General features: G+C 42.2%; 2 protein-coding genes across 2 annotated transcripts; both read right to left on the reverse strand.

Annotated features, from left to right (window-relative positions):
* Positions 1-6,978: 6,978 nt before the first annotated feature.
* On the reverse strand, positions 6,979-39,079 carry macroh2a1 (macroH2A.1 histone). Its single transcript, XM_084386798.1, has 9 exons — positions 38,906-39,079; positions 37,000-37,175; positions 23,048-23,154; positions 22,626-22,817; positions 21,315-21,395; positions 16,136-16,226; positions 12,177-12,266; positions 11,632-11,806; positions 6,979-10,279 (listed from the first exon to the last, which is right to left on the reverse strand). The coding sequence occupies exons 2-9, from the start codon at positions 37,169-37,171 to the stop codon at positions 10,114-10,116; spliced, it is 1,074 nt and encodes a 357-aa protein (XP_084242924.1). The 5' UTR covers positions 37,172-37,175; positions 38,906-39,079; the 3' UTR covers positions 6,979-10,113.
* Positions 39,080-44,243: 5,164 nt separating this feature from the next.
* LOC311276855 (uncharacterized protein) lies at positions 44,244-51,407 on the reverse strand. Its single transcript, XM_084386813.1, has 3 exons — positions 50,168-51,407; positions 48,648-48,821; positions 44,244-47,117 (listed from the first exon to the last, which is right to left on the reverse strand). Exons 1-3 carry the CDS (start codon positions 50,491-50,493, stop codon positions 47,105-47,107), a joined length of 513 nt encoding a protein of 170 aa, XP_084242939.1. The 5' UTR covers positions 50,494-51,407; the 3' UTR covers positions 44,244-47,104.
* Between the last annotated feature and the right edge of the window lie 1,093 nt (positions 51,408-52,500).

The following is a 52,500-nucleotide window of genomic DNA, read 5'->3' on the forward strand; positions in this document are numbered from 1 at the left end:
AATCACAGCCAATCAGAAGAGCGTGTGGGCGGAGTCTCTCTGTAAGTTCACTGCACTCACAACAAAATCAATCAGAAATCACAGCCAATCAGAAGAGCGTGTGGGCGGAGTCTCTCTGTAAGTTCACTGCACTCGCAACAAAATCAATCAGAAATCACAGCCAATCAGAAGAGCGTGTGGGCGGAGTCTCTCTGTAAGTTCACTGCACTCGCAACTAAATCAATCAGAAATCACAGCCAATCAGAAGAGCGTGTGGGCGGAGTCTCTCTGTAAGTTCACTGCACTCGCAACTAAATCAATCAGAAATCACAGCCAATCAGAAGAGCGTGTGGGCGGAGTCTCTCTGTAAGTTCACTGCACACAACTAAATCAATCATAAATCTCAGCCAATCAGAAGAGCGTGTGGGCGGAGTCTCTCTGCAAGCGCACTGTCAAATGGATAAAAACATAATCAATGATGAAATTGTTTCATTTTTATAACTTAATGGAAACGTTAGCAAAATGTTTTGAGATCGTATTTTTGTTAGCTGGGTTTACACTGAACAAATGTGAACAAATACGTTTTGACATATTTTCTTTGTCTGTAACACTATATTGGATTCTGCTCATAATTCTAATAAACATTGCATTTATTTGTCTACTCAATACAGTTAGATGTGCAACAGTATTTAAACGGACAAACAACATTGCAAACAAATAGGATTTGACTTTAAATGAACAAATGTCCTTCTAAATCGGCCGAGATCAGCTTATCTGGTCACGTGTTTTAATTCAGCATATTTTCACAAGATCGGTTCGTGATTTCCAGAAAGAACATCCCACTCCAGACTATCAACTTTGACTGCAATCTTTAGTTGTGTTGATCTGAATCCTGTCTTTATCCTCTAGTCTCCGTACTGAAGCTCGCTGGAGATTTATGCTGAAGAGAAGGGAGGATACGCTGAACTCAAGTATATGTGTTTGACCCCGTTCCCTCCTCATCTGAGTGTTTCTCTCACACGCTGAACCTCCGTTTCAGTCAAATGCTGTTAGTGTGACTGTGGATTATTTACCTTGTGCATTGAGATGGACTGTATTGTAATTTAAATTCATCATTGACTGAAAAACAAATATTGCCAGCATTTCAGTAGTAGAGTCATAAAGCAGGACATGGGTCAATTACAGCAAACAGTCAAGGCCATGTCAGAAAGATATTTCATTAGAAAAGAAAGACTATTGCTGAGAGCTTAGGCCGAAAGAAGCCGAACTGCCTTTATTATGGAGTCCTAATGGCAGAGGGTGATCAATTCCATAATAATAAAATAATTAAATAAAGCACTACATGAATTCAACTCAACCAAGGTGCCTTTCATCCCACAATTCAGACTTTTTCTTCTCGCAACTGTGAGTTTACTTTACTTCTCAGAATTCTTATAGTCACTTCCAGAGCATATATGATGTTTTAATATGTTGTCATATAATAACTACATAACAATTTTCTTTTAAAAATGCATTGATTGCGAATGTTTTAGAGTCGAATGTTAATGTTAAGGTTGATGTTATACGTTTTATTCCCTTGATGCTACTACCTAAAACAGGACGTCAGAAACATCTAATGATTGTTAAAGGGGGAAATGACTGAACAGAACAGACTCATTCTGAAAGGCTCGGTTTGCTGGTAAGACAGAGAAGAACGCCTGTAACTGTGTAGCCCAAAACATTTCAATAGTCCAAATCATCATTTCTTTCATAAAACAGCTCCTGTCTAAAATCTGCTCTGAATTACCAAAAAACAAACAGACAAGCAAAAACAAAAGCCACACAAAACCAGAAGCCAGAGAGAAACACTGGCTCCTTCCACTGTACTGTAGACCATGTGGATTATTATATTAAACACAATGTAATCCCCCTCTGTCTCAAGCTTTGACATGGCATTAGCTAGATTAGCTTTGACTGATGAAATGCACAGGACACATCATTACAGACTCGCTCACTCAATAAGAGAAAACATCTTTTAATAGCCCGGAAAGAAAACATACATGCAAAACCATTATATAGAAGAATCAGACACTGATATGCAGCACTGACATGCACAGAAACACAATCATCTTAGATCAGATATCAAAAGCATGATACACACAAAAATTAAAATGTTGGCATTTGATTGAATGTAACATTACATTTCCATTTATGGATTGAATAGAAACTTGTCAACAAAGCAATTTGTCAATGAGCCAACGGAATCCATAACATATGCATATCCCTCTAAAAGATCAAATTATATGCTTTTTTAAGTTGCATTCTTCCTCCAACAAACCGACAGCTTTAGGAGATTCTCTAATCTGCAAAACCAATGGGACTTGAACTCCACCGCTCGGTCCTAATAATACAAACTTCATGACTAATCTCAGGAATGATCAGTGAAAATCAACTATCTATTCTTCTGTGTAGCAAGAACGACTCCTACATGAAAAAAACAACCCAGGCTCATTGGAAATACGTTACTCTGCCTACATTTTTGCAAAACCTGAAATACGTACCTCCAGGTACACTTCCCTGCACTTTTTGGGTGAAACGTCCACTAGAGGCGCTAAGTGGTATCAATTTTTCTCCGTTCCAGATGCGTGTTTATTAAAAGGTTATAAAAGTGAAAATATCAGTAAATTATGTTCAGACTTCTCAGTATACACTGATTTTAATATAAATTCGGAATTATTTCCACGCTAAGCGCCTCTAGTGGACGTTTCACCCAAAAAGTGCAGGGAAGCGTACCCGGAGGTACGTATTTCAGGTTTTGCAAAAATGTAGGCAGAGTAACGTATTTCCAATGAGCCTGGGTTGGGAAAAAAGCAAAACCATAAGCCAGGTATAGTTCAGGAGAAGAAGTGATCTGAAACATGTGATCTTAAACTGGACGGATCTCCACTAGACTCTGCTTGGACAAGATACTGTCAGAACATGGAAATGCCATCCATTGCTCTTTCTTCTACACAAGACGAATGACGTTTAAGTTGGTCACATCTGCATTACGCCATCGCAGTGTTTGGAGAAGCTGCATCAGGGATCAGACGCCATTGTGACAGTAATCCGTGGAAGCCGAAGACAACCTGAGAACTGCAGCGTGGTCTCGGGTTTCAGATTGATTCTGCTGGATATCGCTGGGATTATAGGCGGTAGCCGCTCAGTCTAGACAGCGTTTCAGTAGTGTTAGACACAGACAATGATTAGACAGGCTCACTGACTGTGAAAGAAGTTTGAAGGCTGGAAAAGTGTGCATTACTGTTGTTTCATTTCCCCTTATGTTCCTGTACAGTGAAAGCGAAGTACTTTTTTTAAGGAAGTTTAGTCCTTTAAACATCCTTTTAACATAGTTCATGTTTAGCAGTCAGAGTGTATATGAGCCATTATAAATAGGCATTCATCACCATAGACTTTCAGACTATATACATTGCTCGGTTGCTTTTGACTCCATCCCTCAGATGACGATCTACAAGCTCATATTCTCCTAAGCTTTTAATTTCCCTCCATTGTTCCTGTGCGCTCTGAACACCCATGGCTCTGTTTCTGCATACCTCGTTCAAGATGAAGGCAGATTCCCAGTGCTTTAGCAATAGCTGAAGATCAGATAAGATGAACCTGTAAATCTTACATTTTAACAACAGAAAAACCTATTCAGCAATAGCCTCAAAATACATGAAAGAGGACCTGTTATAATTTTCTCCATCTTCATCTGTGTTTAGTGTGTAATGTTGCTGTTTGATCATGAAGAAGCTCCAGTTCTTCTCTATATCAGAGTCAGTGTTTCTGAACTCCTGAAACGCCTCCAGTGTAGTCTTGAGTTTCTTCCGGGAACGAACACCTCACAATATTCCTCATTTAAATAATTCATATGCAGAATAAAGGGGCGGGGCCTGGTTGAGTTAGTTAGTAGTGTGTTGACCAATCGCTCGACCAATCACAACACACTGCTCCAGCCGACCAATCAGAGCACAGTGTGCTTTCAGAAGGAGGGGCTTCATAGAGACAGGAAGTAAACAGAGCGTTACTGACAGACTGGGAAGAGAGGAGCCGCAACAATGGAGAATATGGGGAAAATAATCAACATTCAAGCAGGAAAACCTGTTCTAGTAGAGTCTGAAAACAACATCAAGACTAGCAGAGCCAAAGGGCATAATATGGCTTCTTTCAGGCCTGGGTATACTTTGTTTTCCACTTTCTGCTCAAAGCCTTGTAAAGTAGACTCCATTGGATTAATGTGTTTAGTGGATGTAAACTAGCTAGTGGAATCTTTCTATTTATCTGATCGAGCACAAGTGTGCACCGGCTGCAGACTGAGCTGATGACGACAGGTACATCATGTGCACTATAGTTTGCACAGACAAAACCACAACTCTTTGGTCTTCTTCCACACTCGAAGTTGGGGGACACATTTGCTCATTTCCAACTCACTTTGGAAACACATCCTTTGAATATTATGCCATTACTGTTATTAATTTGGTTAAAATTCCCATGCTTTTGTCCTCCAGATCAGCTGGGCTGGACATGTTTTCCTTTTTCCCTGGAGGATGGCACTCCACTGGGAGTCCTTAGACTCGGGTAAACCCACTGTCCAAAAGACCAAGCCTCGATTCTAGAGCAGTTGATAAAACTACAGACTAAACTCTTCTTTCAGATGTACAGTAGTTCAGTGGCTCCAGTCTTTCCTCATAGGCAAGTTTCGGATAGATGAGGGCTCAGCTAAACACTGGGGTGCCTCAAGGTTCAGTGCTTGGTCCTCTTCTCTTCTCCATTTACACTATCATTAAGGCATCATAAGGCTTCTCATACTATACTGCTATGCAGATGACACACAGCTCTGCGGTTTCAACCTGATGGTCCCACTGTCTCAGCTCGTATCTCTGCCTTTCAGACATCTTGGCCATCTTTAGCTCAATCATTCGTAGACAGACTTTTTGTAAACCCAGCCAACTCATCAGTCGAACAGAACATGAGTTCAGAACAGAAACCAGGACAGCGTTGTGTTGGTGGGCAGTTGTTTTTCATCAACAGCCGGTTTTCAGGTTGAAAATAGCTCTGTTTTGTTCTTCTTTTGTCTTGCACACTAAATCAAATCATCAAATAATGTGACTAAATTAAGTGTTCTACTAATAATTTCAGTTCTAATTATGGGTTGAGAATGTCACTATTTCCTGAGACAGACCAATAGATATGTTGTTCTTTTGTTTACATCCCACAACGCTTGCTTTAGGTGTTTCTATTTAAACACCAGCCCCGAAAAACTGTTCAGCATAAACACATGCTGCCACTTGTTATGTTGAATTTATTCTCAGCGTTATAAGCAATCTTTCCTCCCTGATGTCACTGCGTTATTCTATACACCATAAGATGATCTTCATTATCTTATTCCAGCGGTGTGGCCAATGATGAGCCTGATTTCCGGCACCAGTTCCAGCCCGGAGGAAGCAAAAGAAAGCATTCCTGCGAAACGCATGAGCTCAGAGGAGTCTGCTGCAAACACACACACACACACACACACACACACACACACACACACACACACACACGGGTGGAGTCACACTAATGGATGAGCGCCTTGTTAGAGACAGAGCTTTTGACGTAGCAAATCCTGAAAGGTCCCCAGGCAAATGTACATACAGCCCTTTTGTTTGTCTAGCTGTGTGTGTATGTGTGTGTGTGTGTGTGTGTGGGTGTGTCTGCTTGTATGTTTGACAGGACTGACGGGATAATGATAAGGGGGTCTGGTCCCATGAGTGTGTGTGAGGTTGATCTCGAGGTGTTGGGCCTCTTAATGAAGGACACCGCCAGTCACACAATTACATTCGACACAATGCTGTGGACTCTCCGGATTAGCCGAGGTCATCCTGATCCCGCAAATCCCTCGGCAGACGGGCGGCATCATGTGTGGCAAAGGCAAAGTGTCAAAGCTCGAAACCACAGAGAAGCAGCGCTCATCTCATTATGACAGCTCATAAGAGTGATGGAATCTACTTTCACAGAATCTAGCTTTCAATCACCTGGTTTCTTTTCATCCTAAAAATAGTCCACATGACTTAAACGCCCTTGGCTTTGTGTGAGGAACAGGCCTAAATGAGATGTTTTCCATGGCAAATCTTCCCTCTGCTGCAGTACTCAAATGTAAATCTGCGTGTTGAGACTTGCCGTGTGAAGATGCATCGCTTCCCCTGTTCTCTGAACAGTCAGTCGTGCTGTTTAACCATTTGCAGATAACCAGGAAAAGCTGACGGGCCTGGCTTTATATGTGACCTTTTGATCTGGCCTAGAGATTAACCCTGGACTGACAGACAGGCTCACCTCCAGACCCTCACAGCCCAATAAAAGCCCAGGACCAGCCACTGACTGCTCAAGATCCTGCGGCAGGGTAAAGGTCCACCGCATTCTGTCCGGATGAAGCGCCACAGACGTGAAATATCACCATCACGCCACCATTCTGCCGGCGGAAATGTGTGTAATTGAGAGCCTGTTTTTTATGGCTTGCTTTTGATGCAAAATTCAGTTCCCATTGTATGGAAGCGTATTGCATTCACTTGAGGAAAAATAATCTACTCTGTTTTTATGAATTAACGAGTTATTATCTCAGAATTACGAGATAATTTTTCATGAAAAAAAGTTTTTGCTGTTTTTCTGAATTAATGACTTAATTATCTCATAATTCTGAGATAACGCAATAATTCAGAAAAACAGAGCAAAAACTTTTATTCATTAAAAATTATCTCGTAATTCTGAGATATTTAACTCGTTAATTCAGAAAAACAGAACAAAATATTTTTTTATGAAAAATGATCTCATAATTCTGATAATTAACTCAATCATTCAGAAAAACAGAGCAAATACATTTTATTCATGAAAAATTATCTCGTAATTCTGAGATAATTAACTCGTTAATTCAGAAAAACAGAGTAGATTATTTTTCCTCAAGTGAATGCAATACGCTTCCGTACCATTGCATTCATTATACTAGTGTTTTACACGACACATGAGCGAAATGGTATGATTTCTGTGATCTCTTGCAGTACAGCACAAAGGTTTGTGGAGAAATAAGCCTTACAACAAAAACCAAAAACATTGCATGACAATTAATGGGGTCCAAAGACATGGGAAAAGGAAGACCATGACCACAACTGTGAAAATGTAATAAAATGTCAAGCTCCTGTGAAATCAAAATGGACAATTCTAATTTTTTATGGAATATTGCAGTGTTTATTGTAAATGATTTATGGGTGCACATCATTACTGCTTTAATAATCTTGAATCAGAATCAGTTCCTCTTGCAGCATCTCTTCTCTTCTCTGATGACGAGGGCGGGGCTATAACCTGTCACTCACATGAGATCAGCCAATAGCAAACCACGACCATCCAATCAATTCCCCACAGACACAATCAAGCCCCGCCCACATGTTTTTGCTCCAGAAGCGTTTCACTTGGAAATACGGCACAATAGGGAAGAGAAGACAATTGCTAGCCCTGGACGAAAATTAACCATGATTTTACTCCGATTAAAACCAAAATAACATGGTTCTTGTAGTTATTCCATGGTAACCACAAACTTACCATGGTTTTGCTTCAAAAAGCATAGTTTAACCATGTTTTTCTTTTTTTGTGGTTATAGAAATGGCAGTCAAAATGCCAAAAATCATGGTTTTACCACAATAAAACCATGGTTAATTTTCGTAAGGGAGTGGCCGCTAGTATGGAAAATGTAATAAATTTGGTGGTGTGCATCATCAAATTGTCCCAGATGTCTACCAAGTTGTGTGATGTTTGGACGCTGCACTCACAACATACAGGCCAACAAGTTATACATGCAGAAAATATATATATTGGCTCATATCTACCAATTAAACCACAACTCTTTTGATAACTTCTCTATGCATGCTACACAAACATGGTGTACAGCACATGCAAAATGGAAGATTAATTATATGCAGTTGAAATAAGACAAATTGCGTTACGTCTAGATTCAGGCATATACTCAGAGAAAATAGGTCCGATCGTAGCCTGAAATTTAAGCAAAAGCGGCCAATTATTGCAATTTGTACATAGGTCCAGCACAGCCCTATATGGCTTCATATACACTGGAGGAGGGTCAGGATCAGAGCAGAGTGTTTGTATAGAGACCATGTGTGTATGGGATCCCACAGGAGCCAAAAGCCCAAGCTCCCACCAGCTTAGTGAGAGAACCACAGGATCAAATCTGCTGGACACATTTGGACTCGGCGTAGAGAGCGAAGGTGTGAGGAGAGATGTGTGTCTCCTGGGCTTCAGCTGAACAGAACGAGCCCTAATAGGGATCTGTGTTATTATTCAACCCCAGGAACCAGACAATCGGGGTCACCAGGATAAGCATATATTGGTTTATCAGTAAGGTTCTGTTCTACAACTGGTATTTTATAAACTGGGAACTTATAAACATGCACATTTTCCCCCAAAAATTCTCGAGTGGCCAAAGATCGAGAGTTATTAGGCATCCTACCTAACGTTCATGAGTACGGCCTCAGATTTAAACCTTATACAAGTGAATATAGAAAGAAGTGCGTTCATAACACGAGGATTTCTCCTGTTTGTATTCGATTACTCACTAAGTCACATTTGAGCAGCTCTAAGTATATTGCGTCGACATTCTTCACGAGTACGAGTGATCCACAACCAGATTCACCACTGAGACCGTGTGCATCCACTCCAAATGACAGATATATTACGCTCCTTTCATGTGCACTCGCATGATCTTTCAGGACTGGATATTTTCCCTCCCTGATCCCGCAGTTGTTTGTTTTAATTTCACGTAGCCCTCTTCCCCCGCCGGGCTTACTTTGTACATGCGAGGAATAAAGCATCATCTGCCGGAGCTCTGGGAAAGAGCAGTGCCTACAGATGCTTTGAGTTTACTGAGATTTCCCAGCGAGGAGTAGAGGAGAGAGCTGCCCGTATTTCCTGAGGATTAGTCCTCAGATGGTGCCCTTCGAGGAGGTCTGCGGATCCGCTGGGAAACTGACCCGGCACTGACTGCCAATGACCCCGGGATAAGAGCTCGCCGGAGAGCCAGAGCGCTGCTGGACACCACCACGCATGAGAACTCACTCGGATAACACCAGGTATAAGGAAATAAACAAACCTTCATCACTTCCTTTGTCTGTATTATGAATGTAAGATGCTCTGAATACAACGCTGGACAAAGGGCTCCCTCTGCTGGCAGCAGGCGCACATTACACAAGCCGTGCAGTCAGTCATCAATGCTCATATATACAGTAGTCAACATTTGTGACCCTGTCACAAAACCAGTCACATGAGTCAATTTTTGGAAATTGAGATGTATACATCATCTGAAAGCTGAATAAATAAGCTTTCCATTGATGTATGGTTTGTAAGGATAGGACAATATTTGGCAATTATTTGTAAATCTGGAATCAGAAGATGCAAAAAAATCTAAACATTGAGAAAATCTCCTTTAAAGTTGTGCATTTATGTTCACGATTGTGCAGCATTCACTCACAAAAATAGATGTGTTATATATTTACGGTAGGAAATTTACAAAGTATCTCCATGGAACATGATCTTAATATCCTAATGAGTTTTGGCATAAAAGAAAAATCAATAATTTTGACCCGTACACTGTATTGTTGGCTATTGCCACAGATATACCCGTACGACATGTGACTGGTTTCGTGATGCAGGGTCACACATGAAGTGGATCAAAAAAGTTAATCAAAGTTGTCCTAAGACAAGAACGGATATTGTTCAAAATACATGTATAACTTTGATGAAAGGTTTTGATCCACTTCACATGTTGAATAGTGTAATTCAATTATTCAGTTTTTATATATTAATTCAGTTCATAAATAGTTCATTGTTTCAATAATTTCATATACACTTTATGCATATTAACATGTGTGATACACATGATACAACAAGAGGCAAAATGAAGCTGTGTGTCAGTGCAACAAACCCTCTGTTAAAAATGAAGAATAAATCCAAGACTTCCAAACACCTGGAATGCAACAACCGTACGGTTATGATAAAGTACCAAAACATATTTTATCACCACCACCCAAATGAATTATCCCTCTATAGAATTTTTAATCAACAGAAATTTCTACTTCAATTGGTGTCTAGTTTGGCCATTTCCTGCACGTAGACGCCGATGCTCTCGCTGTCGAACAGCACGAAGAACACGGTCTTGATGGAGGAGGACATGGTGGTGACGAAGTAGCTGGAGATGGCCTTCAGGATGAGCTGAGCCGCCGTCTGCTTCGGGAACCCGTTCCTACACAGAAACACACCAGTGACGGAACGCCATTCAGGAAACCACACGCTTCAATTCGGCAAAAATAAACAGCATTTAGCAATTAGTAATGAATGCTATCTCAAATGGATCAGAAAACAAATCAGTCTCTTCGAGAACTGAAAATGATCTTTATCTTTTCTCTGAACAAATATCTCTCTATAAAACACTTTGAAATACCTATTATTACTGTTGATATAAAAGATACAAGATATATTTATATTTATCATATGCACAGTAAAACCACACAAAGAAATTCTTATTTTGCAAGTCTCCCTTACACAAAAGTATACTATATAAATACAAACAGTGAAAAAAGTATAAATGTGCACTGTGCGACAATCAAGTTATTTCAGGTTTGCACAGTGGGCTCATTTTCTTACACAATTACAGTCTTAAAGACACAATAAGATCTTTTGTATTGTGACATACATCCGAGAAAAGGTGATTATGACACACAGGGTTTGGTTCAGTCGCGGATCAGGGATGGAGGCGGATCTGAACGTGAGCTTGGATTGGACTGAAGGAAAGGGGCGGAGCTTAAGCACACTGTGTGATTGGAGGAGACCAGCATACATCATCAGTGTCATCAGAAGATCCAGTTATGACATTCTGATTAAACATTACCAGATCAAATGAAGAAAAACACGCATGGATTGGATTTCAGGCTGACTTTAACCCGTTTAATCCCAAATGTTTCCCAGACATGAAAATATCCAGATGAGGTGTCATTAGTTGGCCCTCGAAATAATCAATAATTATTTTTTACATTTTTTATAGAAAATTGTGCTTAAAATTCTTACATAGCCTATATCCCCCCAGTTATTTAACACATTATTAAACTCTTTCGTGTCATTTTAGGGTTACTATTAAACATAAAAACCTTTATACAACACTTATAGGAATACTGAGATAAAAGACAAAAATATTTTCCCACCGGTCACTTTTGTTGCCATCAACATCTTCACTCATTCTATGACCACACTCAACAAAACTGAATAATTGTGAATTCATATATTAATATTAGACACCTTAAAGATAATGTGTACCATCTTTGTCATGTCTTTATGTTAACATACTTTACTAATCTTTTGTGTTGGAGCTTTGATGCAGCGTCATCTACTGAATTAAACTGCTCTGGTCATGTGACCATGTGAAACAACACAAATTTAATTGAGACCCTTTATTCTCTCCATATTTGCTGGAAATGCACTAAAACAGCAGTCAATACAATTTTTAGAGCTTAATAAATTAACTCTATTGTGACCGGTGGTATTAAGGGTTAATTGAAGATTGGTGCAGATTTCGGTGTGTGTTCAGGGCTGAAGCTGTACCTGCCGCTGCCGATAGAAGGGAAGGCCACAGACTTCAGCTTCTTCTCATCAGCGAGAGCCAGGCAGTTCTTCACAGTCTTATCCAGCATCTCCTCACACTTATCCGAGCCCCAGCCGGGACTGTTACAGTGGATGACAAACTTTGCAGGAAGACCGAATCCCGAGGTCACGGCCGCTGAGGAGAGATCATCAGATCATCAGATCATACACTGCAATCTATACACAGTTACATCGTTTGAGTGCTCTGAATAAAAGAGGGAATTCATCAAAACGTAGCTCTTTATAGCTATAACAACTCAGATTTACTCAACCAGAAATTCATCAAACGTATCCTTCCTTCCAGATGATTTCAGATGGTGGAAACTGAGCATGAATTTGTTTATAACTTCAGAAAGTTCATGGTTCAGTGTGAGTTATGGTTCATCTACAGCATCTGTGGCATATATGGATGACCTTGTAATTTATCCATTAACCTATTTATTTGTTTTGTTTTTGGGAATATCTTCTACATGTGAGCCTGTGTTGTTCAGTGTAAACTGCAGTACCTCCTGCCACCTCCAGAGGGCCGTTCTTCTTGCGCAGCTCCAGAACCGCCTCTCCAAACTCCTTTCCCCCGATCTTCTCCAGAGCATTCCCTGCAGGAGACACGCCACTGTGAGTCTCTGACCGGCACTCGTTTAACTCTGACCGGCACTCGTTTAAAGAGACGGCGTGAGTCTCTGACCGGCACTCGGGCACTCGTTTAAAGCGACGGCGTGAGTCTCCGACCGGCACTCGGGCACTCGTTTAAAGAGACGGCGTGAGTCTCTGACCGGCACTCGTTTAAAGCGACGGCGTGAGTCTCTGACCGGCACTCGGGCACTCGTTTAAAGAGACGGTGTGAGTCTCTGATCGGCACTCGTTTAAAGCGACGGCGTGAGTCTCTGACCGGCACTCGGGCACTCGTTTAAAGAGACGGCGTGAGTCTCTGACCGGCACTCGTTTAAAGAGACGCCGTGAGTCTCTGACCGGCACTCGTTTAAAGCGACGGCGTGAGTCTCCGACCGGCACTCGGGCACTCGTTTAAAGAGACGGTGTGAGTCTCTGATCGGCACTCGTTTAAAGCGACGGCGTGAGTCTCTGATCGGCACTCGTTTAAAGCGACGGCGTGAGTCTCTGACCGGCACTCGTTTAAAGAGACGGCGTGAGTCTCTGACCGGCACTCGGGCACTCGTTTAAAGCGACGGTGTGAGTCTCTGATCGGCACTCGTTTAAAGCGACGGCGTGAGTCTCTGACCGGCACTCGGGCACTCGTTTAAAGCGACGGTGTGAGTCTCTGATCGGCACTCGTTTAAAGCGACGGCGTGAGTCTCTGACCGGCACTCGTTTAAAGAGACGGCGTGAGTCTCCGACCGGCACTCGGGCACTCGTTTAAAGCGACGGTGTGAGTCTCTGATCGGCACTCGTTTAAAGCGACGGCGTGAGTCTCTGACCGGCACTCGGGCACTCGTTTAAAGCGACGGTGTGAGTCTCTGATCGGCACTCGTTTAAAGCGACGGCGTGAGTCTCTGACCGGCACTCATTTAAAGAGACGGCGTGAGTCTCTGACCGGCACTCGTTTAAAGCGACGGCGTGAGTCTCCGACCGGCACTCGGGCACTCGTTTAAAGAGACGGTGTGAGTCTCTGACCGGCACTCATTTAAAGAGACGCCGTGAGTCTCTGACCGGCACTCGTTTAAAGCGACGGCGTGAGTCTCTGACCGGCACTCGGGCACTCATTTAAAGAGACGGTGTGAGTCTCTGACCGGCACTCGTTTAAAGAGACGCCGTGAGTCTCTGACCGGCACTCGTTTAAAGCGACGGCGTGAGTCTCCGACCGGCACTCAGGCACTCGTTTAAAGAGACGGTGTGAGTCTCTGACCGGCACTCGTTTAAAGAGACGCCGTGAGTCTCTGACCGGCACTCATTTAAAGAGACGGCGTGAGTCTCTGACCGGCACTCGGGCACTCGTTTAAAGAGACGGTGTGAGTCTCTGATCGGCACTCGTTTAAAGCGACGGCGTGAGTCTCTGACCGGCACTCGGGCACTCGTTTAAAGAGACGGTGTGAGTCTCTGACCGGCACTCGTTTAAAGAGACGCCGTGAGTCTCTGACCGGCACTCGTTTAAAGCGACGGCGTGAGTCTCTGACCGGCACTCATTTAAAGAGACGGCGTGAGTTTCTGACCGGCACTCATTTAAAGAGACGGCGTGAGTCTCTGACCGGCACTCGGGCACTCGTTTAAAGAGACGGTGTGAGTCTCTGATCGGCACTCGTTTAAAGCGACGGCGTGAGTCTCTGACCGGCACTCGGGCACTCGTTTAAAGAGACGGTGTGAGTCTCTGACCGGCACTCATTTAAAGAGACGGCGTGAGTTTCTGACCGGCACTCGTTTAAAGCGACGGCGTGAGTCTCTGACCGGCACTCATTTAAAGCGACGGCGTGAGTCTCTGACCGGCACTCATTTAAAGAGACGGCGTGAGTTTCTGACCGGCACTCATTTAAAGAGACGGCGTGAGTCTCTGACCGGCACTCATTTAAAGGGACGGCGTGAGTTTCTGACCGGCACTCGTTTAAAGAGACGGCGTGAGTCTCTGACCGGCACTCGGGCACTCGTTTAAAGCGACGGCGTGAGTCTCTGACCGGCACTCATTTAAAGAGACGGCGTGAGTTTCTGACCGGCACTCGTTTAAAGCGACGGCGTGAGTCTCTGACCGGCACTCATTTAAAGAGACGGTGTGAGTCTCTGATCGGCACTCGTTTAAAGCGACGGCGTGAGTATCTGACCGGCACTCGGGCACTCGTTTAAAGAGACGGTGTGAGTCTCTGACCGGCACTCATTTAAAGAGACGGTGTGAGTCTCTGATCGGCACTCGTTTAAAGCGACGGCGTGAGTCTCTGACCGGCACTCGGGCACTCGTTTAAAGAGACGGTGTGAGTTTCTGACCGGCACTCGTTTAAAGCGACGGCGTGAGTCTCTGACCGGCACTCGTTTAAAGCGACGGCGTGAGTCTCTGACCGGCACTCATTTAAAGAGACGGCGTGAGTTTCTGACCGGCACTCGTTTAAAGCGACGGCGTGAGTCTCTGACCGGCACTCGTTTAAAGCGACGGCGTGAGTCTCTGACCGGCACTCGTTTAAAGCGACGGCGTGAGTCTCTGACCGGCACTCATTTAAAGAGACGGTGTGAGTCTCTGACCGGCACTCGTTTAAAGAGACGGTAAAGCGACGGCGTGAGTCTCTGACCGGCACTCGTTTAAAGCGAAGGTGTGAGTCTTCGACCGGCACTCGTTTAAAGAGACGGTAAAGTGACGGTGTGAGTCTCCGACCGGCACTCGTTTAAAGCTGGCTTCACTTGAGACCATTTTCAGTCCCCAACCCTAACCCTAATGTTAAGGACATTTAATTTAATATTCAACAATATTATTGATCTGCCTGCACTGACAGATTATATGAGAACTGAACTGAGCTGGACGATGACGTCACGATTTACTCCAGAGCGGCTATATATATATATATAAATGAACTAAATTAATAACTTTTTTACAACAAAATGAACCATCACTGAACTTACTTAAGCTGGACTGTGACACTATTTTCTTCTAGAAACACACTTTGTTGCATTATTGACCTGTTATCTCTGTAAAGCTGCTTTGAAACACTCTCTGTTGTCAAAAGCGCTATACAAATAAATGTGACTTGACTTGTGAATGTTTTCAAAACCAATGATATTTGCCAGACCTGCTGTGACGCGCCTCGAGGAGCTTTATTTGAGTTTTTGTGTGAGTAAATGATGACAGAACGGTGAACATGCTTCTTCTTCTGATCCCTTACCCAGCAAACGTTCTCTCAACGTTATGAACAAACGTTCTTCCAGTAACGTTAATAGAACATTCGTTCAGAGCCATCTGGTGTCTAATAATGTTCTCAAAACATCAGCACAAAAATATTATTTTCTTCTTGAACATTTTAGTTGGACTAAATTAAAAACATTAAAAATATTTTTAAAAACTAGATGTTTTGAATGTTCAGAAAACATTCAGAAATAACGTTTTCAATAAAACATGACTATTAATATTATAAAGTTGGGTTACAAATGAAACTCAATGTTTGATTGGGCACAAGAATCAGTGAAGACATGGGAAAAAAAGTATATGAAAAACGAGAATTCAAAGTTTAGACACAAAAAGCAAGTTGAGAGAACTCACAATATTAACATGAAATAATTGCCACAGCAATCCAAATAGAAAGTAAAGCATTACCCAAATGTACTCAACCACAGCCATGAAACACCAGCACTAGGTCCATTAACTCAGGCCAGATCCAAGCATGAACACAGTGTGCCGTTTTAGACACCTTCTGCATTCATTGTCACTGAGCAAATATTGTTCTAAGAAAGTGCTTTTGTTATTAGTATGTGTGTGCGGTCAGTGTCAGAGCTGTGGTTTCGACTGTGGATCTGCTATGGGAGACAACGGCTCCTTTACCTACTTCACCACCCATGTAGAAGGTGGAGTTGGTCGGGTGAACAACGGCTTCACTTTCGATGGAGGCAATGTCAGCTTGCACAACTTGCAGCTAAAACAACAGGCAAACAAATATAGTGAGAGACAAATGCTGTGGACAATGTGGTGAAACCATGACGAGGAGACAAAAACTGCTAGGAATATAGAAGAGAAAAGTAAAAAGAGGAGACACTGCCATCTATTGAGAAGCTGGATGGAGGCGAGCACCACACACACACACACACACACGCACACACACACACAGGACTGATGGAAAGGCTGACCGAATCCTGACACGTGGCTCGATCTGCAGCGTTTGAATGAACATGAGCCTCCATGGCAGCTTGACTAACAGCTCACCTAAGTCATCTTTAAGGTCAGAGGTCAGCATTGGTCGGGTTGAAGGCAGCCAGGTTAGTGATCTGACAGTGAATGAGATTGAGCTGTAGAGAGATCATGCAGCAGGGTTGAAGAGTAAAGCAGAAGTTAACAACAGCCGGCCGTACTCTACACACTGAGCTCAGGAAAACTAAACCCCAGTGCAGATCGCAGGAGAGAGGCATGGAAGAAAACACTGGAAGGATGAGGACACGGGTTTCTCCAGAGCTCCAGGGCTTTCTTTTAGCTGATTCGACTTTGTTTCATAAATGACAAATTTTGCAACATTGACACTGAATTGATCTGAATAATAACTCTATTATCTTCAGTAGAGCTGCTGTAGAGCTGAACTGAACTTGTTTCAGACTTGATGAACTTTACACTTTCATTGACCTGAACTGAATTATGACTACAGTTTTTTAGAACTGCTTTATGGAAGAATTTGTCTCGTATTTGATGAAGTTTGCATAATTGATTCTGTTATTTTCCTGTTTATCACTGTGAAAGCTGCTTTGAAATAATCTGTACTGTATAAGGCACTGTAGAAATAAAGTGGACTGGACTTGAATGTGTTTTGCTGAACCAAAAGAAGGAAAACTAAGAGGGGTTTTCCTGTTAATTCGAAGGTTTACAAATCTGCCTAAATTAAAGTTCCCAAAACATGTCTAAATACTTTCATTTGTGTGATTTCTTTCTTAGAAAAGTCACCTCAGAAAGATGAGATACCAAGAAAACCTCAACTAGTTCTTCTCATCTGTTTAAAACAACAGCCGTTGACCAATTAGCTGTACAGTTTATAAATCACAAGACATGACAAATACACAATACAAAACTAAACCTCCAAGGTTGGTTAAATGCCTGAAAAAGGAAGCATGATTTTAGCTTACATTTAAAATCAATAGTTGTTGGTGTAAAAACATCCACACTTTTAGATCCTCTAGACAGGCCAACAGAGATTTGACTGCATTTCCCTGATTCTTTTTCAATAGTAAATAAATCTGGGTATCATCAGCATAACAATGAAAGGATATCCCATGCTTCTCCTAAAGTACACTACCTCTAGGAAGCATACACAAGGAAAACAGTACAGGAGCCAATATAGATCCCTGGGGAACGCCACAGTCAAAATGGGCTGAATCAACGCAGATCAGAACTCGCAAACAGCTAAATTTAGAAACCAGTTTAAAGCACTTCCATCGATGCCTGAAAACTGCTGAAGGCATTTTTGGAAGGAGTCCTGTTGTCAGATCAGCTTGAGTGAGTCTGACCTCTTGATTCCACACGCAGTCGGAGCGAGGCGACCAGGATTTGGAGCAGATTCACAGTTGTCTGGCTTCCAACGATCCCGCCTCCTGGAGCTAGCAGCTCACCTGGGCAGACTACGCCCACAATACACTCCCTGTGTTAGCAATGCTACGTCCCCTTTCCAGTGTTCTGTTGGTTACCAGCCATCTCTTTTTACTGCACAGGAACGTGATGCCTGTTCCCACTGCCCTGGCCTTCATCCAGTGGTGCAGATGCACATGGGAAAGAGCAAGCGAGGCTCATCCTAGGCTAGACCAGCTGTGCGCAAGTTACAGCTTAGCCTAGTTTCGACATAAATAAGCATTAAGTTTCAACTTACGCACTACTTAATATTTTTGCACTGCAAAATGGCAATGATTCGCCTGTGTCTATTAAAGCTTTGACAAAATCACAACGGAACATTCAGATCTACGTTGGCGCTGCCGCTGACCAAAGAAAGCAGTTATCACGTATAGATATGAAACAGCCTTTCAACCACACAGTATCGTTGTTTCTGTGAAACAAATATTGGTACTATACGGTTATCCGGACCACACCTGACCACAACCGCTCTTGGTTGGTCGTAACCCCAGTGACGGGTAGGTTTAGGGGCGGGGTTGGGGTAGGTCATCACATGTGGTCCGGATAACCGTATAGTACCCAAATATTCTTATTATCACAGTGCTGCGATAAAAGTTTATAGTTCAGATATAATCACTGATGTCTACAGAAGTGATTCAAATAGAGAAAATCACCTTTTGAAAGTAATTTGGCGCTTTAAATAACGATTGTATCAATTACATAGTTACACCAGTAGGTGGCGACACGTGACTGCTAAAAATGTACTTGTCATTGAATCAATCATGCAAATGAAAAAATTTCTTTTAAAAAATAATTCAGATTAAACATTTTAAATAGACTGCAGCATTTTGTAAATAATTATAGCATTTGTAAATTATATAATGTTGCTTAGTTGTCTGTTCAGAATCCTGGGAGAATTGTAATCTCTGTTTGAAAAAATTGTGATTATCAATTTATACAGAATCGTGCAGCTCTAGAATCAGTATCTATTTATTGATGCATTTTAATTTCTGAATGATATTTAAACATAAAAATACCTATTGTGTTAAGTACTGTCGTATTTTGATGGAAACCTATTTTTTACCGTTAGTAATGTTAGGCAAAAGAAGTTAGAATGAAGGATAAACTGAAATTTATGCACTTTAACACTTTTGCTCACGTATATGAAGGCTTCTATTGGATCATTGAAGGTAGATTACTTTATGGAGAGTTTATGACCCTCTAGCTGCGTTCTGCCCCTTAAGAACAAATGGTGCACCCGAATAGAGTTAGTTACAAACTAGCTAGTAGTGACTACACCTCTAGTGTGGACTTTACGTTCCAGTTTAAGAAAGATATTATAATTGGCTGGTGCGGTCCTTCCCTGCCTCTTACGGTACCGGTGCACAAGCTGCCACCCAGGTTCTGTGGACTCTTCCTTAATCAAGGACTTCCACTGGCGCCCCCTACCTCGCTGGGATCCTTCCCGACTGTGGCCTCATCATTCCCTCTTTTCTTTCTTTTTCTAGATTTCTCTTTCGCCTGCCTGACATTCTCCTGTCGCAATACAAATAGCAATGGGAGAAGATTTTGTAAATGTACACTTTCTCGACAGGGTAGCTGGTGAAGGAAGAGATCACTAGAACCGGGAGAGAGAGATCACTCCGGAACAATGTGTCGAATCCATGGAGAGAGCCAGCTGAAACCGTTCCTGATGATGATTCAACCGTCGCCACTGTCTGCTCCTCTCCAATTCAGGCTTCAGTAATTATCAAGGTTCGAAACAGTATGACAATGAAACTTCAAAATTCTGTGTTTACTGCTAGATGGCGTTATCTGGAGAACACATGAATGAAAGTCTGATGGTTTTAACTGATCTTGGGTCAGTTTCATAATGTAGGTGTAACGTGAATGCTGTGTTTAGTTGTTTTTGGTTCTCCCCTGTGACCTAGCTTTGCTACTGTGTCTAATTAGTCATTATGTTCACCTGTTCTGTCAATCATCTGGTTAGTTCCCCTGATTATTTAAACCCTGTGTTCTCCGTCTGTTCCTCGTCAATGTTTGTGTTGATGTCAGTGCTGTTTCTCCTGAATATCTCCTGCATGTTCTCATTAAAGGTTATTCTGTGTATTCATCGTCTTCGTGAGCTTTGATACCACGTTATGTGACAGTAGGTTTTTTTTTCATTCAATTTATGAAAATTAATGCTAAAGCTTGTAGATTTAATCGATTACACTTTCATGAAAAAATGTGAAATTGGTTTGAGTTTCGACTAGCATGTGCCACCAGCGCGGTGTGTAGAGCGCTTTGAAACAGTGAATCCTTTTAATAAGCAATTGGTGCAACTGATTCAGAGCTTCATTTCTCCTATCACTAGTAGACATAGACAGGCGCTACATAATATTAGTTAATATTATTATTATTGGGTCAGAAAGCAGAGAGGGGCTCTTCACATTGTGAGGGTCATTTGAGAGGGTGTGGTTACAGGGTTGTATGACAATTGTAATTTTGTACAATTACAGTCAGTTAATAGAACTGGACAGTAATGTGTGCACTATTTATTGAAAGTGCCATTTGTCACCCCCTACTTTCCTGTCTCCCTGCACTACACTGTCCTTTAAATATAAAGGCAAATAGTCCACCTCCCTAAACAGGGTCTGATAACAGCAACATCTACTCATTAACATTTAAAATCACTTCACTGTGATAATGTGAAAAGAATATTTAAATTGCGAGTATAAGACTTTATATATATGATGGCAGTATATGATAGACACATAACAGGTGTAACTGAAATAAAATAGGATCCCGTTACAGTATGAGGATTATGTTTCTATGATAACGTCTAACGAGGCCTGAGCAGCTCTGGAGTAAAAATGCATGTGAAATAGGCAGGAATCAGCATCTCATATAGTGTGTGTAAAATGCAGCGTATTCATGCATTCATGCGAACCAATCTGTAGCCTGTAGGGGTGTGAATCGATTCAAGAGTCAGAATTTATTTAATTAATTATTATTTTGATTCTGTGTGTTGTTTTTTTTTATGTATATGAATGCATTTTAAATTGTTATTTTAATGCATACGTCAAAACAAATGACTCATTTCAATTCACATATCAAGATCGATGTATGCGAGGAAACAAGAGAATCATTGCACCCCTAATAGCTAGAGATGTTTCAGCAAGATGGATTTGGGTTTTAGCAGCTAGACTCAGCAGAACAACAGGAGGAGAAAAGCAAATAATGTAGAGGAAACGAACATCTGAACAGTTCCTATAGCAGTCAGACACTGTCCTGTGGAGTTCAGCTCTAACCCCAGTTAAACACTCCTGAACCAGCTAATCAAGGCTAACTAGGCAAACTAGAAGCTGGAGCTGAACTCTGAGTCTGGACAGCACTGTACTACAGTAACAGAAGGGTTTAATAAAGGCTGTTGTACCTTCTGTCCGAGGAATAAACTTTTGGAAGAGAGGACGGTGAATCCATCAGCCGGTCCGCCGTCCGCATCAGCCGCCCGTCTCTGTCACAACAACAGCAAACTGTTGCTAGATTTACAACATCAGACTGAACTGCCGTAAAGGATTAGGTCACTGCAGAATTAACATTTCCTGAAAATTTACCCTCGGATATTTTTTAAAACAAATAAAAATGTATATACTTTTTAACTACAAATGCTCGTCTTGGAAAGGTCATGTGTGACTTAGGTGGAAGTACTGACCCAGTGTTTACAAACCGAACGTGTAAAGAATAAGGAGCTGTTTACATGACACCTTTCTCAACTAGAAATGTAAAACGTTTTGGGCACCTGAATGCAAACTTTTAAAAACGGGTTTCAAAGTGCAAGTTTTTAAAAATGGTCTCCGTGTAAACAACAGAAACACGAATCTCTGAAGATGATGCCATCATGCTCATGCTTATTGCATGTTCAGTCTATAGCGTTTCATCGTCATCTAATGGCCTGGCAGCAAAGTACAGGGTTTTCAGTCGTTTTCACGAATACGTGTGAATGGGGATCGTTTTCGACACTGGTGTCGTCTGTACGCGGAAAACTCAAAGGAAAAACGTCTTTGTTTTAAGCATATCGTTGTCATGTAAACGCACCCGTAGTCAAACGGCATTTAAAAGCTAGTTAGTTGGAGAAAATGAGATGGAGTTTTTCGCTCTACTCTTCCTTTTTGAACCAGAACACGTGTGACCTTTTAAATGGCGGATGGTTTGTCTAGATAAGACTCTTATTCCTCGAGACTTTGAAGCTGCACTGAAACTCACATTTGGACCTTCAACCTGTTGGACCCCATTGAAGTCACTATATGGAGAAACATCCTGGAGTGTTTTCCTCAAAAACTTTCATTTCTTTTCAACTAAAGAAAGAAAGACATGAACATCTTGGATGACGTGGAGGAGAGTAAATCATCAGGACATTTTTATTCTGGAGTGAACTACTCCTTTAAAGCAGCCAATAATAAGATAACTGGAGAGTCGTCTGACGTCTTTGATACTGAATGGCTTCGCTAATGCTGACTGTAAGGATATTACACCAGGTACACGAGTTAATGATGAAAGTGCACATCGGGTTATAATGCTCATCATTTGATCATCATCGGCTGGCATCATCGGCTGGCATCGAGCCTAGTTGACAGATAAAGAAGGCACGTCTGCATGGACATGAATGACAGTGCTGATTTCGCCTGCTTAAACTAGTTAGTGGGTGGTTAGTGAATAAAAGGATTGGCCAGTGTTCAGTGAGTACCTTTACTCGCGTGGACTTTTTGGTGGCCGGTTTCTTGACAACTGCTTTTTTGGCGGTCTTGGTCTTGTTCTCAGTTGGCGGAGGAGTGATGACGGCCTCCAGCTTTCCTTTGGAGCCCCTCTTCTTGGAAAGCAGCTCTGGGTGGATGTTGGGTAAGACTCCGCCGGCAGCGACGGTCACACCCTTCAGCAGCTGCACAGACACATCCAAAAACACATCCCAGGGATCAACACTGAGGACTTTATTCCACTGGCCCGTCGGGAAAGTGGTCAAAATAGTACTTACCTTGCCAGTGCCAATAATTAAATAAATGAGTTATTGTTTTCTCAGTTCACATTATATTACATGCATTATATGTCTGATATGACCATGCAAGTGCCACTGGTGACCAAAAGAAGCCGTCTAGAATAGATGTGATGTACCTGATGAAGCTCCTCGTCGTTGGCGATGGCCAGTAAGATGTGTCTGGGCGTCACACGGCCCTTCTTGTTGTCTCTGGCTGCATTTCCCGCCAGCTCCAGGATTTCAGCTGAAAGAACGACGCAGAAAGAGCTTCACTGTGGGAAATACTCTGGAATTGTATTTCCCACAATGCACTTTGATCCACAAGACCCAGAATGTTCTGTACAAGCCCGTGTTTGAAATAATAATTGCTCGCGTGAAGCCAGCGGGAAGTATGGCAGCTACTATGTGTTAATTTATATTTCCTGTCGCTGTTCAGGCTCTTTTACTGTATATGACAGTGTAAACAGATCAATACCCCTTTTATTTAAAGGCTTAATTCACGTCCCGTAGACCGGTCCATTACATTACGATCGCGAGCAGTATCAATAATATCAGAAATGTGATGTGCAGTCAAATGTCCCGGTGTGTGTCTGCGGTTTAAAGGAACACTTCACCATTTTTTCATATTAAACTATGTTATTCCCTTAACTAAGACGAGTTGATACATACCTCTCTCGTCTCAGTGCGTGCACTCAATCGCTCTGACTTCGACTCGGCGCAGTAATATCATCACTCCTGAAAAATCCTCTCCCCTGATATTACTGCGCCGAGTCGAAGTGCTCCCAAGTGCTATTCCACCATACATTATAGTTATCCTTTTTACCCGCTTAGAAAAGCGGCACGTTTTATTTTGTGTCACCATACTTGGTCGTGTAACTACTCGTGTAACTGTACTTAAATAGGGAAAACGTGGAGGTGTTTGGTCGCTTCTAACTTCATCTCTGTTTGGAACCTAATGAATGAACTGGGCTAAGCTAAGTGCTATCAAAGCGATTGAGTGCACGCACTGAGACGAGAGAGGTATGTATCAACTCGTCTTAGTTAAGGGAATAACATAGTTTAATATGAAAAAACGGTGGAGTGTTCCTTTAAACGAGAGTTCTCACCGATACACCTGCTGTGCTTCGTGGAGTTTTGGCGTTTTATACACTCAATATTGTTTCTTATTCAGATGTGGTGAACCTAAAACATCTTCCCGCACCCCTGTGTAAAGCAATAATTTTCTATATCACAAAAACATTCTGGAAATGCTAAAAACATCATCTCCCACTGTCACAAAAATATGATCTAAAAACATTTTCTTTAAAGGGATACTCCACTTTTTTCGGAAATAAGCTCATTTTACATCTCCCCCAGAGTTAAACAGTTGAGTTTTACCGTTTTAGAATCCATTCAGCCGAACTCCGGGTCTGACGGTACCACTTTTAGCATAGCTTAGCACAGATCATTGATTCTGATGAGTCCAGTAGCATTTCTTTCAAAATGACCAAAGAGTTTCAATATTTTTCCTATTTAAAACTTGACTCTTCTGTAGTTAAACCGTGTACTAAGATCGACGGAAAATGAAAAGTTGCGATTTTCTAAGCCTATATGGCTAGGAACTACTCTCATTCCAGCGTAATAATCAAGGAACTGTGCGGCCGTACCATGGGTGCAGCAGGCGTAATGATATGACGCAGCGCCTGAAAATAGTCCCCAGCTCGGTAACTTCTTCCAACGTGACCGGGACTAAGTTTGTCTAACCTATTAGACCTATTTTCAGGCGCTGCGTCATATCATTACGCCTGCTGCACCCATGGTACGGCCGCACAGTTCCTTGATTATTACGCCGGAATGAGAGTAGTTCCTAGCCATATAGGCTTAGAAAATCGCAACTTTACATTTTCCATCGATCTTAGTACACGGTTTAACTACAGAAGAGTCAAGTTTTAAATAGGAAAAATATTGAAACTCTTTGGTTATTTTGAAAGAAATGCTACTGGACTCATCAGAATCAATGATCTGTGCTAAGCTATGCTAAAAGTGGTACCGTCAGACCCGGAGTTCGGCTGAATGGATTCTAAAACGGTAAAACTCAACTGTTTAACTCTGGGGGAGATGTAAAATGAGCATATTTCCGAAAAAAGTGGAGTATCCCTTTAAAGGGGACCTATTATGCCCCTTTTTACAAGATGTAATATGTCTCAGTGTCACCAGAATATGTGTGTTAAGTTTTAGCTTAAAATACCTCACATGCCACAATGCCATTATAATGTAAATGCCAATTTTTGAGTGGAAGGAAAAACACGCTGTTTTTGTACATGTATCTTTAAATGCAAATGAGTTATTGCTTAGCCCCCTTTCCAGAAGAGGGCAGAGCTTGAGCGAGCTCTTTACGCATTATAGTCCTTCACGTCTATTGTGATCTCAAAATTCCGGCCAGTTAATAATACCTAGAATATCAAAATCGCACGACTCCTGGCGGTAGATCCTTTTCCTATTTAGCACCTAAACTCTGGAATAATCTTCCTAACATATTCCGGGAAGCAGACACACTCTGTCAGTTTAAATCTAGATTAAAAACACATCTCTTTAACCTGGCATACACATAGAACATTATACATTCCTATCAAATCAGTTAAATGATTATTAGTCTGCATAGATTAGGTCAGCCGGAACCGGGAACACTTCCTATAACACCTGATGTACTCGTTACATCATAAGAAGAATGGCATCTACACTAATGTTAGTCTTTCTTGTTCATTCCGAGGTTTACTATAATCAGCTGGAACCGGGCCGTATCCAGATCAGATGGTGGACCTGCGCCTAGACACGACCACACCGCATGATGTGGTCAGCCGGATTTGGGCCGTATCCAGATCAGATGGTGGACCTGCGCCTAGACACGACCACACCGCATGATGTAGTCAGCCGGATTCGGGCCGTATCCAGATCAGATGGTGGACCTGCGCCTAGACACGACCACACCGCATGATGTGGTCAGCCGGATTCGGGCCGTATCCAGATCAGATGGTGGACCTGGGCCTAGACACGACCACAGCACTTGATGTAGTCAGCCGGATTCGGGCCGTATCCAGATCAGATGGTGGACCTGCGCCTAGACACGACCACACCGCATGATGTAGTCAGCCGGATTCGGGCCGTATCCAGATCAGATGGTGGACCTGCGCCTAGACACGACCACACCGCATGATGTAGTCAGCCGGATTCGGGCCGTATCCAGATCAGATGGTGGACCTGCGCCTAGACACGACCACACCGCATGATGTGGTCAGCCGGATTCGGGCCGTATCCAGATCAGATGGTGGACCTGCGCCTAGACACGACCACACCGCATGATGTAGTCAGCCGGATTCGGGCCGTATCCAGATCAGATGGTGGACCTGCGCCTAGACACGACCACAGCGCATGATGTAGTCAGCCGGATTCGGGCCGTATCCAGATCAGATGGTGGACCTGCGCCTAGACACGACCACACCGCATGATGTGGTCAGCCGGATTCGGGCCGTATCCAGATCAGATGGTGGACCTGGGCCTAGACACGACCACAGCGCATGATGTGGTCAGCCGGATTCGGGCCGTATCCAGATCAGATGGTGGACCTGCGCCTAGACACGACCACACCGCATGATGTAGTCAGCCGGATTCGGGCCGTATCCAGATCAGATGGTGGACCTGCGCCTAGACACGACCACAGCGCATGATGTAGTCAGCCGGATTCGGGCCGTATCCAGATCAGATGGTGGACCTGCGCCTAGACACGACCACAGCGCATGATGTAGTCAGCCGGATTCGGGCCGTATCCAGATCAGATGGTGGACCTGCGCCTAGACACGACCACACCGCATGATGTGGTCAGCCGGATTCGGGCCGTATCCAGATCAGATGGTGGACCTGCGCCTAGACACGACCACACCGCATGATGTGGTCAGCCGGATTCGGGCCGTATCCAGATCAGATGGTGGACCTGCGCCTAGACACGACCACACCGCATGATGTAGTCAGCCGGATTCGGGCCGTATCCAGATCAGATGGTGGACCTGCGCCTAGACACGACCACAGCGCATGATGTAGTCAGCCGGATTCGGGCCGTATCCAGATCAGATGGTGGACCTGCGCCTAGACACGACCACACCGCATGATGTGGTCAGCCGGATTCGGGCCGTATCCAGATCAGATGGTGGACCTGGGCCTAGACACGACCACAGCGCATGATGTAGTCAGCCGGATTCGGGCCGTATCCAGATCAGATGGTGGACCTGCGCCTAGACACGACCACACCGCATGATGTAGTCAGCCGGATTCGGGCCGTATCCAGATCAGATGGTGGACCTGCGCCTAGACACGACCACAGCGCATGATGTAGTCAGCCGGATTCGGGCCGTATCCAGATCAGATGGTGGACCTGCGCCTAGACACGACCACACCGCATGATGTGGTCAGCCGGATTCGGGCCGTATCCAGATCAGATGGTGGACCTGGGCCTAGACACAACCACAGCGCATGATTTAGTCAGCCGGATTCGGGCCGTATCCAGATCAGATGGTGGACCTGCGCCTAGACACGACCACACCGCATGATTTTTTAATAGTAAACAGATTGTATGGCCAGAGGATATCCAAATTGAAGGTGTCGGAGTAGACGTATCCCTTTCATCTTCAATGTCATTTACCATAATATGTGTATATCGTAAACCATCTGCAAAGTTGGATTTCTATGAAAAATTTAAACTTCTTCTCAAATATTGTGATTTAAATAAAGAAACAATCATTATTGGTGATTTTAACGTAAATTGGAATGAAAAGAAGGTTAGAAAACATCTTAAAGAAACTACAGACCGCTATAATTTCACACAATTAATTCAACAGCCCACTCGGATAACTTCACGTTCCAAAACATTAATAGATTTACTTTTTGTCAATCGACCTGAAAGAATTACAAAAACATTTAACTTTATGACAGGCTTATCAGACCACAATGCTTTCTTTTTTTCAAGAAAGCTCACAAAAAGACGTTTCAAAGTTTCACACAGTCATACTGTGTATAATGCTATTCCAAAAAACCAAATGCCAAACTTTGCGGCGGCTTTGCAAGAAACCGATTGGAGTGAGTTAAATCAAAGTGAGGACATAGAGAATTGTAGTAATCTGTTTCAGTCTAAAATCAATCAAGTAATGTTAAATTTTACCAAAAGAGGAAGCCATAATAAGAGAAAAGGAAAGTTGTTACCTTGGTTAAATGATGAGTGTAGGAAATTAATGAAGGAGAGGGATGTGCAACTTAAAAAATCATTAAAATCAAGTCTTACAATAGATAGGCAAAAATTTACATCCTTAAGAAATAAAGTCACTAACTATATGCGAAAGGCAAAAGCAAAATTCTTCATGGATATTATCACTGATGCCAAAGGGAATGGCAAAAAAATCTGGCAAAATCTCAACAAATTACTTGGTAGACAAAAGAAAGATTCAATTGAAGACTTTGAACTCAAAATTAACAACGCTGTAGTAAAAAACCCAAATTCTCTATCAAATGAATTTAACCAATATTTTTCAAAATCTGTTAGGGAGATAACTGAACTGTTTGAGCCACCTGAGAAAATAACTAGACCCATTGATCCTTCCAAGCCTGTGTTCAATTTGTGTGAAATAACAGAGCTGGAGGTAGACAACATCATTGGATCACTTAAGAGTTCCAAAGCAAAGGATGCTTATGGGTTAGATTCACATTCTCTAAAGTTATGTAAAGACTCCTTAATTGCTCCAATAACATATATGATCAATTTATCATTCAAGCAGAGAATTGTTCCATCCTTCTGGAAAATGGCCTTAGTCACCCCAATCTTTAAATCTGGTGATAAATCAAATGTAGCCAACTACCGACCAATCAGTATCCTTCCAGTGGTCTCCAAGGTCGCTGAGAGGTGGGTTGCTAAAATTATAAATAAGCATCTAAATAAAGGCCACTCCCCCTTGCATCCGATGCAATTTGGGTTCCGCACCAATCATTCAACTGAATTTGCCAACAGTTTGTTTGTAGAAAAAGTAAAAAGTAAATTGGACAATAATGCTTGTGTCGGTGCTGTGTTTTTAGATTTAAAAAAAGCATTTGACACTGTTAATCATGAGATTTTATTATCTAAATTGACATATTTTAACTTTTCTTCAAATGCCATTCAATGGATTAAATCGTATTTGGACTCAAGAAAACAGTGTGTTAACATTAACAGTGTCAAATCGTCTTTCCTAGATGTCCCCGTTGGTGTGCCTCAAGGGTCAATACTCGGTCCCTTATTATTTTCTTTATATATAAATGACCTTCCAAACACTTGTGTTGATGTTGAATTTCAAATGTATGCTGATGACGCAGTCATCTACACAAGTGCAAAAAGTGTTCAAGAGGCTTCTGCCATCCTGACCTCCGCTTTGGTGCCTGTAAATGAATGGCTTTTTAAATCCTGTCTGCTACTTAATACTAAAAAAACAGTTTGTATGATGTTCACTAAACAGTCCCGCGACATAAAACAATCTGGTGTATTTTTAAGAGGAGAAGAATTAGAAATCATCTCGGAATTTAATTACCTTGGTGTGACCCTTGATTCCACATTAAGTTTTAAAAAACATGTAAAAAGAATATCAAGTACAGTAAAATTTAATCTACGAAATTTTAAACAAATCCGTCAATTTATACCATTTGGGGCTGCTAAAGGTTTTTTACATTCTATGATTTTATCACATATTGAATATTGTTGTACAAGTTGGACATTGACTGGTATGAACACACTCAAATCAATAGAATCACTCTATAAAAATGCCTTAAAAGTCTTTGATAAAAAACCAATGTCCTTCCATATTTGTAATATTTTACAAAAACATAATCTATTAAGTCTAGAGAATTTTAAACATTTTAAATATGCCTGTTTTGTTTACAAAGTGTTAAATGGATTAGCCCCACCTCCCATGTCGGACTTCTTTAAATCAAAGACTCACAGTGGTGCCAGGACACGGGCTTCCACTAGAGGTGACTGTGAGGTGCCTTTCAGAAGAACAGCCTTTGGACAAAATGCTCTGTCTGTGAAGGCCTGTAAGTTATGGAACAGTATCCCCATCACTGTCAGGGAATGTTCCACATTTCCTATATTTAAAACCAAACTCAAAGTGTGGCTTAAAGCAAACCAGTCTTGTGACCATTAAGTGACTTTTCTTTTACTTTGCTTGTATGTATTCATTTTTGTCATTTTGTATGTTATAAGTTCTGTATTTCTGTAATTTGTCTAGGGACTACGGATGTAAATTAGCCCTGTGGCTATAATCTGGCATGTTTACGTCTGTTTTTGTTGTTTCAATGCAGATGTTCATTAATGTGCATTGTCCCTATCAAATAAATAAATAAATAAATAAAAATGTAGTCAGCCGGATTCGGGCCGTATCCAGATCAGATGGAGGACCTGCACCTAGACACGACCACAGCGCTTGATGTAGTCAGCCGGATCCGGGCCGGATCCAGATCAGATGGTGGACCTGCGCCTAGACACGACCACACCGCATGATGTAGTCAGCCGGATTCGGGCCGTATCCAGATCAGATGGTGGACCTGCCCCTAGACACGACCACACCGCATGATGTAGTCAGCCGGATTCGGGCCGTATCCAGATCAGATGGTGGACCTGCGCCTAGACACGACCACAGCGCATGATGTAGTCAGCCGGATTCGGGCCGTATCCAGATCAGATGGTGGACCTGCGCCTAGACACGACCACACCGCATGATGTGGTCAGCCGGATTCGGGCCGTATCCAGATCAGATGGTGGACCTGCGCCTAGACACGACCACAGCGCTTGATGTAGTCAGCCGGATCCGGGCCGGATCCAGATCAGATGGTGGACCTGCGCCTAGACACGACCACACCGCATGATGTGGTCAGCCGGATTCGGGCCGTATCCAGATCAGATGGAGGACCTGCACCTAGACACGACCACAGCGCTTGATGTAGTCAGCCGGATCCGGGCCGGATCCAGATCAGATGGTGGACCTGCGCCTAGACACGACCACACCGCATGATGTAGTCAGCCGGATTCGGGCCGTATCCAGATCAGATGGTGGACCTGCGCCTAGACACGACCACAGCGCATGATGTAGTCAGCCGGATTCGGGCCGTATCCAGATCAGATGGAGGACCTGCACCTAGACACGACCACAGCGCTTGATGTAGTCAGCCGGATCCGGGCCGGATCCAGATCAGATGGTGGACCTGCACCTAGACACAACCACAGCGCATGATGTAGTCAGCCGGATCCGGGCCGGATCCAGATCAGATGGTGGACCTGCGCCTAGACACGACCACAGCGCTTGATGTAGTCAGCCGGATCCGGGCCGGATCCAGATCAGATGGAGGACCTGCACCTAGACACGACCACAGCGCTTGATGTAGTCAGCCGGATCCGGGCCGGATCCAGATCAGATGGTGGACCTGCACCTAGACACAACCACAGCGCATGATGTAGTCAGCCGGATCCGGGCCGGATCCAGATCAGATGGAGGACCTGCACCTAGACACGACCACAGCGCTTGATGTAGTCAGCCGGATCCGGGCCGGATCCAGATCAGATGGTGGACCTGCGCCTAGACACGACCACAGCGCATGATGTAGTCAGCCGGATTCGGGCCGTATCCAGATCAGATGGAGGACCTGCGCCTAGACACGACCACACCGCATGATGTAGTCAGCCGGATTCGGGCCGTATCCAGATCAGATGGTGGACCTGCGCCTAGACACGACCACACCGCATGATGTAGTCAGCCGGATTCGGGCCGTATCCAGATCAGATGGTGGACCTGCGCCTAGACACGACCACACCGCATGATGTGGTCAGCCGGATTCGGGCCGTATCCAGATCAGATGGTGGACCTGCGCCTAGACACGACCACAGCGCATGATGTAGTCAGCCGGATTCGGGCCGTATCCAGATCAGATGGTGGACCTGCGCCTAGACACGACCACACCGCATGATGTAGTCAGCCGGATTCGGGCCATATCCAGATCAGATGGTGGACCTGCGCCTAGACACGACCACACCGCATGATGTAGTCAGCCGGATCCGGGCCGTATCCAGATCAGATGGAGGACCTGCGCCTAGACACGACCACACCGCATGATGTAGTCAGCCGGATTCGGGCCGTATCCAGATCAGATGGTGGACCTGCGCCTAGACACAACCACAGCGCATGATGTAGTCAGCCGGATCCGGGCCGTATCCAGATCAGATGGTGGACCTGCGCCTAGACACAACCACAGCGCATGATGTAGTCAGCCGGATCCGGGCCGGATCCAGATCAGATGGTGGACCTGCGCCTAGACACGACCACAGCGCTTGATGTAGTCAGCCGGATCCGGGCCGGATCCAGATCAGATGGAGGACCTGCACCTAGACACGACCACAGCGCTTAATGTAGTCAGCCGGATCCGGGCCGGATCCAGATCAGATGGTGGACCTGCGCCTAGACACGACCACAGCGCATGATGTAGTCAGCCGGATTCGGGCCGTATCCAGATCAGATGGAGGACCTGCGCCTAGACACGACCACACCGCATGATGTAGTCAGCCGGATTCGGGCCGTATCCAGATCAGATGGTGGACCTGCACCTAGACACAACCACAGCGCATGATGTAGTCAGCCGGATCCGGGCCGGATCCAGATCAGATGGTGGACCTGCACCTAGACACAACCACAGCGCATGATGTAGTCAGCCGGATCCGGGCCGGATCCAGATCAGATGGAGGACCTGCACCTAGACACGACCACAGCGCTTGATGTAGTCAGCCGGATCCGGGCCGGATCCAGATCAGATGGTGGACCTGCGCCTAGACACGACCACAGCGCATGATGTAGTCAGCCGGATTCGGGCCGTATCCAGATCAGATGGAGGACCTGCGCCTAGACACGACCACACCGCATGATGTAGTCAGCCGGATTCGGGCCGTATCCAGATCAGATGGTGGACCTGCGCCTAGACACGACCACACCGCATGATGTAGTCAGCCGGATTCGGGCCGTATCCAGATCAGATGGTGGACCTGCGCCTAGACACGACCACACCGCATGATGTGGTCAGCCGGATTCGGGCCGTATCCAGATCAGATGGTGGACCTGCGCCTAGACACAACCACAGCGCATGATGTAGTCAGCCGGATTCGGGCCGTATCCAGATCAGATGGTGGACCTGCGCCTAGACACGACCACACCGCATGATGTGGTCAGCCGGATTCGGGCCGTATCCAGATCAGATGGAGGACCTGCACCTAGACACGACCACAGCGCTTGATGTAGTCAGCCGGATCCGGGCCGGATCCAGATCAGATGGTGGACCTGCGCCTAGACACGACCACACCGCATGATGTAGTCAGCCGGATTCGGGCCGTATCCAGATCAGATGGTGGACCTGCGCCTAGACACGACCACAGCGCATGATGTAGTCAGCCGGATTCGGGCCGTATCCAGATCAGATGGAGGACCTGCACCTAGACACGACCACAGCGCTTGATGTAGTCAGCCGGATCCGGGCCGGATCCAGATCAGATGGTGGACCTGCACCTAGACACAACCACAGCGCATGATGTAGTCAGCCGGATCCGGGCCGGATCCAGATCAGATGGTGGACCTGCGCCTAGACACGACCACAGCGCTTGATGTAGTCAGCCGGATCCGGGCCGGATCCAGATCAGATGGAGGACCTGCACCTAGACACGACCACAGCGCTTGATGTAGTCAGCCAGATCCGGGCCGGATCCAGATCAGATGGTGGACCTGCACCTAGACACAACCACAGCGCATGATGTAGTCAGCCGGATCCGGGCCGGATCCAGATCAGATGGAGGACCTGCACCTAGACACGACCACAGCGCTTGATGTAGTCAGCCGGATCCGGGCCGGATCCAGATCAGATGGTGGACCTGCGCCTAGACACGACCACAGCGCATGATGTAGTCAGCCGGATTCGGGCCGTATCCAGATCAGATGGAGGACCTGCGCCTAGACACGACCACACCGCATGATGTAGTCAGCCGGATTCGGGCCATATCCAGATCAGATGGTGGACCTGCGCCTAGACACGACCACACCGCATGATGTAGTCAGCCGGATTCGGGCCGTATCCAGATCAGATGGTGGACCTGCGCCTAGACACGACCACACCGCATGATGTGGTCAGCCGGATTCGGGCCGTATCCAGATCAGATGGTGGACCTGCGCCTAGACACAACCACAGCGCATGATGTAGTCAGCCGGATTCGGGCCGTATCCAGATCAGATGGTGGACCTGCGCCTAGACACGACCACACCGCATGATGTAGTCAGCCGGATTCGGGCCATATCCAGATCAGATGGTGGACCTGCGCCTAGACACGACCACACCGCATGATGTAGTCAGCCGGATCCGGGCCGTATCCAGATCAGATGGTGGACCTGCGCCTAGACACGACCACAGCGCATGATGTAGTCAGCCGGATTCGGGCCGTATCCAGATCAGATGGAGGACCTGCGCCTAGACACGACCACACCGCATGATGTAGTCAGCCGGATTCGGGCCGTATCCAGATCAGATGGTGGACCTGCGCCTAGACACGACCACACCGCATGATGTAGTCAGCCGGATTCGGGCCGTATCCAGATCAGATGGTGGACCTGCGCCTAGACACGACCACACCGCATGATGTGGTCAGCCGGATTCGGGCCGTATCCAGATCAGATGGTGGACCTGCGCCTAGACACAACCACAGCGCATGATGTAGTCAGCCGGATTCGGGCCGTATCCAGATCAGATGGTGGACCTGCGCCTAGACACGACCACACCGCATGATGTAGTCAGCCGGATTCGGGCCGTATCCAGATCAGATGGTGGACCTGCGCCTAGACACAACCACAGCGCATGATGTAGTCAGCCGGATCCGGGCCGTATCCAGATCAGATGGTGGACCTGCGCCTAGACACAACCACAGCGCATGATGTAGTCAGCCGGATCCGGGCCGTATCCAGATCAGATGGTGGACCTGCACCTAGACACGACCACAGCGCATGATGTAGTCAGCCGGATCCGGGCCGCATCCAGATCGGATGGAGGACCTGTGCCTAGACACGACCACAACGCATCCCTGAAGTGTCAGCAGAGATTGTGTCAACTAGACTCTCCCCTGTGAAGGCCTCATCGACACGACAGCCATCGGCACTGATCCTCAACAAACTCATCTCCGCGTGATGATTCCGATCTTCAACTAGATGGAACTGGATAATATTTTGTATGTTCTGATCCAATCTGACTTCTGACCTGTAACGCTGCCTGAATCATAATCATACACTGTTCATTTGTTGGCCAGAGGAGAACTGGCCCCCGTCTGAGCCAAGGTTTTTTTCTTCATTCTGTCACCTGATGGAGTTTTGGTTCCTTGCCACTGTTGCCTTTTTCGCCTTTGTTGTCGCCTTTGGTTTTTGGCTTGCTTAGTTGGGGACATTTAATTTAATATTAAACAATATTATTGATCTGCCTGCATTGACACCACTATATGAGAACTGAGCTGAGCTGGACGATGACATCACGGTTCCCTTTCGAAAGGGAACTCGCACTGTGTCGATATGGCGCTTTGGGGAACGCCTCCGCATGAACTGGTGTCTGAAACGCTTATCTAATCACGGCAATCCTATTGGCCGGTGACAGCCTATGACATCACTACTAGTGCGACCCGGAAGTATATAAGGGGAGCCTGGGGAACATGTCCACATCTTTTTGTCTTCTGGGACAGTTTTGTCTGTACTTGTTGTTGACATGTTCTCCAGGCTCCCCTTATATATATTGTTTATATATATAAACAGAGGTTACAGTCGTAACCTGAGACGTTTTCTCCAGAGCAGGTATATATACAGTATATAAGTGAACTAAATTAACAACTTTTTTACAAGAAAAATGAACCATCACTGAACTTACTTTAGCAGGACTGTGATGCTATTTTCTTCTAGAAACAAACTTTGTTGCATTATTTTCCTGTTACCTCTGGATATATAAAGCTGCTTTGAAACAATCTGTATTGTAAAAAGCGCTATATAAATAAAGGTGACTTGACTATATTAGATATGTGTATTAAAGTGACAGCAGCGTAATATACAGAACCTACTGCTATATATGCTGTTAATATGAATCAAACAACAAAAGAAAAACAGAAAATCACTCACTGTTCTTGCCTGAATAACTTTAGTAGCTTTAATAAGAATACATTTCTTACTTGAACGCTGCTGTTAAACACTCTGGCGAGGAGATGAACATGCGGACTGTGTTCAGATCACTGAGGGCGGGGTTTATGAGAATAGGGCGGAGTATGTCAGCAGTCATGGGTGGGGCCTAAGCATATGTGACGTCCCAAAAGCTACAATCTGCAAACGGCTTATACTGAGACACTACTTATGATTTATGGGGATTTAAAAAGAGGAGTGGGAGGATTTTTATCATTATAGGGTGGTTGTGTGCACACACTGCCAACACACATTTATGTTCAAACACCATGTAGAAGTGAATTTTGCATAAAAAGGTCCCCTTTAAGTTGTGAAAACTTTATTTCTGAATATTTCTGAAACATTCAGTTTTTTAAAATGTTTTTTTTTTTTTTTTTTTATACAAACTTTAAGGGAACATTCCATTGTATCATTCTTCAAACATTATGGGAACATTACTACTATTGAATGTTCTCTGAACATTCTGAAACATTTAAAAAACGTTTACTGAACGATGTATAAATAATGTTTTTGTGCTAAAGTTTTGCGGAAATGATTAAAGACCACATAGCTTGGAACGAACGTTCTATTAATGTTACTGGAAGAACGTTTATTCATAACTTTGAGAGAATCTTGCCAGAACGTTCCCTGTTCGCTGGGATAGTGGAGCATACAGTATGTTCTCTGTAGTTTCTGATGATGGAAATCACAAATAAAATGTATTACCCCTACAGAGAACACTGTCCACTGTGTCTCACTTTAGGACTTCTAATGAAGTGCATTGACAGGAGTAAGGCCATGAAACACTGATGAGAATAAGAGACTCGTCCTACCGGTCAGGTATTCCAGTACCGCAGCCATGTAAACTGGAGCTCCGACACCAATCCTGTATTTGGGAAGCCCTTTCTTGATGTAGCGCAGCATCCGGCCGACGGGGAAGATCACTCCAGCCCTGGCGGAGCGCGAGGACCTGCTGATCTTCTTCTTCCCAGCCCGGCTGGACATGATGCTGCACACACACACACACAGCAGTCGAGGCGGCTTTACTTCTATATACAGTACAGATCGTTTCAAAACAAACAGGAAAATAACAGAATCAATGCTGCAGTGCAAACTATCAGATAAATTCAAATTCTGCTGTAAAAAAGACAATAGTGTATTTTGTTCATTTTGCATTATAACCACCAAAGTGTGCTGGAACTAAATATTAATTCAAGAATAAAACAAGCCTCCAAAGATCTTTTTCTGCAAATGAAAAGAGTAATGTGCTAATCTAATTATTATTAGTTAAAGGGATAGTTCACCCAAAAATTAAAATTCTGTCATCATTTACAAAGGAAGATATTTTGAAGAATTATGGGTAACCGAACAGTAACCTATGAAAAAAAATATATATATATATACTATGGACGTCAATGGTGATCCAAATCTGTTTGGTTACCCATATTCTTCAAAATATCTTCCTCTTAGCCTGGGAAAACCCAGACAAACTTCCGGCAAATTTAGATTTGCTCTGCAAGTAGTCTGGCCAAGAGCCCATTCAAGCCGATTTCAAATCTGTCCAAATCGAGGCACCAATCAGAAACGTTGAGGCGGGCTTTACACGATGACGATCGCTCTGATTGGTTTTAGGTCTATCCAATTGCGCCCAGAGGCATTTGAGCGACGTCCGTTGGTGAAGCGCACCAACTTTTAAATGCATTATTATATTCAAATTGCAAACACATGAGGACAGTCTCCATGATAGACCCACTGGCAGATGAACGTGCTACTACATTTCTCTCCGAAACGGTAGGAAATTAAATTAGATTTAATAGAGGATTTTAACTGTGACAAGATGATTGACAGGGCAGTTTACGTGAAGGGATGCACGCGACAGATCCGTCCGATAAAGATGACGAAGTAGTATGTCCCAAAGCTTGCCTACTTTTTTGCTACACATTCAAAAGTAAATACCTTTTCTTCACAAAAAGAGTATATACTTTTATGGTGTAGTGTAACTTAGGCGAATTGGGACGCAGCATATGGCTTTGCACGATGACGATTGCTCTGATTGGTTTTAGGTCTATCCAATTGCGCCCAGAGGCATTTGAGCGAAGTCCGTTGGTGACGCCCCTTTGGAAATGAGTTATTAATGAAGCTTTGCCAGACCATAACTCAGTTACTACTGAGAATGGTCTGGTTTTAACCAGGCTATCTTCCTCTGTGTTCAGCAGAAGAAAAATATTCATACAGGTTTGGGACAACTTGAGAGTGAGTAAATAACATAGTTTACATTTTTGGGTGAACTGTCCCTTTAAGATTCAAACAATTATAGATTAGAAGCTGTCGCATTTATATTTGTATTCTGTATTGAAAAGCTGAATACATCTGGGTGTTTTTGCATAACAACAACTAAAACGAGTTTGACACAATACAGCATAAACATTAAGATCTTTAAGCATCGGGTTTCGTTTAAAAACCAGAACTGACGACACTGTAAATGAACGCGCTGTTTTGAGTTTATGTGATCAGATTAGAAATAGAATCACTGTGACTGTGTTTACATCATAACGCGCGTCTCTTTCGGCGATACATAAAGGTAGAGCGATGTTTTGGTTTGTTCCAATGATTATATGACAGCTGGAACTTCCTGAGTCGCGGCCGCGGAACTGCGTCCGTCAGTGAGCGAGCAGCGCGCGACAGTCTCCTGAAAGTGTGTTAAAGCAGCACATGCACTGATGACACTTGATGTCTTACAGTAGAGAGTGTGTCCGAGTTCAGTCCACTACTGTCTGCTACAGCGAGACCAGCTCAAACAGCGTCCGACACACACAATCCACAGCGCGATACACACACACCCGATCAGCAGAGAGTGCGCGCAGGAGACGAGGACGCGCCTGACCGATGCCTAGCGGCGCGCGCCCACAAGTCACATGACATCTGCTATAAAAGTGTTGGGTAAAACAGTTGATAAATATGCGTTACATTTTCATTTGATACATTGATTATGCGTTACAGTTACATTTGATGCGATAGCAAATTAGCAATCTTTGATGAATCATAAACCAATCTTTTGGTTTTGATCTAGAGAAAATCTTTGCATTGTTCAAAACCTTTAGGTCCAGATAAAAACCAAGATAATCCAATTTCAAACTATTTTTCTTTCTTTTAAACAGCCAATTTTCAAGGTTTCATCCAATCTGACCTTTGAACATCTGTGCGCTGGAATCAGATTACATGATCCGGATTACATGTAACAGTTACTTCTTTATTATGCTATATAGGCCCAGGTCTGACACTTTAAGCTTGTGTAATAAATAGTGATTTAAAAAAAAAATTGTTTACTACAAGAATAATTGCTTAATACAGTAGCTATACATTCAGACATCAAGTCTGCTAATGTATTACTTATCTGAACCACACTGTAAAAAATCCAACTTGCAAATTGTTAACTCAGTTTAAAATTTTAAGTTGAGTGGGCAAATTTTTTACTGCAATGTTGAGTTTACTTATAAAAACTATTTAACTGCAAGTGCACTACTATTTTGTCCAATGAACACAAACAATTAAGTTGAGAAAACTTAATATTTTGATTTCATAGTTCGAACGTTTAACTTCCCGTCATCGCGCATGCGCAGTCTGTCTCGCTGTACGTTACTTGGGGTTTCCTCCTCCAACCACGCTATCGAAGGGACTGGATTTCATCTGATTGCGGTAAGTTTTCTTTAAGCTTTATGAATGAAAATAGGCTATAAATTGCACACATATGTTGATAAAATATAGTATTATGTTAAAAGATATATTTCGTGGTGACGATAAGTTTCTATTGTTAGAGATTATCCACGTAACGTTAGCACATTGCTACTTAACGTGCTAACGTTACCCAGACTAACGTTAGAGTGAGGAAACATGCTTGAAAAAGAAGGACAAGGACGTGCATGGTGTTTAAAAGATGTTAAAAAATGTTAAGCTCAGTAAGTCGTGAATAAAGACTTAAATGCGGTGCTTGCGCTGATTGAGAGACAGAAAGCCGCTTCTCTCGGACTCGGACAGAATCTGAGTGCGAATTCAGCTATCTTTCGTGGCGTATTGCGATTTAATAATGACATACACATACAATTATGTCAATAACAAAAAACAAAACAAAAAAAGTATTCAAGTAAACACAGTCGGCAATGTCTTAAGTGAACATAACCAATTTGGTGAAACCTAGATGTTTCAGTATTAATAGATCCATGAGCTCTTAAAGTGACCGCAGTCCGTTCAATTTAATTTCAAGTTTATTTGTCACGTATACAAATTTCAGTTACAATTTGTACATGCTTAGGTTGAGGCTCAGTCATTCTACAGTGGTGCAATATAATTAAATACAATACAATTTAGAGGAAAAATTGAATAATAGAAGCCTATGCAAAACTAATGTGTTATGTTAAAAATATGTATGTTAGCTTTGCATATCAAATAATAATAGAATGGGTAGTATGTGTGCGGTATGTTTTAAAGTGAATAGGATAAAAATATTGTGTATCCTTAAATATTAGGCTAAATCCTTAATGTTAATCAATTAACAAAAGACAAAATCGCTGTAAATACAGTGAAAACTATGCATTGATTCTTTTTCACATTTGATTATTCATTTTCTGTATTATTTTTGCTACATGTTAAATTAACCTACTGTAACTGATTTTTTTGTTGTTGTTTTGTTTAAAAAAATTATGTATCTTTGTTCTGTTGTATTTGTCCTTTTTAGACTAAAGAACATCAGTACAGTGACAAGATCCTTGGATGTGCTAAAACAGTGGCTTTTATTTTTTAAAAGATCAGGTGAGTTGAACTGAATTTACTTACTGTTTCTTACTGTTTCAACAATGTTTTTTTTTTTTTTTTTTTTTAGGGTCTCTGCTGAGTATTACAGTATCACACAAACTGATCCGAAGAGCACCTTTTTCTCTTAGTTAAATGAATACACATCTAGTTGTACAGAGCAAGTGGTGGAGATGAAGATCCTCACTTGATCATCAAGTAATTATTTTGCATGTGATCATATCTCTCTGGTTAAAGGCTGAATGGTGCCATCTCTTTTTCAAGGTAATTCCCATGCTTCACTTTGTATATAACTTGTTCCGTATTTGTTTTTCTGTCTTTCAGACACAGAAACTCCAATGTGCTTCCTCAAAGAAAGTCTACAACTCTTAAAGGTCTGCCTTTGTTTATGAGGGAAAAGTCTGGAAACATCCTGAAGACTTGCTTGGTAAGAAGATCATCAGCATATACACTCACACCTGATATATTTCACCTATTTACCAGATGCTGTTAAGAGATAGGTTTTGTGTGATATACAAAACGTATCATCAACAGACAAAGTCATGGTAAAAATTACTTTATTAAATAATTGTAGTTGAAACTTTCTCAGTGATCAGTTTGACTTCATCTGATAGCACAAATTCAACAAGCTGTTATTTTACCAAAGCAAAGACAGTGGAAAATTACTGCTTCACAACACTGTCCGGAGACATTCCCTCTGATATCTAACCTGTTAAAACAATACAGTGCACAATCATAAGGTTAAACAGTAATGTAGCAATAGCAGAGTAAATAAAATTAATATAATATGAAAGAATATGAATATAGGAGATATAAACAAGAAAAGGCAGCATGAAAGTAATCCATGTGACTCTCGTGATTTAAACCAATCTTCACTGATGCAATATGACCAGTTTTGGGTGATGAACAGAATGTGTGCCTTAACACATGTACGATTTTGGGTGACCTAAAATAACTAAACTAAAACTAAAAAAAGCATTAAATCAGAATGGCTGTGGATTCTGCTGTGGACGAGTGCCACAGGCAATCACATCAATGCTGATATGGCATTGTTTGGAGTTGGGAAAATGTTTTCCGTTTATCAGTTTTAGCTCTATGGCTGAATTTGAACATGCTTAAAAAACATGACCACCTTTACTTTTCAAGTGAAGTTACATGAGCAGACCTTTAGGAACACTCTGTGGTCTAACATAATTCAATACAATAAAAAAATGACCCTAATTTTATGTTGATTTATTTTCTACTGCAGGACACAGAGCCAGAAGACATTCACAAGGGGAGAAGATGAGGACCTTAACTATCGTTGAAGATGATGTTGCCACTATCCACTCAAACCCAAATATAAGGTGCCTCTCTGTAGTACTATAAGAGCAGTTTGGGCCAGATAATGTGCAAGACCTTTGCCACAGTTGTTACTCTCCTCTTTGGCTTGATTTATGGCCCCAATGTTAACTATTCTAAAGCATTAAAATACACCAGTAGTAACTGGTTAAGAAAAAAATTGTTTAGTTTGTTTAGAAAAAAAAGGTTTATTTATCTTGACCTAAAGTGCTTTTTTTTTTGCATAGTCCTTCAAAAGATTGTCCAAGTAGCTGCAATCCATATGGATAATTGTAAGGTTGAGCATTTATTTATTCCAGTTTGTACTCTAATTTTGTGCATAGTGTTTTTTTTTTTTTTTTTTTTTTTTAAATCTTGAAGAGTGGAATAGAACTTCATCACCTTAAAATATGTGTACCTAATGCAAATAGAAAATGTGTTGTTTTGCAGAATATTTGTCAATAAATAAGTTCTGTAATGATAGCAATGTCTTTTGTATTGTGTTGTATTTACAGTATGGTTTACTCCCTGCATTTGGATTCTTAATGTGAAGGCTGTACAAGTATCTGGGTGAGATATTTGAAAAAGTTGAATCAACTTAAAAAAGTAAAAAAGTTGAATCAACTTAAAAAATTTAAAAATTGAATCAACTTAAAAAAGTGAAGCAACCAGCTGCAAAGCTTTTTTGAGTTTACTGAACTTCAGGACCTCTGTAGTTGTGCTTACTCGTTTCTTTGAGTTGGACTGGTAGTTGGATGAACTTCGACCACTGAAGTTGAGTAAACTCAAAAATGCTTTGCAGCTGGTTGCTTCACTTTTTTAAGTTTACTCAACTTTTTATTTTTTACAGTGCATAATAAGCTTTATATTCATCAAATTTGCTCGCAAACTAAAGGAGTTCAAGTTCTGTAACAGAGAGTAACAGATTACAGACATCGAGAAATGACCTGCAAGAAATAACCTGTTCTTTTAAAAATATTATCAAGCCAATTCATCATAAATAAAGACCCGGACTTTAAAGGCACAATATGTAAGATTTTGGATTAAAATATCCCAAAACCACTAGAACATTGTTATATATTTTGTTGACTTGTGTACTTACTTGCCCAGATGTTTCCAAGAATGTTTAAATCCAGTCATACCTGCGTTACCCTCGATTTTTTATTTATTTAGTAGAAACCATGGATACACCAAAGACGCTTTAAATATGTTTTATTAGACAAGGGAACAACTGTTTGGATTATTAGTTATTTATAGACAGAAAATGAATAATTAGTATATATCTCAACACTGTTAGTCTTATTGTTCAAATAACTCAAATAAGTTTTCTTGATTTTCTGTGAGTACCATGTTTTTACCATGCCTCTCAGAAAAACACTCTTTTGTCAAGTGACTAACATGGTATAAGCTTTATTCAGATGCAGCTTTATTTTTACCATCATATAATGTTTTATAATTATTTGCATGCCATTTAGCAACACAAGCCATCCAGCATTTATTAAAATGATATTCTAATATCACTTATATGCAGTGTGCAACAAGTGTCTCATAGCAGCCGCCGAGCGAACGCACAGAGTAATGTTATAAAACCATTTTTAACAGACAAATGTAAATGATAAAACAGTGCTGTGTTACTCCACATATACTTAATAATACCTAACGAATGCTTAATATACAACATAATACATAATAACCGTTGGTCAGAGGACCAGGAGAGTAGGGAATAATAAGATCACTGATGTACTGGGGGGCAAGGCCTGATAGGGCCTTGTAGACAAACAAGAGAACTTTAAAATCAATCCTGAATTTAACAGGAAGCCAATGTAAGGATTGCAGTACAGGGATAACATGGTCTCTCTTTCTCACCCCCATTAAAAGCCTTGCTGCTGCATTTTGCACTAACTGTAAGTGGACTAGCATTGTCACAAGATGCACACAAAAAAGGTAAGATCCATGTGCAGTTTAATGGGGTAATCATAAACAAGCCAGGCAACGGGTCAAAATACATACAAAGACAATCCAAAAACAAGAAACAAAACAAGAATAGAACTCAGGAGTGCAAACTGACATCAAACAAGGACTCCATGACAATAACTGAAACAGACAGAGTATAAATAGACAGATACAAACAATGTGAGTGGGAACAGCTGAGTGCAATGATCAGTGATGAGTTCAGACAAAGGATTATGGGAAATGCAGTTCATGATGTGGTGGTGACGGTATGGGGAAGAGACCTCTAGTGGACACCCAGGGTACACACACCAGACACTGTGACAAGCATAGTCTGGGGGAGACCAATATATAGAGAATTACAATAATCAACCTTTGATGAGATAAAAGAGTGAACCACAATTTCCAAATCCTTATTGGATAGAAAATGCTTTATTTTAACAATTGATATCAGGTTAAAAAAGCTACCTTTAAGAACGGCACCAATCTGTTTCTTAAAATTTAGTGATGAGTCCATAATTACCCCTAAACTCTTTACATGATCTTCAATCTTTATGGACAAGGGACCTAAATGGGAAGGAAGGTAAGTGAGATGGGAGAACCTACAATCAAAACCTCAGTTTTACTATCATTTAATTGGAGAAAGTTGCTAGAAAGCCAAAGTTTAATGTCACTGTTACATTCCTGTACTCTGTCTAGCGAGAGGGTTTTATCTAAAACTGGAGATCGTCGGCATAACAGTGGTATGCAATACCATACTTCCGAAAAATAGAGCTTAGAGGAAGCATATACAGAGAGAACAGCAACGGTCCCAAAATGGCCCCCTGAGGAACACCACAAACTAAAAGGGCCAATGTGGAAGAGAAGTCTCCCAGATTCACAGCAACTGTCCTGTCTTTTAAATATGAGGCAAACCACTGAAGGGCTGTACCCTGGACACCAATCCAACACTCCAGACGGTTGAGAAGAATCTCATGGTCAATCGTATCGAAGGCAGCGCTTAGATCTAATAAAACTAGAACAACATGTGATCCTGAGTCCAGCGATAATAATATATCATTAGTGACCTTGAGAAATGCAGATTCTGTGCTATGACAGGGCCTAAAGCCCGACTGGAATGTGTCTAAAATATCCAAAGTAATCAAATGAGAATATAGCTGTGAATAGACCACTTGCTCTAGAATCTTGGAGATGAAAGGCAGTTTAGAAATAGGTCTATAGTTGTTATATACTGATCCAAATTAGTTTTTTTTTTTAACAAGGGATGAAGAATTGCATGTTTGAAACTATTTGGTACTACTCCATTCATCAAGGAGCTGTTAATTATAGCTGTTAGGCTAGAACTCACAGAATGAAAAACATCTTTAAAAAGATGAGTAGGGAGAATATCCAGTCTGCAGCTACCTCCATTCATTTTCAAGACAATATCTGCCAGCTGTGCCGATGAAACTGGTTCAAAGTCAGTGAAAAAGTTAGACGGCACAGCATTAATTGATGAATGGGAATGTACAGTAAAGGTACAATTTCACTTCTGATCTTCTCAATTTTTTGAGTAAAAAATAATAAAAACTCTTCACAAGTCTCTTGTGTGGCATCTCTCATTGCATTCCTTGAGGGGTTTAAAATAGAATAAATTATGTCAAACATTACTTTTGGCCGATTTGCATTATCTGAGATTACCTTAGAGAAAAATTTATTTTTTTCCCTCCTTTACTACCTTCTGATAGTTAGCCAGGGACTCTTTAACATCTCAGACGAAATCTGAAGTTTATCTCTCTTCCACTTCCGTTCAGCCTTTCTGCACTCTTGTCTAAGAGAGCGGGTAACATTGCTTAGCCAAGGTTGAGATGTTCCCTTATGTTTCTTTAATTTAAGAGGGGCAACACAATAGGCAAGAATACATGATTTAGTTAAAGCCTCAACCAGCAATTCAGTGTCCTCTCTACTTAAGACTTTGTCTGTAACATGTGATAAATAAAATTCAGAAAAAAGGTATGCAGTTGAAGAATTAATGGACCTAGCATAATGTAAAGACTGAGAAGAAGTTGGATGGATATAAGAACAAACAGCATCGAGTACCACTAAATAATGGTCGGAAATACCTACGTCTGAAACCACCAAATTAGATACAGAGATACCAAATGATAACACAAGATCTAGTGTATGACCTTTCTTATGAGTAGAACCAGTAACAATGTTGTGTGAAATTAAAAGACTCAATAATAGAAAGAAATTCATTAACCAATGGCTTTGATGGGCAGCATAAATGAACATTAAAATCCCCCAGGACCAAAAGTTTATAGTTTATCACAGCGAGACACCAATGTAGAGAGAAAATCAGAAAAATCCTGGATGAAATCCTTATTCAGTTTAGATATATACCAAAAGCACAGAAAAAAGAATCAAGAGTATCAATCTTTAGTAACTGTACCTCGAAGCTCGAATAGGTTTCTGTGGATAGCAATCTGCATTTAAAAGTGTCTCGGAAAACATTGGCAACACCACCTCCTCGTCCTGCGGTCCGAAGGGAATTCAAAGCAGAATTCAGGCAGACGCGGCAGGGGTGTTATGTTGGGATGAAATCTATTTTAATGTAAACAGAAGATACACAGATTCTCACAAAAAACTAGAAATATTATCCTGTAAAATGGGGCAGCAGTATAAATGTCAGTTCTGAAGAAGAAACCAAAGTTTTCCATGTTTGACTCTGGATGAAGGATTGGATCATTCTGGAAAGTTACACAAACACACATGTGTGTGTGATGATCACTATGGGTTTGTGTGTGTTGATTCTGTTGAATGTGATGTGTCTGTAGCGGCTCTTTATTCTCCATCAGCTGATCCAGAGAAGGTCAGAATCATTCACCAAGCAACCCTGTCAGTAAAACACAGACAGTCAAATTATCCACTGTAGAACAACTAAAACAAAGTATTTTCACTATTAGTCAGAGATAATAAAATAACCCTGTGATGTACAATTTTTTAAATATCTTTTAACCATTCAGATTTTGATTTTGCATCTAAACCACCATGAATGATGACCCTTGACCCTTATCCATAATCCTGTATGACTGTCCTCTTTCTGTCATTGGGTCAGTTTTATTTATGACAACAAATAAATAGTAATAAATATTTGCTAGTATCTTCTATTGCAAATGATATTCAAAATAATGCAATTTTCATCATTCTGATTATCCGCTATAAGAAGTGTGGTTATTTTTACCACCATTATTCTCATACCCCAATGCACAGCACAAATGTTACTGGCCACTGTTTTAATCTACTTAAGTAAAATGCAAAACACATTTCTATGGACGTATTGGATGGTTATTCTGCGCTGTGATGAACATCAAACTGTGATAGCAATGCCGCTTCAGACGGGGTTTCCTACACTGCCACTGTGTTCTTCACACTGTCTCTGGATGAAGATAAGCAGCAGACACTGGTGGCAGCGAGTTCAGCGATTCAGAGTGGAGGGAAAACTTCAGAATAATGTCACGGACCTCATTCATGGAGTTGTGTGAACAACACACGTCATATCCGTGTACGTACCAGCATGTGGATTTTGGTCAGAGCGGAATAGTTTAAAGGGAGAGTTCATCCAAAAATGAAAATGAAGAATAAAGAAGTCAGTAAATGATGACTTAATTCAAATTTTTGGGTGAACTATCCCTTAAGGTGTTTACATGCCTGTTTTTTGCAATTAAAATCAACACACGGCACATATTTTACTAAGATTATGGTTACTTCAATTATGAGCTTAATTGAATCAATTTGATTGAAGTATTATGTTTACATGACTAAATCTCATTACAATCGTATTATGAGAGTTCATGTAAACGTAGTCAATAATACAAGTGATATATTGTATTGTTCTGACATAAAAAGAAACATTAAAGTCCAACTGAAATCAAAATTGACCCTATTTACTTTGTTAGCGCATATTACTAGTCTTGTGTTGAAAAATTTATCCGTGCAAGTTAATACACAGAAAAAAATTGTTTGCCATCGTAATCTTTAATCAAAGTCTGAAAAGTTACTTCCGGTCTGGAATGGCGTTCCTTCTCTGATGATGTAGGTTTGACGGCTTGGGTTGGGAAACGCTTAACCACTCCCCTCAAACCGTTAGTCTGCTATGAGAGGGAGAGGAGGAGCGCTAGAGTAAAACCCTGCCCTCTGTTCAATAATCCGTTTCACTGGGAAATACGTCACAACACTGGAGAAAAGTCGTTTGCAACTTCCGGTTCACGCAGACTTTAATATACTTAATTTTAACTATAAATGGAATCAAATTCTAATTAAACATGTTTATAGTGCGTAAATATTACCAAAAAAGTAACCTCAGAAGAAGAAACTATATTAATTTACAATTAAAATTCAAACATTTTTAGTCATCACTACTCACCGAAGCGTGTACGGTTTGCAGTGATGATCCTTCAATCGATCAGAGAGCTCCGTCACATCTGATGCTCTTAGTTCATTTCGAGACAGAATCAGTTCTCTCAGGTGTGAGGGGTTTGATCTCAGAGCTGAAGCCAGATCAGCACAACCTTCATCTGCAACACCACAACCACTCAACCTGTAGAGAACAATGACACTCTTCAGTCTCTCAGTTCAGGATCTACAGATCAGATAAGCAGGAACTTCACAATCAGAAACAGAGACTTAATCCAAGGCATGATTGACAGGTTCAGTCTTAGGTTCAGACGTGCTTCTACATGCTGCTTCAGGGGGTTCATTTCAATATCAGAAAAAATGTCACAATCATTTAAAGGGGTGGTATAATGCCCCTTTTTACAAGATGTAAAATAAGTCTCTGATGTCCTCAGAGTGTGTATGTTTTTTTTTTAGCTCAAAATACCCCACAAATCATTTTTATAGCATGTTTACATTGTCCCTTTTTGAGGGTGAGCTAAAATGCATTGTTATGTGTGTGTCCCTTTAAATGTAAATGAGCTGCCGCTCCCAGCACACAGGGCGGAGCTTCAACAGCTTGTGTATAAGCAGCTCTGATTACCTCACACAGAAACACACTGAAAATTTAAAAAACGTATAGCCTTTTATGTTCAAACCGGAGTCGGACAGAGATGGAAAGACTCAAGAAGAATTGAGAAAATGTAGAATGCAACAGGACATTTCTGAATGATTAGTTGGTGAATTTATGTAGCTGATGTGGATTTAACTGTCTTCTAGTCATTGAACTGTTCTAAGATGCCTACAGAGTGGCATGCTATTGCTTTGTGTTACGTACTGTATTGCAATAAATGTGAAAAGACAGATCCAACAGCTTGAGCAGACTTCCAAATGTGCTCTACTTCAACAACTCTTACTCCTCTAATGGCGTTGCGTGTTCCCGGGGGTGGGGTTTGTGTAACTTTTAGGGTTTGTGATGTCACTAACCCGGGGAGGAAGCTCGAGTACTCCCCATCAGTCTTTTGTTGTAGTCCTTAATAAAGCGATTCCTTTAAAAGAAAATATCTCGCTTTGCTATGAACTTTGTTCAACTTTGCAAATTTGCAGATGTTTAGAAAAGTGAAATCATAATCAACCACCCCTTTAACTCATGTTTGAAGTTAAAATATGTCACTTTTGAAAGAATTTAATGAAGTTTTCTTACAGCACACTTTGTCAGTCTTTTACGCTTTTGTGTTAATTTTGTTTTACTGTTTTGTAATTTTCAATATTCACATTGGGAGGAATATGGAGGATGTTGATAGTTGTGTAACGGTACATGTATTCATCCGGAACCGTATGGTACGGACGTCACGGTTCAGTGCATGCAGTCGAACAACGAATACATTCAGTCTGTCACGTTTAGTGTCTGTGTTCATGTTGTATTTGCCTGTGGCAATGTGACAGAATGGACATCTTATGGATCTAGCAGCAGTAAAAATGGACTTTCCTGGCCATGACCTGACTGATTACCTCATCAGGGTCCTCAGCATCACCTCCGCATCAACGTCACCCCAGTGATGGCTCCAGCCCCTGACCAGCGTCTCGCCGAAACCACCACGGCAGAGAGATCGTCTCTGGCCAAGATGGCCGCCGCCACACCGGAGAGATCGTCTCCGGGAAAGATGGTCGCCACCACGCCTGAGAGTTCGTCTCCGGCCAAAATGGCCGCCCCCACACTTGAGAGTTTGTCTCCGGTCAAGATGGCCGCCGCCACGCCTAAGAGATCGTCTCCAGCAAAGATGACCACCGCCACACCTGAGAGTTGGTATCTGGCCAAGATGGCCACTGCTACGCATGATAGTTCGTCTCCGATCAAGATGGCCGCCGCCACGCCGCCAGAGCCCTCGGACAAAATGCCCACCGCCACGCCACCAGAACCATCTGACAACATGCCTGCCGCTGAGCCAGAGACTGTTCACGTCAGTCCTGCCGAGCCTGAGCTTCACGTCAGTCCTGCCGAGCCTGAGCTTCACGTCAGTCCTGTCGAGCCTGAGTCTGTTCCTGAGTCTGAGCCGAAACCTGTTCCTGAGTCTAAGCCGTAACCTGTTCCTGAGTCTTCTCCTGTCCTTAAACCCATAGCACCACCCAATAACTTTTTGGGGGGAGGGGCTATGGGTCCCCGGCCGTAGTGGCCAAGCCTGGCCCTGATGCGAAGGCCACGAACGCCGATCTCCCCGGGACCCCTGAACTGTTGGTCCCACCCTGAATGGGGGAATCCACCCTGGCCCCCTGAACGGTGGAATCCGCTCTGCATCTTATGTAAATTAAATACACTGGGGCTAACAGGATAATTAACAAGGTGATTGACAGGACACAGGTGAAAGACATGACTAATTAGAACATAGGAGAAACTAATTAACAGGACTAAACCAAAAGCACAAAAGACAGGGGAAAACTAGATAATATAACTAAACCAAAACACAGAAACGTGACACTGACATACAAAAACATTTCATATCATTTGTGATTTTCTTAATTATGTTAATGGGGACAAAATAATCTGTTTTATGAGATGGCTGACCTGTCAATGCACTTTATAGGAACATGTTTTTGATCAATCTGCCCAGTATTGTTAAAAACTATGAATTTTGCTTGAATTTAGGTTACTATACATCACAGTATGACATTTTAAAAACATTTAAAAACCACACATAAAATTTTTAAATAATGTAACCAAAATTTCATAAACAGTTTATGTATTTGAGTTCACAAAAATAATTATATCAAACTCTAACTTTGTTTCTTGATTTTGTAAATTAACAATAACACTAAAGTCTCTTATTCACATCTATTTTCCATAATAATTCTACCGATTATTATTTTTTATTTTTTTACATCTTATTACTTAAATTAAGATAAATACTCCAAAAATGTATAACAAAGCAGTCGGATGAGGTAATGTTAAAAGTTCACAATGGTATGTTCAACAATGTAATAACATTTCTGCAACACTGTGAAAATAGAGTTATGTTTAAAAAAACAAACAAAAAAACATTAGCATTAACATTAGGGTTAACCCTTTAATGTTCTGCTCAACCATTTGGTAGATCACTTTTTGAGTCGCTATATCTTATTGAAAAATGTGTGGAACTGAACTCAAGCTGATTGGGTCATCTCTACAACTTGGTTGAGGTATGCTATGCTTCAAACATCCACTAGAAGTCACTCTATTTTTTGACAGTAGAACTTTTCACTCATCCTGCTGCTAGCAAGTTTAAAATTGAAAAATCACCTCTGACATGTGGACTATTTTTGGCTGGACTTTCAAAGGTGAGTTAGTTTTGTCAACATTTTATATCATCTAACACGTTACTTAACAGAATTATGTAAATTGATGCAAAACAGAAACATCTTATAATGGTCAAATAAAAATTTTTTAAAACATGCTTGACCATACGGTTGAGTTGGCACTCCATGGTAAACCTTGGCATGGAATGACAGCTCAACCGCATGGTAACAGTTTGGTGAAGTTATGCTAATTTTATTAAAATGCACTATTTTCCATGGAATAAAAACACTGCTTTTCATGCATTGTTATCAATATGTTACAGTTATAGTGTTATTATACTTAAATGGTTTCATATGTATGATTTTTGTAACATGCTGACATTTATATGTAATGGTGCATCATTTCCTTATTCCTGCCTTGTATTTCTGTGTTTTAGAAGCAAAAGATGGATGCTAAATCATTTTATGGTTCAAGGCCACGGACTTTTCTGGCCCTTGTACCCCCTGATGCTGTCAAGACACCCTTCCAGTACTTCAAAAGGCTCTTCACTGATGAGATGATTCAACATATTACT

Source organism: Rutilus rutilus (assembly GCF_951802725.1).
Source record: "Rutilus rutilus genome assembly, chromosome: 18".
NCBI classification, from domain to species: domain Eukaryota; kingdom Metazoa; phylum Chordata; class Actinopteri; order Cypriniformes; family Leuciscidae; genus Rutilus; species Rutilus rutilus.

What these genes read in the sequence shown, in the direction of transcription:
- LOC311276855 (XM_084386813.1), bottom strand. Translation starts at nt 50,493, where the DNA reads ATGCGTAGCAGTGGCCATCTTGGCCAGATACCAACTCTCAGGTGTGGC. An exon ending in ATGCTGAGGACCCTGATGAG is followed by an intron (nt 48,822 to 50,167) that starts GTAATCAGTCAG and finishes TGTTCTCTACAG; the next exon opens with GTTGAGTGGTTGTGGTGTTG.
- macroh2a1 (XM_084386798.1), bottom strand. Translation starts at nt 37,171, where the DNA reads ATGTCCAGCCGGGCTGGGAAGAAGAAGATCAGCAGGTCCTCGCGCTCC. An exon ending in AAAAGTCCACGCGAGTAAAG is followed by an intron (nt 21,396 to 22,625) that starts GTACTCACTGAA and finishes TTGTTGTGACAG; the next exon opens with AGACGGGCGGCTGATGCGGA. An exon ending in GTTTATTCCTCGGACAGAAG is followed by an intron (nt 16,227 to 21,314) that starts GTACAACAGCCT and finishes CTGTTGTTTTAG; the next exon opens with CTGCAAGTTGTGCAAGCTGA.